The sequence below is a fragment of the Condylura cristata genome, unplaced genomic scaffold, assembly GCF_000260355.1.
Source record: "Condylura cristata isolate star-nosed mole 26May11 unplaced genomic scaffold, ConCri1.0 scaffold00024, whole genome shotgun sequence".
NCBI classification, from domain to species: Eukaryota; Metazoa; Chordata; class Mammalia; order Eulipotyphla; family Talpidae; genus Condylura; species Condylura cristata.
In genome coordinates, this window is record NW_004567125.1 from 7547341 (window position 1) to 7608288 (window position 60948).

Here is a 60948-nt window from a genome sequence, read left to right on the forward strand (position 1 = left end):
GCAGAGCTGGGCAGCTGTGGGGTGATGATGAGCTGGCAGCTGGCACTGCACCAGGAGACAAAGGTGACTACGTTCATTCCAATAAAAACCTAATGTAAAGTCTGGCCTTCAGAGTCAAAATGCCAGGCTGGACCAATGGCAAGTTCCTAGCAGCACAGAAAGGGAACATTCCAACCTGAAGAAAGTTGGGCCAATGGTGCCGATCCTGCGCTCACCTGAGTCCAGCCCCCCTCACCTGGACCCCACCAGCTCTCACCTGGATTCTGACCCCTCGCGGGCCCCACCCTCACCTCAGTCTATCTTCATCCAGGAAGTCAACGATATTGCTGCGGTCATTCACAGTGTTCACATACTGTTCCAGCAGGTCCTGCTCCCGCTTCCGGTCCTGAGGGGACTTCAGGGCCTCTGCAGGAACAGCCTGCCATTAGCGGGAGCCCTGCTGTGCCCACCTGCTCAAGGACACAAGGGGGTATCTGGGCCGTGAGAGTCTGCAGCCTGTGGTGGGCCACGTCAGAGACTGAGTGTGCCTACCCCTCCCTAGTTCATCTCCCCACTCACAACATCTGCCCATTGTAGAGATGTGGAAACTGAGGCTCAGGGCACTGCTGTCCCGCTCCCATGAGAGGAAAGGGCAGAGGTGGGGACTGCCAGAACCCCAACTCCCAGCTGCGCCAACCACACACCAAGCCTCACACTTACAAAGCACTCAGCACCCACAGGTGCGCACTCGGCTCATAAATCCTCACAGCAGCTACGAGGGAGTCACTACGACCTCCACTTTGCAGGGATGAAGCCCAGGCATGGAGATGTTGAGTGACTTTCTCATGCACACACAGCCAGGAAGTGGAAGAATTGACTGTCACCTTCACCACCCTCAGCCTCTCCAGAAAGTGACCTCAAGGAGACCCTGAAAAGGCCAGGCATGGCCACCTCCTGGGGCCCAGGCCGGCTGCCCCACCCCCCACCCCCGCCTTAGGTTCTCCCTCGAGGAAGAAACACACCAGGCCGGTCTATCAGCCGGCGCAGCTCCTCCTGGATGTCCAGCTGCTGCTCCTCCAGGTGCTGGTCCCTGGCCCTGTAAGGTGACACAGGTATGAGGTCGGCTGCCTGGACTGGCCACCCATCCTGGCTGCCCGCCCACCCATGCAGAGAGGAAGCCTTAGGGAGGGGCCCTGCGTGTGGGCAAAGGCGTAGTGGCTGGACCTCCTACTTGTACATCAGCTCCGACTCCAGCCTGAGCAGCTGCTGCTTCTCGTGGATCAGTCGGAACCAGTCCACCATGAGGGCATCTTCAGACTCATCTGCAGAAAGGGCTGGGCTGAGCAGGGCAAGGCAGAGGCCATGCAGGGGGCCTACTGGGCCAGGGCCCAGGGTGTCCCCAGTGTCGGGCTGGCAGAGGCCAGTTCAGTAGCGAGGGGCTGGCCCAGCATGGAGGGGCTGGGGTCGTAAGGCAGTGGAGGACCATTGGGGGTGGTCCAGGCCAGGATCAGGAAATCACTGGGAGGGAGGCGGCAGCCTCAGGGGAGTGGGGGCCAACCTGGGGCTGCCACTGGGCTCACCTCCCTCTGCTGCCCGCAGGCACTTCTCCAGCTCCACACCCCTGAGCTCCAGGGCATCTAGCTGCACCCCGATATTCTGCACTTGCTTCTGGATCTCTTCCTCAGGGATGTAGTCAGGGTGCAACTGGGGATGAAGAGGTGGTGAGGGGCAACAGAGGTGCTGAGCCCCCCAGGGCCCAGCGCCTGCTCACCTCCCCCCAGTCTACTCACCCTGACGGGGGAGGTCACTGCTTTGCCATGTGGTTTGACATCAGCTAGGCCCTCCCACCATGGAGGCCTCCCTAGAGGAGGGGGAGGAAGAATCTCTCAGACCTCGGGTTCACCAGATGCCACATGACCCCAACATGGCCTGGAAGGTAGCCCAACCTCCAATGCTGGGTCCACTCAGCCCACTGCCCTGGGAGGCCTCTGTGTGCCCCTGGCATCTCTGCACAGGTGCCCAGAGCTCACAGGCAGGCATCCCCATGAAGTCCCCTTGCCCACCCTGGTCCTGCTGCCCTCCAGATCACATCACCAACATCCTCCATCATTTCCAGGTATCTGACTCAGGTGCCCGGGGCAGAGGGGCCTGTCCATCCCTCTCCTTTCCCCCTGGGGAAGGGCCTGAGCTTACAGTGTGCTCCTCCAGCCCTCTTGCAGCATCTAAAATTTGAAGGGCGGCCATCTCCATGAATGCACATCCTGTTCACTGCCCAGGCAGGCTTTCCCTCAACCTGGGCCTGATAAGCTCCTACTCTCCCTCCAAACCACCACCACAAGAGTCCTCTTTCTCCCAACCCCAAAACAAGCAGGGGCCAGTGTGGCCGGGCCAACCTGGATCACCCCAAGAATGGGACTTCTCCTCCCTCCAGCCCCCGGCTTGCTGCCCCGAGGGCTTGGGCAGAAGCCGGTCACCGGAAATATCCAAGTTGGCAGGGACAGTCAGCTTCTTGCGGTGGGACAGGGACTGGGACGGAGATGAGGATGACACTGGCCATGGGCAGAAGAGAGCCACAGGTCAGCCACTGCCACCCTGAGCCACCCTCCCGCCAGAGCAACACGGTCCTCATAGCCCCTGCTCTTGTTCTGCCCACTGGGCACGACCACCCAGGGGAGCAGAATGGTGATCCCAGTCAGAGGGAAACGCACACCACACACACCACACACACACGCACCACACCCACCACATACACACACACGCACCACACCCACCACATACACACACACTACCCAACCAGGACCAGATCCTCTGGCTGAGCAGGACACTCTTCCCTCCCCCCCCGTCCCCCCGCCTCCCAGAGAGGGTGTCTGTACAGGTCCCACCCCCTGGGATACTTGCCCCCAGAGCAGAGGACTGTCCAGGCCCAGGGCACCTGGAGGGCATCTGGAGCCCCTGGGTGCCTGTCCAACAGTACCTGAGAGACTGGCCGACTGTGGTGGTGTCAGGGTGACAGAGATGCTCCCCTTGGAGCCCCCTGACACCATCTGGGGTGCATCGCCTTCCTTTGGCAAGGGATCCTTCAGCTCCAGTGCCCTGGATGGAGGACCAGAGGTCAGCCAAGAGTGGGACAGGCCACCCCCACACCCATGTGAGGAACGGAACCCGCCGTGCCCTCAGGGATTGTGGGGTGAGCCCAGGACCCCCTAGAGTGTGGGGTGTTACCTGTGCACCCAGCTCCACGGCATGAGCATAGGCTCAGAAAGTCACAGCTGAGGCACGCCTGGGCACCCCATAGGCCCAGACACCCCCATGCCCATTTGCAACCCCACTACCCACCCAGGTCCAACTTGGCCACGGTGCACATGGGCAGTGCTCTGCCTAGCTAGCCCAGTGAACGTGCAGCAGCCTCCGAGTATGGCCTCCTCCCCAAGAAGCTAGTGGTTCTCTCTGCCTCCCATCCTGAGCAGTTTCTGGAGGGAGTCCCCCCTTCCCTGCCGCCAAGCCACAGTGAGGGGCGGGCCCAGCCCCCGCTCCAGGGTCAGGCCTGGTGGGCGCATGCCTGCTGCCCAGAGTGAGGGTCTTGAGACACTGATGGCCCCTCCCTGCGGCTGCACCTCCTGACATTCTGGTTACACCAGGGCATGTGGTCTATGTCACTCAGCCAGTGTGAGCTCCCCCAACCAGCACTGTGACTGGGTAGATGTGAGCTGCCCCCATCCCCTGGCCTGTAGTGTCTCACAGCTTCCGCTCCTGCAGCTGGAATACATGCACACCGTGCATGCTGTCCCTCACATGTGGCACGTTGGGGGGGGGGGCGACTATGCGCCAGGCCCTGCGCAACCCGGCTGCAGGCTTCTGCTCAGGTGCTTGTGTGGAACAACCCCCGGCACAGCCGTGCTCTGGCCAAAGCCCTGACCACCCACGGCCCTTCACCTCCTGTTGGAGTGTTTCTTATCCACAGGCTTCAGGCGGGCCCTCCACCCTGCTGGCGCATCCACATGCTCTTCCGGGGGACTGGCGCTGGGACCTGGGTGGAGGGCAGAGACAGTTCATATGTGCTGGGTCCAGGGAAGGGCGTATGTTGGAAAGGCTGGACTTCACCTTCCTATCTTCTTGCAAGCACTCCTTCAAGCACCGCCACCACCAACCCAGCGACCCATGCTGTGTGTGCCGGGGGCATCACTCACCCTCTCTGGGCCTCGACTCCCCCTGCTACCAAGTGCGTGAGTGTGTGGGGAGTTGAGCCCACTGGACAGTGACTGTTCATGTCGCTGTGGATAAACAGCTGGGCAGCAGAGGCCTGTCTAAAGCCTTCCTGACTCAGCCAAGGGAAAGACCCAAAGGGAGAATGCTTTGTGTGGTATGTTCTCAACTCAGTAGAGTCACAGGCACCCCGAAGAGGCACTCCGGGTCCCCAGGAAAAAGCCAGCTCCACAGCACTGCAGAAAAGCTTACAGCCCTGGAGCATGGGGCTGTGGATCAGAGAGGCATGGCCCAGCGGGATCCAAGGAAATGTGAGGCCCTTGGAGCACAGGGACACCGGCTCAGGGCAGGCGATTCTGGAGCACAGAGTGCCTCCTGGCATAGTCGCCAGGCCCATGGCTGTGGGGGGGCTGGCCAAGGGGCATCCAACAAGAAGTGCAAGCTGGGGGTGGGGGGTGAAGTCCTGCCACCCCATGGGATAACTGCCACCACAAACAGAGGCCAGGCAGACAGGGGAGACCAAGAAGCAGGGAATGCTCCCAAGCACTGTGGCGAGTGACAGACATGGAGGGGGACCCCAGAGTCACACTGTGAAGCAGCAAACTGCTGCAGAAAAGTAGGCTGGGGAGCAGAGTGGCCACGACACACAGGCACCTCTTAGTGAAAGTATAGAGCCACAGACCTTCCCCCACCCCGCATTAGCAGGCTCTGACCCTTTGCCAACGGGACCTCTGGCTTCAGCTTGGAGCCTGCGCCTGCCCAGCCGACTCCTGAGGACAGAGCCGAGCTCTTCCTGCCTGTCTCGGGTGGTGTGGGTCCCTGTGAGGAGGTGCCGGCTCTCACAGGGGCCGGTGGCTCAGTCTTCACAGTGGGGCGAGGGGCCTGGGGAGACAGCGACTGTGACACCTTGGCTGCAGGACTTGCTCGTGGCCCGTCAGTTCTGGAATGAGAATTCTGAGCAGGGGAGGAAGCTGGGAAGGGCCTGTGGGTGAAAAATCAGGCATCAGGCACTAATGGGTCCAGGATCCCTCCCACCATGGCCCCGGACAGAAGCCTCCTGGCAGCTGTCCCCAGTGCCCACCCTCTGGAGGGAGACAGGCTGTCTCCAAGGAACTGGCTTCCAAGTATTGGCAGTAGATTGTATTCTCCTGCTTAACTCCAATGTTGCCTGAGACTAAAATATCCCCCAAACAGACTATGCATGGAGTGTACAGGTAGGAACTGCATCCCCAGCGCCCCAGCGCCCTCCTCTCCCACCCATCTGGCTAGAAGCACCTGAGACTGCATAGCAGAGGCACTGCCCAGAACCACAGGCCTCCCTAACCCTGCTCTAAATCACACTCCTGGGATCCCCACAAGGTACCTATCTTTGGTCACCCTGGCCCCCTCCAGGTGCACACATGTAAGGGTGGGCTGCTCACAGCCAGGGCCCAAAGCAGGAGCACCAGACACTTCCTGCAGCCAGGGCAGCCCTCTGGGGGCCCTTCCCCTCTGGTAGAATCCATGTCTCTCCGCCCCCCCCCCCACTGTCCCAGGATGACTGTGCTGGGTTCCCAGGAGAACTGGGCCCACCCAGCCAGACACACTGCTCCAGGGGGCACTCCCTGAAGCGCCCATAAGCCATGACCTCAGCTCCCAGGTGCCCTAGCTACCCCAGAGCCAGTGTGACAGGGTGGGCCCCTCTTCCCGGCCCTAGGCCCTCCATGAGCACCAGCCACTGATACAGTGGGGTCAGGCTGCTCTTAGAGGAAGGACCCCTCCCCCACAGACAAGGGGCACAGCCAGCCTGGCTTGGAATCTCCTTACTCGCTAGGTAGATGTAGTGGGGTGCTGTCCCCCCAAAGTGCATGTCCACCCAGAAGTTCAGAGTGTGACCTCATTTGGAAATAAGGTCTTTGCGGGTGTAGTCAAGGTAAGGTGAGGTCATTCTGGACTAGGGCGGCCCTAAGTCCAATGGCGGCGTCCTCACAAAAGACAGAAAAGCAGACACGGGGAGGCCGTGTGAGCACAGAGGCAGAGACGGAGGATGCGACCACAAGCCAAGGCAAGCCAGGCGCCCCGAAGGAGGAAAAGGCAGGAGAGGTCCCTCCGAGCCCTCGCAGGGAGTGTGCTCGCCGACACCTCCTCTCAGACTTCTGACCTAGAACTGGGAGGGCATGAACGTCTGTTATTTCAGCCTCGGTGCTTTGGCCACCCAGGCCCAGGACACCAACTCAGGGACCTCTGTGGCGGCATCTGCTGTGTCTGGGGAGCAGAGGCGCTGGGTGGCCACGGGGCCGTGGCGGGGGAGGGTCACCCCTGCGAGGTCAAGCCGACTCACTGCGCCAGTGCGTCACCCTGTCTGTAACCTGGCCCGCAGACAGGGCCGAGGGTGCGGCGGACTCACCGCACCTGCAGCCGAGGACACACAGCAGTGGCTTTCTGTGTCCCCCTCCCCCACCACCACACACTCTCCCCGTTTTCCAGAGGAAACGAGCTAGGGAGCACAGCCCCAACATCACATAGCCAGATGGAGGCAGAGCCTGGAAACTGTCCCCAGACACCCCAACCTTTCCCCCTCTGGTGACCCCAGCGGCTGGTGAGGCTGCGACCTCAGTCCGCACCCCTCCCCACCCACCTGCCAGCCTCTGAGGACCCTGGAAGGGCCCTCCTAAGGAAGCTCAGTGCCTGTTCCTTGCTGCTGTCCGGGGAGGCCTGGTCCGCTGGTGCTGGGACCCTGCCGTCTGCACCAGGGCTAGGAGACACTCCGGTCATCTGCAAGAACTTCTCCCGGGCCTGCTGCGTCTTAGAGGCTGATGTGGTCCAGGTTGAGGCATCCGCTGGGCCTGGAGACACTAAACTTGACCCAAACTTGGTCTGGGGGGCTGCCCGGCCTTGTGTCGTGGCTGGGCGAGTGTCCAGAGCACTTGGGGTCGTGGCAGGTCGGGGACTCACTGCTGCCGTGTCCTGTGCTGGCGATGACCATCCTGTTGGGGAGCTGTTGGTCACATGCATGCTGGCTTTGCCGCCCACGGTGCCCGAGGAGAGCCTGAGCTCAGGCGGGCTTCCCACATGGATGCGTGAGGAGGTGTTGGCTGGCGGGTCAGTCGCAGCTGGATAGAAGCCTTTGGCAGTTGAGTTGCCCACTGATGGCTCCCGGGCCGGGAACCTGGCCTTCGGCTCTGGGTCTCTCTTCCCGTTCACCTTCCATGGGGTGCTGGGGGTCCTGGAGTCTGTAGGGGTGGCCTCGGGCCGTCTGGAGGCTGAGCCTGGCAACTTGGGGCTTGCAGAGGTAGCTTTGGGGGGGTGGTGGTTGCAGATGAAGACACCAGGCTCTCCTGTGGGCCTGTAGCCCCCTGAGTGCAGCGTGTTAGAACACAGCTTACACCTGCAGCAGCAGAGAACCAGCACGGGGAAGCTGATTTGTGCAGGGTCTGCCGTACACCTGCACCACCGTCAGACCCAACCAATTAGGGAGCCGGATACCCCAGAGGATGCTAAGGCTTGCCAAGTATTAGGAATAACCATGAGGGTACCCCTGGGCCTACCCTTCAGGGGCCCAGGCTGTGGGCGCGGTCAGAGTGAAGAACCCCACCAAGAAGGGGCAAGTCAGAGCAAAGGAGGACACAGGATACACCTCAAAGGGGGTGTCCTCGAGCAGCTGGACTTTACCAGGGGGCTTTGGGAGGTGACGTGGGGGGGGGCTGCTGTGAGGGGCCTACCTGAAGCAGCTGCGGTGGTAGACCTGCCCATCCGCCAGGTGCCGCTGCACCAGGTGCACGTGCTCCCCGCAGACTCCACAGGTGCTGCTGACAGAGCCGCCCACCGAGGCCAGGCCCTGGGAGGGGCCAGCTGAGTGTCTGGGCCTTCGTGCTGCCCCAGCCCACCCTCCTGACGGTGCCCCCAGCAGGGACTTTAAGACTGGACCCTGAACCCCAGAGGAGCAGCCTCAAGGGTCATCCAACTTGAAGCCCGGGAAGGGAGCTGGGAGCTGGCTTTAGGGACCCAGAGCAGTGCTAGCAGGCAGGTGCCTGCACTCCCTCTTCCCCAAACTCAAGCCAATGCCAAACACCCTGGGGCGCCCCATGTAGGGGCAGCAGGGGGCGCCCAACTACCAGTTATCAAGGGTCCTCATCCTCTACTTCTGAAAAGTAGGGGTGCTGTCATTCATAGGGTTGGTCTAAGAGAAGGGACCCCAAGTTTCCCCTGCCCCACCTGGGAGGGAGAGACCCTCCTGGAGCCCCAAAAATGTGTGGGTCCAAGACTCAAGTTCCACTGGCCAGGGCAACCTCCCTGCTTCCCCATCTATGCAACGGGGGTCAGGTCCCAACCCTGCAGGGTTAAAGGAAGGCTCCTGATAAATAGCGGCTGAAGCTATTGGGGACCCCCGCCCTAGGTTTGTGGTTAGGGGGCCGGCCCTGCTCTGTGAGACTTGGGGGAAACTCCCAGAACCAAAGGAAGGCCAGTGCTGGGATGCTTACAGCCTTTAGGGGAGAACCTTCTGCGCCCCCCTTCTTCTGCTGCACAATGGGGTTTGTTCTGACTGGAGTTAGGGGCTGCGCTCGGGCTGGAGGGGGAGAGGGCCGGCAAGGCTGGGATATGGTCTTCTTTCCAGAAGGTTCCTCTTCAGGGCTGGTCGAGGGCCTCTTCACACCATGCAAGCCGCCGACTGCAAAGAGACACTCAGGTCAGGAGCCCGGCCGAGGCCCTGTGTGCAGACTCTGAAAGTGTCTGGGGCCACCCTTGGATCCCAAGCCCAGGAGGAGGGCTGAATCCTGGGCAGAGTGGGGATGGGCAGCTCCTGCGGGCTGGGAGCTGGGGAGGGGGTGGCACACTCCCAGCCGAGGCCTCTGCCAGATCCCTGCTCTGGGTCAGGAAATGGGGACTCTACAGGCGGGGCTGGCCCTCTGTCCAGAATGATTCCGGGATTTCTAAGGTCAGGGTGAGAGGAATGTGGGGGGTGGGGAAGAAGGAGCCGAGTGGCATACTTAAAGCCGCTGGAATGGAATCCCTGGCCCTGACCTTCCTCCCTGCTAGTGGAGGCCGCCCACTCTGGGGGAGCATCTGGAACCAGACCTGCACCTGGCCTGTTGAGCTACCCAAGGCAAGAGGGGTGGGCACAGACCCTCTGTGCGGCCCAGAGAGGGCTGCAGGGGAGAGGGGCTGGGCTGAGCCTGCTCCAAGCAGGCAGATGGGAGGACTAGGGGTCCTTGCAGAGTACGGGAGGGCCCCTCATCCCCTGGGAGAAGCAGCAGCACTGGGGTGGGGCAGGGAGTCCCCGTGCAGCGCCTCGAAAGCCTCCCTCGGTGCTCCATGAGCAGGCATGCACCTCTGGCAGCAAGCAGCGCTGGGCATGGCTGAGAGGGAGCAGATGGCAGAGAGGGAGGGCGTGCAGAGGGAGGGTCATAATGGCCAGGGGTAGTGGCCACTGGGTGGTCTCCAGCACCTGCCCTGGAGCCCTCAACTTACTGGGGGAGCGTCCATGGAAGTAGTTGTAGTACTGAGACACATAGGTGAGGATGCTCAGCCGGTCAGGCACCTTCAGGGCAACCATGTCCTCCGCGTCCAGCAGGGCAGGGATGCCCAACTGGTCCTCAGCCACACGGAAAGCCTGGGGGCAGGGCAGCAGTCAGCTTCTCTCCACACCCACCCCACCCTGCTCAGACAGGCCACCCGCTCAACCCGAGAGAAACCCGACTAGAACTCAGAAAGCTCCAGGTTCACAGTTCAAGCTCCGCCAGCCTGCAGGACCTCCCTCGCCTCAAGTTACCCAGCTGCACAATGGCGGTCAGACCCCGTCATATGAGATCGAAGGTACTTGGGGAACCAGTTCCAACAGCCGTGCCCCAGTGCCAGATCCCGGAGATGGGGGGGGCGCACCCCATCTGAGGCTATTCATTCTGAAAGCTCAATCCATGTCACCTTTGGAACAGGTGTACACAGGGACTCCTGTTCACCCCTGTACCCAACAGTCCTGGCGGACAGGGAACCTTCTATGGCCTAGGGCGGATTTCTCCAGGGGACAGGTCCTCCCCTGGCCAGAAAACGAGTGTCCTTCTCGGGTCTGGTGGCGTCTATGGTTCTCCTCTCCCTGGCTGCCCCTCTGTACTGGGGTGTCGTGGAGTGTCTGGCAGGACACCTTTCCTCACCTTTCCCAGCTTTGACAGCCCAGAAGTCTCCTGCCTTTAAATACCCATCCCTAATCTGACAGTTCCCTAATCTCTACTTGAGCCTTTCCCCAAATTCCAGGATTGCGACTCCAACTGCATTCAACCTCCACAGGATGTTCTATGGCAACACCTTGGTCTCCATGCATCCAGGTGGGGGACCTGGGCCCTCCCAGGCCTGTAGCCCCCACCCAACAGCCACCAAGCCCCACCCTCAGACCAAAGCCTCAGCACCTTTGACTCCTTTTCAAAATGGAGCCGCTCTGGCAATCCCCCCTTGCCTCCCACCCCTCCTGGCACAGATCCTGTAAAGCCAGGAGTTCATGGCGCACACCATTCAGAGAAGCCAAAGTCTGCCCACACCACGCCTGCCCCTCCTCCCCTACTTCCCGGCACACCACCTGCTTCTCCTATAAGCCTGGTGCTCTCCAGCCTGGGGGACTCGGCCTGTCCAGGTCCTGCTACCGGGCGCACCCCTCTTTCAGATGCCCGGGGTTCCCTGCCCTCACTTCACGTCTCCTTAGCCAGGCCGTTCCTCAAATGGTCACGCAAGCCAACACCACAGTTTCCCACATGTGTCACCACAACAGAACTTTCTGTGACCACGGACGTGTTCTATCCCCAAAAGTCCACCTATAGGTATGACTGTTTGAAATGTGGTCAGTGCAGCTGAGGAACTGACCTTGTCACTTTGCCTTACCTTAATTAAATCAAACTTAAGTTCCATTTGCCCACACGGCCACCAACGTGGGCACGCAGGCTTGGCCATGCTGTGTATACCGGCTATGGCCAGCTGGAGTCCCAGGTCTGGGGGACAGGGTCACATGTCCTGCTCAGCACCGGACCCCGGGCCAGGACAGGGCCAGGCGCATAGCAAGGGCACGCAGAACGCCTGGCCAACTTGAGGGCACATCACATTTGATGCATCAGCCCACAAGGGACACTGGAGCTGATTTTCAGCAAGAAAGCAGGGACGGTCTTGAAGCAGGACGCAGGGCAGGACTGGAATCCAGTCCAGCCCAACAGCGGGCCCAGAAATACTGTGTTCACAATCCAGGAGGGCAACAGCTTGGCGCCCATCCCAGACCCACCCAGGGCCACCCAGGAGCCTGCCCTCCCAAAGCCACCTCTGGACCCTCCTCTGCTTGGAACATGCCCTCCCCTGCCAAGAAAGCAGGTGCCAGCAGGGCCTGGGCTATAAGATGAAAGGATATTTCTGGAGAACTGGGGCCACCCAGCTCAGGATGGCTATGGACCATATGGCCCCAGCACACACACTATGGGCAGAGGACACTCACCAGATTGTTGTTCTCGTAAATGTTCTCCTTCTTGAGAGAATTGTAGTCTCTGGAAAACAAAAATACCAGCGTCTGAAGCAATTCACAGGGAAGGGTCTGAGGCGTCTTGGGCCATCTTGCCCAAGCAGGGACACTTAGATCGCACGCCAGGTCTCTGGCTGCAGGGAGGCTGCCCAGCACACCTGAAGCCACCACCGCTTCAGTCACCTCAGCCTCAGCCCTCACTCTCGTGGCCTACAGAGACCCAGCCATTCCTGCTGCATCTGCCCCAACCTGAGGCGTCGGCAGCAGGCCCAGAGAGGCAAAGCAGCCAGCCAGGTGGCCCAGCCAGGGCTCAGCTCAGAGCAGGCTGCCCTTGCAAGCCCCAAGGAGCTCCGGGCTGCTGGGTAAGGCCACTGTCCTGGGGAGGAGAACACAGGAAGGACATGAGATTCCCAGGGCAGGGGCAGAGCCACAACGCAAGAACAAAGCTCCCCGAGGCCAGCCGGGCATGCTGCCCGGAGCATGCAGGCCAAGGCTCCATCCCACCCACTGCACCCGTCATTATCTCTCCAACAGCCCGAGAGTGCTGCTGTCCTCAGCTCTTTATGAGTTTCCACTCAGTGATCACCCCACAGGTAGTATCAATGCCTGCACCTCACAGAGAAGGAAACTGAGGCCCAGAGCAGCTCCATGACGGCCAAGGTCATACTGGTGGAGACAGAGGGCCAGGGCCTGGTGTCCAGGTGGCGGAGATTTGGCCATTCAGGGGAAGGCATTAAGCAACCTCCGTGCCATCTCTCCTGATCAAGCAGACCCTTGGGCCTGAGAATATGACAGTGTCCCCCAACCACCACACACCCCCACTCCTCCCTTCCTCCCACCCCCACAAATACACACATGTACACAAACACATACACACACACATTTGACCTTGGTGCAGGGGCCAGACCTGGCCGGGTGAAGGACTTCCTACAGAGGACAAAAGCACTTCCTCCCCTTGGGGAGAAGTCCCATGGCAGCTCCAGGGTGGTGTGGGGCCTCGTGGACATGCCCCAGCACATCACAGCCATCCCACACCTGGAGGACACTGGGCAGAAAAGATGGCAGGCACCCCAGCAGGCACCTAGCCCACCCTGACACCGGGGCAGGCAGGCATGTGAGGACGGCTGATCTGTCAGTCCTGTGTTACCACTTCAGTGTGCACGGGATTGTTCTGGAGGCTCAGGGCAAGGGAGAAAGCTCAGCCTAAGACACCCAGGCCACACTGCCTGAGCCCCGATGAGCCCTCTCCTCTTGAGGCCTGTGTTTCCCATCAGAGACCACCTTGGCTTCAGATGAACTGGAGCCCTGACTGCAAGAGCAGGAGAAGGGAGCTGAGCCTGGAGCCACCTGGCCTGGCGGCCCTGGCTCCCAGCCCCTGCCTCCCTGATCCCCATGAGTCTGGGAGCCTATTACCCCGATGAGGAAACTGAGGTGGGGACAGCACCCTCCCCCCACTGTCTCACAGTGGATGCCGGGGAGGTGAGAACTATGGCTCTCCTCCTGAGGAGCCAACCCCTCCTCCTGCCCCCACCCCCCCCCACCCCCAAGGCTCTCCAGGAAACCTCACTGTTTCCGCTTGGACCACCTCCCAGGTAACATGTTCCAGATGCTGAGACCACCCGGGAGCACAGAGCAGGATGGTGAACAGATCTGTCTCCAGGTGGACAAGTGAAGAGGAGGAACAGGAAGGGTGGGGCTGGCACCCAGGCTAGGCAAGGCCTTAGACCAACACGGCCTCAACACCCACCATCCGGGATTTGTCCCCATAGGCATCCACACCCCAAGACCAGGTTTCCATTCAAAGTTCTAGGGGACCCTCAGTCATGCTGGCCCCTCCGTCTTCCCTCCCACCCCCAGCCCGTCTCTTTGAACACTCAATCTCTTCTCCAGACCTGCCTGGGGTCACTGACCAAATGGCTGGCCATGTCCTCAGCAAGATGCCCCAGCAGTGGGAGGGCAAGAAAACAAGTTCTGTTTTGTCTCCAAACAGAGGAAGGGGGGCCTCTGCCCCAGCACTCGCCTCATCCAACCCATGGGGCTGCAGCAGTTCCGTCCTGGGATTGAGGCCAGTCATCTGCCCTTAGGGCACTCTCTTCCTCCAGACTCAGAGAAAGCATCTCAGATCCCACGTGGACCATGGCACCCCAGTTTCCCAGGTGAACCAGAGCACCCCACAACAGCTGAGCAGGTCAAAGATCTGCAGGTGAGGGGCTTGCAATGTCCCCTCCACAAGTTCAAGAACCGCTGCCCCTTAGAACCAAGTCCATGCTGCTTCCCTGAGCCCCCATCACCGCCACCCTGGCTGATCTCATGCCACCACACCCGTCCTGGACCAGGCTTGCCCCTCCCAGCATGCTGTTCTCCACATCCTAGGGCACCCCGCCAGTCCTGTACCCAGAGGCACCCCACCAGTCCCTGAGTGGACACTGCTCTCTCTTTTGCTGACCAAGAAATGAACTCATGTGCCCGGAGGCATGGGGACAAGGCTGCTCTGTAAAGCCCTTCAAAACACCAAGCAGTGACCCACCCATCCCTCTCAGGAAGCATGACCAGTTTTCCTCCAGCAGCGGGGAACCCCCATGGTCTGGTGAGTTGAATTGTTTTCCAAAAAAGATCTGTCGGAGTCCCACGGGACCTCAGAATATGACCTTATTTGGAAGCAAGGTTATCAAGGTTAAAATGAGGTCACTAGGTGGGCCTGCAGGCAATGTGATGGTGTCCTTATGAAAAAGGAAAGTTGGCAGCAACGGTGTGCAGAGAGGATGGCTGTTTTGCAAGCCCAGGAGAGGTCCTGGGGCCAATTTCCCTCACAGCTCAAAAGAAACCAAGATGCAAGCCCTGACCTGGAATCTCGGTCCTGAAGGCGAGAAGGTGCATTTCTGGTGTTGCAGCCACCCCTCTGTGGCACTTCGTTGGTCAAGCTTCATGACTTGACAGCCTTATTTTGGCGAGCCAGAGAAGGTGACCAGCCTGCTAAGGCCTTTTCGGACCAAAATGCACCCGCTTTAAATGCACTAAATGCACAAAATGCACCGTTTGGTTGGTGAGCAGCTGTCATTCAGGGAGGTGGGCCCTGGCCCAAGAGTATCTTTTTTTTTTTTTTTAGCCAAATGCTCATAATTTAAAACCAAGTATGTTCTGGAAGGACTCAGAGGTACCTGCCATGGGATGGGCCCATACAGCACATACTCTATAAATGCTCCTTAATGAGCCAGTTCGTCCAGGGCTTGCTGACGGAGGGGGCTTCTGGAGCGTTCATTTCTTCTTTCTACACGGCGAATGAATGAAAGCATGGGTCTGCTTGTCTGTCGTGCATTTTGCCCATCAGTCAGCTGTCTCCACGCCAACATGGACCCAGCCACCCGGCATGACTGAGAGCTGAGGCCTCCAGGCCCCTCCCTGCCTACCTCCCACTGGCCACGACTGACCACTGTTAACTGCATTTGCTCCAGTCAGCCATCCTCCTGCCCCGGCGCCTTCGGGGCTCTGGGGAATGTGTACCCCCTTTCCAAATTCCTGGAGAGCTGACCTCATACTGTTTATTTCCTGGAACCAAATACAGCTGCAGGGGGTGGGCATGGAGTGGGAGGGGCTGTGAGAAGGGAAAGAGCTTGAAGCCAGCCCTTCTTCCCAGCAGCTCCTGCACATCTGGAGCTAATCCAACTGGGAAGGGGAACTGTGGAGTGGGGGCAGGGGGGAAGGGGAAACAGAAAAACAGAGGCTAAGAACCAAGACTGAAACAGAGAGGCAAGAGTGGGGGCCACATAGGACAGACCGCTCCCAGAAGTGATGGGTCTTAAGGGAAACATATCAAGGCAGACATACCTAGAAGAGCCCAGGGAGAGGTGGGGCGCAGAAGGCACCGAGGGACAGGTCAGGTCAGGTCAGGTCTCGGGGCCCCCACCTTCTCATCACCAGGAGGTCAAGTGAACTGCCCGGCTGCAGGCCTCCCCCAGGCTGGAGAAGACCCCGAGCCCCGGAGTGGGTCTGAGAGGCTTTATGGGGAGCAATGGGCACTGGGCTGCCCCTCTGGGAGCAGCTGACAGCCCCCTCCTTGGCAGTGTGGCTGGAAGTTGGCAGCAGGGCCTCAGACCAGGAACAGAAGGCTTCTGTCCCCAGGCAGCTTCCTGCTAACCCCGAGCCAGCATGGGAGGAGAGGTCAGCCTGGCCGCTCTGGCCCAGGAAGGGAGGCAGCATTGCCTCTGAGTCTCAGGGTGGAGCTCAGGGTGTGAGCTTCTCCTGACTCCCCAACAACAGGCGAGTCTCCCAGTGCAGTCAGGGAGCTGCCAGCCTTGCCACAGTCTTAGAAGTCTCAGGGACCTTAAAAACGATCAGGTTCCTGGGCCCTCCCTGGTGCCCAGTGGGTTACAGCACAGCACTAAGAAGCTAAAGTCACTTCAGCATGAGTTCGATTCCACCTGCCCCGGAGCTGACCCACAAGGCGAGGCAGACCTCTCCTGACCTGCTCGCTGCTCCCCTCAGCAGTGTACTTCATCAGTCAGCCTGTTCTGCTTCCCACTCTGTCCCTGGTGAATCCTCTCACCGCCCCTGCACTCTGGCCTGTACCCCAGTTCTCTACGCCCAAATAAATAAATCTTAAAAAAAAAAAAAAAAAGATCAGGTTCCCCCACCACAGGACAGAGTAGGGTGGCCCAGCAGAGCCCCAATTCCTGACACCATACTCCTGGCTCCCCCACAGCACCTAGAAACAACCACTGACTCAATCGCCCTTCCTTCTGCAGTGAGCCTGGGGAAAAGGCCTCACCCCACACCCATTCTGCCAGCTGGGAAGGGCTCCCGCCAGGCTGGCCTCAGGCTGGAAACACTGTGCTTCCCAGGCCCAGGAAGGAAGGAGCTTCCACACTGCAGAGGCTCCGCCCTGACAGCTTCACTGCCCAGAGGCACTGGGCATCTAAGCTCAATGGATGTCACTGGGGTGAGTACCTCCCCTGTGCCAGTACCCTTGAGACCTCCCTGCAGAACCCACAGCCAGGGGGCAGGCAGGAGCAGGTCGGCCTGGGAAGGTTGGCTCCTCCTGACCATACTCTCTGCTGACCCTGACCTTCAGTTGGCTATTCACGCCAGCTGGGTCATACCCATCTCCCAGGACAAGGCCTTTGATGAACTCCTTGAAGACAGGCAGGACTAGGCATCTCCCAGCTGGCTGACTTAGTGTCCACCCTTCACAGCTACTCTCCACCTCGGGCCAAAAGGAAAAGTCTCCTCCGTATGCAGCAGGAAGGATTGAGAGGAGACAAAGGGAAGGACTTCCTGATGGCAAAGCTAAGAGACACAGAGACAGGATGTCCACTTCCCTGCTGCATTCTTCACAGGTCGAGAGTATTGTCGGCTGGGTCTCACCCCAAGGCTGACCTCGGGGTTCCCCAAGAAGACAGTCTCTCTGTGCCTGTCCCTCACCACATGTCCTCCCTTTCCTACACCACCGGGGTTCAGCAGGGCTTGCTGGTGAGACCCCCCCCCTCCAGTGCCCAACTTGCCCAGAGGCACTGCAGGAGCCTAGGGATGGGAGATGTTGAGGTACAAACACTGGCACCAAGACAGGGCTTGGGCAGGTGGACACACCCCCAGTTACACTCATGGTATTTGGTCAGCTGACATCTACCAAGATCTTCCTCTGCCCTGCCGCACATGAATCCTGTGGTGGCTTTCTCCCACCCTGTAACAGATGACCGCCAAGGGGGCCAGGGCTTCTAAACTGTTGTTTAAACACCCCATTTCTCCCAGTTCTGTAGGCCAGAGATCTATCATCAAGGTGGCTGCTCCCTCTGGAGGCTTTGGGGGAGATCTGTTATTTTCTCACCAGCTTCTGCTGACTCCAGGTGTTTCGTGGTTAGTGTCTACAACACTCCAATCTGACACCATCTCACATGGCCTTTCCTCAGCTTCCCGCAGAGCCCTACCTGAATGACAATGGCTAAACCCCTACCATACCTACTGAACCCCAAAAGCAAACCCTTGTCTGTAGATCTCTAGGTCACCTGTCATGTGCCAGACACCATTCCTCACCGAAGATACAGCAGTGAACAGAAGAGATACCCCGCCCTGGGGGGGTGAAGCTGAAAGTCCAGTGGGGGCAGGCAGACAATAACCAAGTCAACAGAAAATAAGAAAACTGGATGTCCGTATAACTGTGGAGTGGAGGACCTCTTCTTCCTCCCAGCTTCCTCCACATCCCGGGCCTCACTACTCTCTGGAGTTACCTGAGCTTCATGTATCTGTTCACTGTCTCTGTGCGTAGGTCTTCCTGAGACAGGAGCCCAGGTACCTTGCAGAGTAGACAGTGCTGAGTACATGAGTACATAGTAGGCACTAAATAACAGTTAATGATCGACTATGGGATACCGCTTTGTGCCAAACATGTACACGCCCATGTGTGCACACCTGTGCTCCCTGCCGGCAGTGCGTGCTGGGACAGGCATGCTCACGGAGCATACCCAGGTAGGGCCTCTAACCCAGCGAGCTGGGAGCGAATGGAAGCCCCGGGGACTCGGAAAGGCCCCAAATCTCCAGTTCCACCCATGCTGACATCCCGGGGCTCCAGGGCCAGCAGACAGCAGCACCAGCCTCCCCTCCAATCTCACGCCAGCCCTGCCTAGGCAGCCTGGCTCTGACCCCAATCAGCCTTACCTGGACCCTTGGCGCATCGGGCTGAGGCTGAGCTTGCCAACCTCTGCTGTAAGCCTCTCTCCTGATCCCCAAATCCCCAGCCTACTTCCAAAGTTCAGGTGTGGGAGTTCAAAGTGGAAGCACACTCTGCCCCAACACTTTCGCTATATAAGAGTGACGTCAATACATAGTTTGAGCAGGAAGAGAGGCTGCTGCCCGGGTGGCACATGGGGACTCCCCAGGAGGCTCCACAAATGTATTTCATAACCTCAGTGCAGGGAGGAAATGTGCAGGCCCTTTCTCAAGATTACCTTCCTTGTAGAGTGCACAGTTTAGCAGGCCAGAGCCTGGTGGTACAGGGGACACTGGGGACAATGGCTACAAGGGAGGAGCCTAAGCGCCAGCACTGGCTCTGCCTGGGACATACTCTGTGACCTAAACAAGGGTGTTTCCTCACTGGGCCTCCATTTCCCCATCTGTACAGTAAGAGGCCTGGCAAAGATCAGTACGTAGAAGGTGCTGCCTCTGGCCACTCCCTCTCAAACACACACTCGACCTGTCCCAGTATCTACTTGTGACTCCTCAAAAGAATGTCTGAAACATCATGCTTTCTCCAGAATGTGTCCTGGGCTGGTCTGCCCAGGACACACTGCCTAAGCCTCTGTCCACTCGGCCCAGGCACCCTCCCTTGCAGCAACTTCACACAGGGTGAGGCAGAGTGCCGTCCCAGCCAAGTCACTCAGCCAAAGAGCATTTGCTGAGTGAATAACCAACAGAACGGTCCAGTGTTAGACCAGGATGCAGCAACAAGACCAGGCCAGCTCCCCCAGGCACGGGTCCAAGACCCAACTGGGAGGTAGAGAACCTAGCCTCCTCCCTCCCTCCTATGGCTCCCAGAGGTGCCGGCCCAGCCTCCATCTCCCCTATCACTCAAGGGTGGGAAATTTGACCTGCAGGACCTGGAGCATCTGATGCTTCTGCTCTACTTTGGCTTCCCCCAGAGTGACCCTGCACTGAATTCCTAAAGACGCCTGGTCAGGTTAGGGCCAGGGTAGTACCACTTAAGCCCCCGATTTGGGGAGCAGGTCCAGGGGAGCAGAAGTCTCAGAGGACTCAGAAAGGCAGCCGGGAGAGCTCTTTCCCAGGAAAACGGAAGGGGGAGAGGGTGGCCGTGGCTGTGGCCCAGGATGCTGGCTGAATCAGGGCTGACAAAACCAGTGGGGGTGGCCAGATATCCTGGCTGGGGTCCAGCTCCACTTGGTGGATAGGCAAACTGAGGCCACTGGGAACTGCCTTCCGGGACACAGATCTTCCACTTCACCTCAGCAGTCCTGAAGTTCCCACTGCTCCCCTTTCCCCCCTTCCAAAGCAGGTCTGGGCCTCAGTTTCCCTGTCGGAGCCCAGGAGCGGGGCGCACAGGGCATGGAGGGTACTCACATAAGGTCGGGCCGGTGGCGGTGCAGAATGGCGCAGAAGGCCAGGCCGTCGCGGAACGACGTGGTCATGTTGGTGATGCTCACGTCCCGGTAGCCTTCGCATTGCTGCCGGCACCAGTCCTGCAGTGCTTTGATGGCGGCCATGAGGATAGCGGTGCCCACCCAGACGGTAGCGGATCCAGCGGAGCGCGGGCACTCCCAGCAACGCTTTCCTGGGACTGCTGCTCCGCTCGCCCTAGCGGACCCCTGCACGGACCGGGAGACCAGCCCGCCGGAGCCCGGGGGACGGCGCGCCTGGAACAGAGGAACCCGGGAGAGTGCGGCCGAAGTCCGCCGGCCCGGCCCCGCCCCCGTCCAGGCCCGCCCCTGACAGGCCACGGCTCCGCCCAGTCTCCGCCCCCAGCGAGGACTCACCTCCGGAAAGCCCCGCCCCCGTAAATTAAGCCGCCCCCACCGGCCCCCGCCCCCACACACACCCCACCCCCCGCCTCTAAAGACTAAGCCCCGGCTGGTCACTGTGCGTCCCAGGTCCCGCTCCCGACTAGTAACGGCCCGGGCAGTGTACGGTCCCCGGATGGCCCCTTCCCCGACAGACCCTGCTCTCAGGAAAATTCCCGCCCCGGTGCCCGCCCCCGGACGGGCTCCACCTTCGGCCGGGCCCTGGGCAAAACCCAGCCTATACTCCAGGGCCCCGGCCCCGCCCTCCTCCTACCTCCCGGCGTCCAGGCTGCGGAAGGGCCACGCTAGCCTTGGGTTCTTGACCGCCACTGGTCTGTTTTGACTTTGGATGTGTCTTTCCAAAGCCCCACACCACCCTCGCGGAGAAGTGGTTAGAAAAGACTACTCTGTAGACTGAGGCTATAGTAGCTGCCAGGAAAGGGTGGAGGTAGCCTGGCCTCCCCAGGCCTCCTGAGAACATGGGAGGGATGCCCACGCATTTCTGGGCTTTCAAAGGATCTCCCTATGGGAGCCCTCATGCCCGGTGTACTGGGCAACTCAGGGGGCACTCCTGATTCACAGAGGCAGTGAGTCCAGGGAAGGGGCAGTGCTGTGGTGTAGCCTAGCTGGAGTGGGTGTAGTGCCCGCCAGGAATCTCCCCTCCAGGAACTGTCCACCCAGGCTGCCCCTGGGCCCAGCTGGGCCTCGGGCTGTAGTGATATTTCCCAGAGTTCCGCTGTGAACACCTGCAAAACTAACCCCTCATCAAGGCTGAGTCCCTCTGCTGGGCCCTCAATGGCCAGCTCCCCTCCACATTCTTGTGGCTCTCTAGCTATGGCATGGACATGGACAGACAAAACTGGAAACACTGACACCAGATATATGAGAGGACCCCACCAGGCTGGCCACAAAACCCAGGGCTTGTCCAGACAAGACAAAGGTGTTTTCCCATGAGTAGCTCCTGGCAGGGCGGCTTCTCTGTGCCCATTTGAAGGAACAGAAACTGCTCTTCTATCCCAAAGCCACCCCTGCTCTTTCCTGCAGCTGGGCCCTGAGGTATAGCTGCACCCACCCAACAGTGTAGGTGAGGCCTGTGCAAAAGGGGCATCCAAGCTGGGAGCCCCCATAGCCTGGGATTGCAGCCCGCCAGGCTACTGCCCTGGCCTGCTGGAGCTTCCCAGCAAGAAGACAAAGGGTGGTGTCTTGCCAGGACTGATAGCTGGTCCCAGAACCAGAAACCACCTGGTTTTCTTGACTCCCTCTCCCTGGAGCAGTAGCTAGCAAAAAAGGCAGACAGGGGTAGGGGAGAAGACACACAGGGATGAATGAGGGGCAGACAGGGTTGGGGACCCACCACCCTTGAAAGGAAGAGCTGTGGGGGGAGGGAGTTGCTGAGCTTTGGTTTTTAGCAGGTACAGCTGTAGTCTGAGCCACATGGCCTCCCCTGGAGACAGTGACTTGGGAGCAGCATTTGTGGTGTGTTCCCCATCACAGTGTGTCCCCTGCTCCTGTCCAAGAAGGTCCAGGCACCTTCACTCAACTCTGAACACTATGCCACTCCCTCCTGCCCTGCAGCCACCACTGTCCACCCTACCCAGCAGCCCAGGGATCCTTCCAGAAAGTCAGTCAGACCAGCCACTCCCTGCTGGTCCTTTGAGGCTCAGTGATTAAAGTTCCAGTTCCTTGTATCCTGGACTCCCTGAAATGCCAGGCTTCACCCTCCCCTCTGCCTCAGAGCCTGTGCTGCTGGTGGCCTATCGTCAGCTACTGGTCATCCCCAAGAACCTGGGGCCAGTCAAGGAGCTATCAAAGCGCCATAGACACATGGTCCTGGGGTTCCATCTGGCCTCAACTCTCCCCAGGGGCTGCTTTGTGGATTCTGCCTTCTCTCATCAGACCTAGAAGCTCTTCACCTGTGCATTCCCAAGGGTGGGTCCTGCCTGGGCATGGATGACCAAGGGCTGGAGCAGTGGTATCTCAGACATGAGAAAACCCTATCCTTCCCCAATTCCCACTTTGCTTCCCACCCAGTGGGGCGATTTGGCACCCAACACCACCAGCTTCCTGCAATGCCATTTGGTGACCCTGATTTGGAGAGGAGTCTGGGGTGAGGGAGAAGCTCCAGGAGGGTCCACTAGCTACCCACTGCCTTACTGTGTGGCCTTCATAACCGCCTTCCTTCTCTTGGCATTCATTTCCTTATAAGCAAAGATATGAAACAACTCACCCTCCCCCAAACCCCGCCCCCCTGCCAAGGGTTGCCCAGTGGCCTGGCACACAATAGGCACTCGATAGATGCAGTCATGTGCTCACGCTTGGGCCCACGACTGAGGGACCAGTGAGAGTCCCAGGCTGCTAAAGTGTCTTCAGACTTCTGCAACAATGCAGGCTGGGGGTGCGGTGGGGGGGTTGCTGGAAAAAGCTCTAATAAGTTTCCCATGAACAAAGCAGTCCATATTTATGGTATAAAATTCAGAAACCGCAAAAGGAAGAAAATGAAAGGCCTTCTGTTGGTCTGCGTGTTCTACTTCAATAAAATGTTTAATATAAAAAATAAAATCCTCCTTATCCACCAGCCCCAACAGGTCACAACAACAACCCTCTCACCAGCTGTTCTGGCACAAGCCTAGGGGCACCCCGTCCTCACTGGCCAAATCAGATCTGGCAGGAAACTGGCCACAATGTCCACCTCTGTGGCCACGTGTGAGCCTTTCAACCACACTCTCCGGCCTGGTCCCCACTGTTCTCAATATGACATGGAATCACTAGAACAGGAGTGAGAGCATGCCACCTTGCTCCAACCCGTCCCTAGCCCCCACCCCACTCACAAGGAAAGCACAGTCCTTGTGATGCACCCCCCACCCCCAGCCTTCCCTCTCCCAACCCCCCATCCCACTGCCCTTGGGACCTGCTCGCTATACTCCTGTCTCAGGACATTTGCATTCACTGTTTGCTCTACTTGTACCAAATCTTCCAGCCTCCCCTGCAGGCAGGTGGGGCCACGTGGCTAAGCTCTGGAAGGGATGGGTCCACTGCCATCGCCCCATCTACTGGCTGGATGTGACAGAACTTCTGGATGATGGGGCCACCGGTGGAGGAACCCAGACACTGCAGGGCCAGGCAGCAGGCCTCAGGAACATCTGGGTTGCTCTCAGGGTGAGAAGCGAAGTGGGCTGGGCTCAGTTTGTCATTGCAGCTAGCATGCTTAACCTGACTGACACAGGAACATGAGCTGAGGCCTGGACTGTGCTGTTCAAGAAGCAGGTTCTAAGGGGCAGGCAGAGAATCCTGGGTCAGGCAAGCTAATGTCCTGCCCGAGGGTGGCTCTGATCTGGGGCAGGACTTTCAGACCAAGCAGTTTCACTTTCCTTCCAGCTCCTGTGCTGACCCTCTCAGTGACGATGGTTAGGAGGTGGGGATGCTTAGCCCATCTGGGAAGCAGGAACAGTGTTGGGGCTTGAGGGAGACAGGACCAGAGGCAGGGCTAGCTTTACTCCAAAAAGCCAGTTTCAGCTTGAGTAACTCCTGAAGATGTGACCGGTCCCTAGGAGTCAGGTGGCAGGGACTGAGCGCCACATTAGAACACGTGTGGGTCAGGCCCAGCACTGATTTGACCAAAGGGGATGGGCCAGGCAGGGTCAAAGGCACTTGCCAGAACAAAGCAGACCCTGGAGTGTCTAAGGCCATCGGGACAAAGGGAAATGGGGGAGGAGAGAAGCCGGGCAGGTAAGTCCCTGGGCACGGGCCCTAAAGGACTTCTCAGAGCCCTCTCCCCACTGCCTGGACTCCAAGCGGGCAGCCACAACACAAGGAGGGTCCCCAAACCAACGTGCCCACAGAGCTCCTGCTGCAGGAGCGTCTCACCAAACGAGAGTTCCACAAGGCAGGAGCCAGACAGGTGGACCCAGGGTGGCAGCCGCTGTAGGAGGGAGGTGCTCAAGGGGGGAAGTGGGCAGGGTGGAGGCAGCCCCCACCCCCTTCCCTGGGGGGGGGGAGGAACCAGTGGCTGGAGCCAGAGGGGGTGAGGATGGGTCTAAGGTAAGTTCACAACCGAAAGTCCAAGGAATTGTGATGAGAAAACAACTTTTGTTTTTTGAGTTGCTACCTAAGCATTTTAACAGTGCTGGCAGCCCGCTCACACCCTGAGACTGGACTTAAAAGAGATAAGAACTTGACTTTAGGACTAAGATCTAAAGTTCCTGCTTTGCTTCTCCAACCCCTGCTCCCCACCCATACCTTTTAAAATCAGCACCTGGAGTTGAGCCTGCGAAACGCTAAAGACCTCTACCCTGATGCTAAAGTAACAGGCACCTGCGGCCTGGCTGGGACCGGGGATGCAGGCTGCCCTCCCCCCGCTCATGCATCCCACTGCCACGGCCCAGGTCTGTGAGTAATCCATCTTGTGACTCTGTTTCCTTTGTCAGGTGTATGGAAACTCAAACTCCAAACAAAATGAGCCATGATGTCTTCAGGGTGGGAGGGAGCCCAGAGGCCACGAGTGCCGTGTGGGGGCTGGAGCCAGAGCCTTCAGCAGGCTCTCAAGATACCAGCTCCACTTCTCCCCAACTTGCAAGGCCACAGTCGGGTCAGCCAACAGCTCACTCAGGCAGCCAAGGCCACTCTATGGCTTCAAGCAGGAGAGGGAGCTGGAAGAGTGACACCCCAATTTAAGGGGCCCACCCATTAATTAATTAGACCTGATGAATAATGCATGTTGCCCTGAGTATATTAATAGCATATTTATATGGCATACTATGGATAGTATATGTTTTTGTCTGAACACCTCACAAATAATTCATGCCCCTGCTCCTTCTCAGGCTCTGGGAGAACCTGGCCAGTGCTCAGGCTGGGGCTTGTTGGTTGCTTCCAACAGCCAAATTTTACATTTCATTATAAATGGCTTTGCTGGGCATGTCGGTAACTTTTACATTTCCATCCACTTTATTATTAATGGCTTTCCTGAACTGTAGCAGCCCAACGTCGCACACAATGCATTATAAATATTTGATCCAGCATCTATAGTCTGCCATTTATCATTTATAACGGGTTACAAAAACATTATAAAACATTTACCGCACATTTATAGATCATTTTCGGCTACCACGACGATGTGTTATAAATACATTATTAATCCTCCTCATGCCATTTATAGGAACCCCTTGTAATGGGGGCTGGCCCTTTGAGCTGCTAGCAAACACATCATGGCGGGGGTGACCAGGCAGCGGGACCAGGGCAGATGGAAGCCCAGTCCTCTGGTGCTGTGTGTCCTTGGCCACATCACAGCACCTCTCTGTTCACAGAATAGCGCCAGACACCTTTCATTGAGCACTTTGTGTATCAGATGCAAGTCACAGTCACCCTGAGGCTCAATCACACCCATTTTATGTGGCCACAGCTTATGGAGAATGATGTGTCCCAGGCCTCAGACAGAGTATCAAGCCAGCATCAGAGTCCTGTGTGTCTGTCTCTAGTGGTACCCATTCCAGGGGTGGGAGTGAGTGGTCAAAGCTGCCCCCCATCTTAAAGGAAACTGGACTGGAGGATTCCAGGGGGTAGAACTCCAAGATTCAGGGAAGGGGTATGAGGGGTAGGAGGAGCCAGTTAGGGGACCCATGATTAGAGGCATCCCACACTCTGGCCTCTGATCTGTAGCCCCTCCACCACTGTTTTTCCATCTCAAAGGCTGTCCTGGCTGACACTCCAGCCTGTAGGCTCCTGTCTGTCATGTTCATTTTGGGACCCTAATGCCCCTTTACAGCACTCCAGCTCCTATTCAGCACCCTTGGAAGCCCCTAAGAAGCTGATGGTATTGGCAGTTGCTTCCTCCACCAGTGGGCAGTGAGGCCCTGGACTCTGCAGCCAAAGCCCTGCCTAATCCAGCCCCCCTTCCCAGCTGCAGATACGTGACCACAGGTAGGCGGGGGTGGGGGAAGGAAGGGTCGTGTATGCAAACCTTGCTGGGAATGTATGTGCAGCTAGCCACCTCAGACTTCCTCCTGTGGCCTGCTTCACCTACCCGGAGCAGCCAGCAGCAGGCCACTCACCAGACAAATGTATGGCGCCCAGCCCTTACTCCCTGCTGAGCCCTGCAGTCACTTCAGGCCAGGCTATACAAGGACACGGATGGGAAACCAAGCCTGTGGGGTCACCACCACACATGATGGCAGATGAGAATCCTGTGCCCCCGCCTAGGCCATGAGCTGAGTCCTCACCTGGGAAACTCCTATTCACCCATCAACACCCACTGATATTCCACTTTTTGAACTACCCTACCTGCCTCCCACAGGCAAAGGACTTGTGGGATCCAACCTCTGGGTATCAGCCTGGGTCTAGGCCCGGCACCAGTTTGGACCAGTGAGAACCTCGATGTGCCTGTAGTCCCCCGAGTGTTGCTAAAAGGTCATTTCCCCAGGGACAATCTCCAGCCTTACCATCTTCTGCTCAAACACCTTAAGTATCGCCACCTCTACCTGATCTAAACTGCTCTGAGGAAACAGGGTGGGAATGCGGTGGTGGTAGAGGGGGTGGTTCCTGACCCCTGAGCAGCTCCTGCCCATGGCCTTGGGCACCTCTCTGGGTTCCAGTGAGATGAGGCCCTAAGCCAGTCCTCCCAGAATGACCATGGGACACTGCAGGGGAGACCAGAGGTACCAGGCCCTAGGCTTTCTGAATCTCTCGGCTCTCTGCCCAGTCACAGGCTGTCTGGCCTGTTTGCAGGTCAAAGTCCACCCCTTTCCAGAACTGAAAGTGAATCCAGGTTTGTTTATGAGGCTGCAGGAAAGCAGGTGAACTCATCACTATGGCGACATCTTACCTGGTCTTGCACCTCACCACTTGATGAAGGAAGCCATGATTGGCTGCCCTTTGACTGAGTAAAGGCAGTTTGGGGCCTGGGGCAGGACTCAAGTTGAGCCCTGCAGCCTTCCTGGTCCCACTGACCCTTATGACAGAGAGCTTCCTACCACGCGCACTGCTGGAAGCAGACTCTAGAATCTATGGTCAGGTGACCTGTCCATACCTGGCTTCCTGGGCCTCAGGCTCTGGCCCACGGTTCTGTGGGGAGGAGCCAGGGGTGAAAGGGAAGTCAATCAGCGAGGCCAGGGAATGGCTCACTGCGGGACTCTGGTGGTCCGGCCCATGGGCATCCTGTTTGTCCATCCTGGGGCCAGCACCTTATTTGGACCAGAATACTTTCTCAGTTCCCAGTTGGGTCAGGTCTCCATGAACCTTCTTCGGTGGCTCAGGTTCCAGCCTGGCAGCAGTAGGCAGCCAGGCCGTACCCCAAGGGCTATGTCAAGGCTCAGTGCAGTGACCATCTACCCTATGGTACCCCAACTGCGAGTCACCAAGTAGAGCTCTAGGTGTAGCATTAGCTGCCTGGGGTGTGTGAACCTGACAGGCCCTGCCCTCCATTGCTCAGGAGACAGGCCAGCTATTCACACAGATGCCTCGGCTTAGACAACTTCCATTTCATCAGGTGGGTGAGCACGGCTCCTCTAACAGGAGAAACTGAAGCCCAGAGAGCTATTCAGCTGCCCAGGGTCACGCACAGGTCCAGAGGCAGCTGCTGAGCGACCTTTCCGGCCCCATCCCAGCCCCCTTCCCAAACCAGTCGATGGGCCAGGTAAGGGGGCATCTGAACCCCGCACGTGCATTTGTAGGTGCCTGTGCAGGGCTGTCCACCTAGGCGGTGAACACACGACAGCTGCCTGCATCTGCCTTCCTGGGCAGGATGCGTCTCTGTCTGTATGGAGGTAAAACAGCACTTCAGCGTGTTGGAATCCCCTTATCTCACCGAGGCATGCCCCACCCCCACCCCCTTTGGCTGAAGTAAAAGGTGGAAGCTGCTGTTTGTGATACAAGGAGGCTGAGGCTGGGCAGGGTTCAGGCCATGCGCAGCCTTCTGGCTGCCTCCAGCCTCGGCCCCCATGTCGAGAAGGAGCAGATGGGAAATCGGTCCAAGTGCCCTCTCGCAACTCCCCCAGCCCGCCTCAGGCCCAGTCGTTCTCACTTTTCTGGATTGCAGGGGGCCTGTGCTTACAGCCTTACCATGGGCACACACCTGCCCATAGCTCTGAGCTCTGGGAAAGGAGCATGTGGGGGGCACACAGGTGTGCCGGCAGCTGTTACCAAGCCCAGGTGGGCAGCGCCCTAGTACTGTCTAAGTGACATGGTGCAAAGGGGACAGCGGGGCTAGTAGTCCCCACTGGCCGGCAGAACATGCCAAGGGCTGGGCGGGGCAGGAGGTGTGTGTGGGTGTGTGTGCGGGGTGTGGACACGGGGTGCCCATGAGGAAGGGTTAAGGAGAACAATGAGCACCTGTCTGCTCCCCACTGAGGCTAGGGAGTGTGGGCCAACACCCCCACGCCAGGTAAGGCTGTGCTCAGGATGCAGAGAATGGCTCCAGCCTCTGGGGCAACGGGCACACCCCCACAGTCACAGAAAGGGAGGCGAATCCCACCGCCTCCCAAGGCTCAGTCTGGATGTGCAGCAGCGCCAGCAGGACTTTCTAGTGCTGCTTTCTGGAAGGACCTGGGTTGATTTTTAGCTACAGTGCCCCCTGGTGGCCCCAGCTGAGCAGGAGCTGGGCTAGTGGAGAACCCTGCCTGGGGGATAACTAAGAGCCTGGTTAAGGAGGTGGAGGCCTGGGCTGTCAGGGGAGAGCCCCTGAGTGCTGGGCCGGAACAAGGGCATGGGGTGAGGATGACACCAACATGTGTGGGCGGCCTAGTGATGGCCTTAACCCCAATTCAAATGAGGTAGCAGGCCTGGAAAAAGTACTAAAGTGGAGACTGAAGGGGGTAAGGACCCACAAAGAGGTTCACTTCCTGGGGGCACTGCCCTGTCAGCAGTCCCATGAGAGGTTCTCAGGCAGAGTCCTCACACTAGCACCCCTAAAGTTAACCTTGGGGACACCTACTGTGCACCCCTCTTGTAGATGGGATTGTTTTGAGCCCATCGTGCTTTAATGAGCACCCTGAGGTGGGCCTAGGTACAAAGCCTCCAGTGCGGGTTTCCAGACTCCGTCAGTCCTTTAGGGTGGTAGGAGACTGGTCTGTCCAGGCCCTGAAGGCTGCTCTGTGGGTAACCCCCTCAGGACCTGTCCCTCACTTCCTTGGGAACCTAATCAGGCCTCATGGCTCCTGCTCAACCTCACAGGCAGAGAACAGAACTGGGGGCCCAGGGAGGGACACTTCCCTCTCCTGCTTCTCAGAAGTGTGGCAGGCCAGCAGGAGGGACTGAGACCACGTGTGCAAGCAGGCTCCAAACAGACCCCATGTGTCTATGAGGAGCGGAGCAGGTATCCACCTCCAGGGCCCACGTACTCCCAGGTACCTCGGGAGGCAAACCACACAGGTAGACAAGATAAATTCATTTATGAGCAGCCCTTTAACACGACTCTTTGGGACATTAGCGCCCCTAGCCGGGGTGTATCACTGCCACTCTGCCGGCATGGAGCCTCTGGGCATGCCCCATGCCAGCTGCTGACTCAGAGCCACTGGTCATGCGCTGAGTGCTACCCCCTCCAGTCTTCGGGTCACTGGGCACCTGTCTCCCCTCTTGGAGGCCACCGGTGGCCAGAGCCTCCTGGGCTGGTACCAGAGACCCAGAGGGCCAACTGAGGAACTGGGTTGGTGCGGCGTCAGGCTGTGAGGGCTCACATTACAGCTTCCATGTGCAGGACCCTCAGGGCCTCGGAGATCTGGGCGCTGGTGTCCACCTGGCCGTACATGCCCACCAGGAAGGCCCGGTGCAGCAACACCGCCGCGTGCTCTGTGGGGGAGATGGGGCTGTGGTGACCACACGCGGGGTCTCCAGAACAGCAGCCAAAGGGCAACTCTGAGGCTGGGACCAGGGTTTTCCCTGAAGGGCTACGGGGACCAGAGGGGACTGACCTTGGCAGAGAAGGGTGTACTCTGGCAGGTTCCTGAGGGCTGTCTGCACCACTTCAAAGTCGCGGCTACCCAGGCAGTACATGAACGTGGGCAAGAAGTCGGCAGCGATGCTGTCAAGAGGTTCACCAGAGTTGGACACCTCTGTCCTATGCCCCAGATGGCCAAACCCAGCTGGACAGGGCAAGTAGATGTGCCCGGAGTTCTGGCCAAGGGCCCCGAGGAGGCCAGCATATGGGCCTCAGTCCACAGAGCTTCAGGACACAAGCGGGGGTGCGGCGGGCACCACTCGACCTACCTGGGGTTGTTCTGGATGGAGCGCAGGGCCAGGCTGAAGGCCAGGTTGCGGCAGGACTCCTCGGCCGAGCTCATCAGGCGCTGCAGGCTGGTCTGTAAGGCGGGGCGGGGCTGTTACCAGGCAACTTCCTATCTTCCTATGGCAGACGGGCTGAACCCCAGCCTTCTGGCTGGGGCATATGGTTGGCGGCAAAGGCCAGCAGGGGCCCCATCCCCCAAGCCTCCAGCCCCCATCACTGGACTGGTTTGGGACCATAAAACTGTGGCAGGAAGCACTTGTGTACAGTGTTAGCCCAGCAGAGGGGTGGCCGAGCTTTGTCTCCTGCTCCTCTGAGCAGCTGGGCCAGGTCCACCTTCAACCTTCGCTGCAAAAGCCCCTTGTGGGCTTTTCCACCACAGTCTGTGACACACTGTCCAGTTTCTCCACTCACAAGGCAAGAGAGGAGATGGACAGGGCCAGGAGATGGGCATCTGCCCCCACAGCCCTCACTCCCTCACCGAGAAGAAGCCCAGGATCTCAGGTCTCCGCCGGGACATCTCATCTACGTCGCTCAGAACCTCCAGCAGATCTACGACAGGCAGGAAGACATCAGGGCCAGACCACAGCTGCTGGTTTGGGGGCAAACATGTGTCCCAAATAGCCAAGCTGCAGGAGGACCAAGCACTGGGGACAAAACCTGGCAGAGCAGCTCAGCTGCTGCCCTCATTAAACACTTGCTAGGCAGGGGCAGAATTCCAGGGCACCACTGGTACCCCCGGTTCTCCAGGTGCAGCGTGGCCCATCAGAACACTGAGCCTGTGCCTCCTAGAACCTTCTACACTGTCCTTTGTGTTTGGTAAAGCCCAGGGGTGCCCAAACGCCTCAGGATGGGAAGCGCTGGAGTGCTGCTGGTTTTCAATACCACTGCGCTATGAGGCCCAAGCAGGGGCGCTGGGCAACCAGGAGGCTGCTAGCAAGGCATACCCGGGACCTTCTCCAGTCAGCCTGGGAGACCAGGCTTGCTCCTTTGTACCCTGCTCCCCGAGAACTGCCCAGGGCCACCCTGAAGTCTCACTTGGGAAATAACAGTCTCACCCCTCCTGCCAGGGGGCTGCCCAGTCTCACTCACTTATCTTAGTGAGAGGGGATGGCCCTCGGTGAGCCACTCGGGGGCTTCCATGCACCACTGAGTAAGCCCAGTTCCACCTGGTCACCAAAACCTTAGCCTTCCTGCAGCGCCCCCGCCACCACCAGGCCCTCCTTCCAGTTCTTCCCAACTGCTCAGTCCCACTGACCAGCAGAGTGGCCCACCTCTGCCTCTTCCTCTAACACCCTCTCTGCCTAACTCCCTCACGGAGTAAACAGCCCAGCCCCTCCCATGCTGGCCTCTACAGGACCCACAGGGGCAGAATGGAGCTGACCACCAATCACAGGGGTGGCCGACTTGGGGGAGATCCAACTCCCAAACTCACCCTCAACAGTCTGGCCCCGGGACAACCTCTTCATGTAGGGGGCCATCTCAGCTGCAGTGAGAGGGGTGAACAGGGAGACACTGACCAGGGGGAGGGAACCAGTCGCGCTCTCGTCTGGAAGACAGCAAGCCAGTGTCATGGGCTGGAAAAGGCTGGTACACCCCAGAAGCAGCCCATCCACAAAAGGCCGAGAGATTCATCAGGAAGAGTGTGCTGAACACTCAACACCAGGCTCTAGGCTCCAGGGCTGAGGGTGCTGAGCAAGCCCCGAGGCACACACAGCAGGCTGAGCACAGTGCCGGGCACCGCGCACGCACAGCAAGACAGGAAGACAGTGAGCTTGCCGGGGCCGCCTGGCAGGCCGGGGGCCGCCACCCTGAGTCTTGCCTGTGGTCTTCTCCTCCTACACTCACCTGCACACTGTGAGTGTGGAGTCCACCCACCCCCCCACACCTCCCCCCACCCCAGGTCTGGGGCAAAGGAGAAATACCCCACACAGCCAGTGCTCAGTAAAGGCACCTGAGTGCCTGCATGATGACCGAGTCACGTGCAACACAAATGTCATCACACAGCCATGAAAGACCCACAGGTCAGCGCGCCATATAGTGCTAGAGACCTGAGGGCCAAAGATGCCACAGAAACAGCTAGGATGGGCCCGAGAGCTGGCCACGCTGTGGGGAGCAGCCTGACCTGCCACCCCTTCCCCACAAAACCCCTGGCCCCACTCACCCTCACCATCCTCGTCCAGGCCTCTGTCGGCCCTGCCATCCCTGCTGGGAAGGCTCAGCCCAGCAAGGAGGGACTTCAACATCACCAGGTCACTGCTGTCAAAGGACAGGTCACTAGGAAGAACACAGGTCTGTGAGAAAGCGACCGGCAGAGCAAAGGGCGTGGGGAGGTGACCAGGATGCTCAGGCGGCCGGCAGCTCTCACGAGCCTGGTATAGACCCAGAACCATGGCACCCCTGTTGCCCCTGGGTCCCAGACAGCATCATTCTGGGCAGCCACCCCCTGCCTCAGGGAGCCCCACAGCCCATCACCGACACACACTCACTGGAGCGCATCGGAGTGCTTCTGCAGGAAGGAGACAGCCGCGGGGGCATTGCAGGTGATATACTTGTGGGTAAACTGCACGAACTTGCTGATGAAGGGAGCCAGGAGACGGGAGGACTTCCTGTAGTTCTGCACGAGAAGCGCGCAGTGCTTCAGTGCCCAAGCAGCGACACCAGGGGCCCCTGTCCTGCCGCAGGTGGCTAGCCTGCACCCTCATAAAGGGACTGTGGATACTAAAATGACCACCCGTTGGCCACTATGCAGTGCGCTAAGAGTTTCAAAGAGGTCCAACATGCCCTTATCCCTTGTGAGCGCAGGGCAGAGAAGAGGCCACTAAAGCAGTGCCAAGAGGGCCTCAAGGACCAAAGGCGCACAGAACCACAGGACAGCGTGGGTCCTGAGAGGCTGGAGTGCAACTTCTGAAGTGTGTGGGGTTCTCCCAGACAGATCTTCCCAAGGGGGAGAGCTGGGCCCCAGGGTTGGTGGCAGAAACTACTGGATGGTAGTTTGGAAGGCAGCTATACTCGCCACTATGCCACCAATGCCACGAGCCAGTAGTTTGGCCCTACCTCGATGCAGGCCCAGGACTCCACTGTCCTGCAGGCTCCCAAGGGCCCTGGAAGTCCCATACCATGTCTGTCCTCGGCCAGCAGCCGGCTCTCAGCAGAGAGGGAGACATTCCCACCATGTCTGGTAGGAAAGCTCACATGTGGCCCGGCAGTGACAGCAGAGACTGAAACGGGAGACTTCAGAGTGGGAAGAGACCTAGGACCCAGGGTCCCTGTGGTTGGGTCCTGGCTGTTGCATCAGCAGGGTGGAGGTCTTGGCTCTCCCTCCAGAGGACCAGATGCTGGGATAAGCACGCACCACCAGCAGGCGGATGAAGGAGAGCAGGCAGTCCCACAGCGCCCCCTGGTGCTCGCTCTGGAACACCTGCGGCTGCAGCAGCTCCAGGACGCCCAGCACATGCAGGAAGAAGGTCAGGTGATTCTGCTGCCGAAACTCCTGGAAGTTGAGGTGGGTGCGGCCATGCAGGAGTGCAGCGATCATGGGCAAGTGCCTGGCAACAGCATAACAGCACTCGATGAGAACACCTGACCACTAGAATCCCACAGATCCAACACCTTCAACCCATGAGAAATTCTCACCTGTCTTGAAAAGCACCCTGGAGCTTACCCAAATACCCATTTGACTTGGTAAGTCAGTGCTGCACCTTTAACCAGCTCCAGGTGATGCTGAGGCTGCAGGTCCTGAATTCTGACAACCCTGACCACCTGAGTCTACAACCTCTGCGTCTACAAGGAGGTGGGGACTCACCGACCCTTTCTCCTGGGATCGGGCTCCTCCCCACAAGGCTCAGCTGAGTTAGCAGAGCAGGCCTTCTCATGAGGCTACTGCTGCATCTCCACATGTCAGGTGAGAGCCCAAGACATGTTCTCACAGGAACATCTGGAGCACAGACAGAGTCAGAGTGCTGACTCCAGGGAGGGTTTGGGGTAGGTGGGCCCTCTGCCTCCAGAGCTGCTTCATGGAATCTCCCGAGCAGTCAGTGCCGGGGCTGCAGGCGGTACCTAAGCAGCAGGATGGGGTGGGCCACAGCCAGCTTCCGACAGGCCATGTTGGCGTCTGCTACTCGGTTCTCTGATGACCGGGAGTCACTGGTGTCCGCAAGGAGGGTGATGAAGCGGTGAATGAGACTGTCCAGCTGCGGGAAGAGGGGAGCACCCGCCACACACTGAGTGTGCTAAGGGGTTCAGTCTGACTCAACAGCGCCCTGTGTGAGCAAGACCCCCCCAGCCCCAAGGACTATCGTGGCTATGCAGTGACTCAGAGAAATCGTCCCCTCAATGATTTCTAGGTGCTTCTGCAGGTCCAAAAGGGCAGCTCCCAGACAACCTCCAGCAGTATCCAAAGTATCAACTTTTCAACACAAATACCGACGCTGAACATGCTGACTGGGAGTGGGGTGGAAGGAGGATCTGCCTTCAGGCAGCATGAGAACAACTGCCTGTGGCTGCCCAATGCCACAGCTGCTCGCCAGACTTGTTTCATTTTAAAATCTAAACACTTTCTTTATCCCTCACGTGGGTTTCCACCTCAACAGCAAAACACCGAAGGCACCAAGCTCCTCCTCATCGGTCCTCACCTTGCAGACGCTGCTGCCTGTGGCGCCCTCCCCGTGCAGCAGGACCTCAGGCAGCGGCACACGGAGCTCAGGCCGCTGCAGGTACAGCTGCAGGAGCAGGTCTTGGCAGTGCCTTCCCAGCATGCTGTAACGAGACCGCACTAGGGTGTGGAGGCTGGGCCGGCGTGCTGGGCCCGGCGGAGGCTACCCCCACCACGGCTGCGCACGCCAGGGAGCTGGGAAGTGGGCTTCCAGAGGAGGCAAGGGTGGCACCCTGCTGCAGAGAGGAGCCAAAGCCCAGGGCCAGGGCTTCTTCCTCTGGGGAGCACAGGAGGGGTGTCTGTTGCTCACATCAGCAAGGCAACAAAGTGAAGAAGGTCCTGGGGGTGCACCTGCACACTCACCTGTCACCCCGCTGCTGGATGCAGCTTGTCAGGTGTGCTGTCACCTTTTGGACACTCTCGTCGTCCCCACGGCAGCAACTAAGCAGCAGGGGCAGTCGGGCCTGGAGGAGGCTGCCAGCGGCAGTGTCCATGTCCTGGCTCCTAACCTCTGCCTCTGCCAACATCAGCTCCACCAGGCCAATGAGCTCTGGGGCCTGGACCCGCAGCACCAGTTCCTCCCGCCGCTTCTGCAATTGGTGCCTGTAGTCAGCCCGGAAGGGAAGGGCTGCCCACAGTCACCCCACCCTGCAGGGCCGGCACACGCCCAACCTGCCTGAGGGGTGCGCTGGTCCCTTCCCTGCCAGATCCGAGGAACATGGATGCAGGCCCAGAGGAAATCCAGAGAGGCTGACGGGTCAAACCTACAAGCAAGCAGAGAGTGCTGACGGAGCACGAGAGCCTACAGGTTCCTGGGCACAGGAAGCAGAGGCGGGAAACACACCAGGGAAGTCGGGGCGAGAAGCTCCCTGGTGACAAAAAGGACATGAGCCCTTCTCTGGTGAAGGGTACAGGTCAACCGCCGGATGTGTGCCACCCTGTCCTGCTGTGCCACATCTTACACCAGCAATACATCAGTCCTGACCGCCCTCTGGGCTAGGCCTCCAGGAAGAGAAGCATTTGGAGCTTTGCTGCTCTGCGTGAACAAGTCATTCATATAATCCCAGGAAAACAGACCGTTCTGGCACCTGACATCTGCCTGGTAGTCACCCAGAGCAGGGGCATTCTGGCCAGATGAGCTCTGTGCCCTTCCCAGCATGCCAGTGTAGAGTGAGGGTCTTGGCCAACACAGGTGCCCTGAAAAATCCAGCTTAGGGCTGAGCAAGAGCACCAGCAGGACACCCAGTGAGCCCCAGGAGCCAGCGGAAGCTGGGGGAAGGGTAGTGGGTGGGGTGCCCCAGTCTTCAGGACAGAGCCCACAGCTGTCTGAGACTTACCTCCGCCCCCAGGGGTTGGGCGGGGCCAGGATGGGTGTGTGCTCACCTCTGCTCCCGGTTCCTGCCCAGAAGGATGCGGATACACTGGTGCAAGGTGGACCAGTTGGACTGGTGTGTGAGGAGGGCCAAGAGGTAGGGTCGGAAAGATGGTACCTGGGGGCCAGGATGACCTTTACCCTGGAGGAGGAAGAAACCCAGATGATCACCACTGGGGTGGCCAGTCGGCCTGTGGAGCATGTCACAGGACAGCTCCCTACTCAGACTGCAGAAAGGAGGGGAATGGGGTATTTTGAGAAAGACCTGGCACTCTGCCCATTTACCAGGTGAGTCCAGCCAGGTGTTCAGCATACTGTGTGTGGGCTGAGTGAACCCAATTCCTAGAGACGGGGGAACCTAACAGCAAAGCCGACAGAAGAAGCCAGAGCCAGCTGCGCCGACTCCCAGAATCCTGGGCGCCCTCTCCAAAGACAGCTGCTGGCCACAGCAGCACTGAAGACTTAGGAAGGGGCCAGTGAGCCCTGCTCACAGAAATGCAGACTGGCAAGCACCGGGCAAGGGCAAGCAAGGACAACAGCTCCTCACTGGTGACCCGGTCGGCAGTTTCCAATCATCTCCACAGGAATTAATGGGGGCACCACAACATGGGGGCACTTGCGGCCCCTCTCTGCAGAGCTCCAACACTCAGAAGAACCGATGTCTTGTGAGAAGTAGCAGGTGCCACTCTCCCTGTTCACTGTGGTGCCATGTGGACCCCTCGGGTCCACAAAGTGCCAGCCACACTCTGACCTGCCTGCTCCAGTACTGAGATGTCCTTTCCCAGTGGCTGCTGGCCATGTTGTCAAGCAACCTGACCTGCAGGAGCCCAGCACCCAGCCCCACCCAGCCCCACCCAGGCCCACGCCAGCCAGTCCACAGCTCACCTTGCTCCGGGAGAACAGGAGCCGCTGCTGCAGGTCCGGGCAGCTGCCCACCACCTCTGGGTCCAGCATCTCTAGCCAGTCGACAAGCAGACCCGAGCAGGGTCCAAGCCGCAAGGCCTCTGGGCTGAAGGGAAGGCAGGATGGGCTCAGAGATGGCCAGTCGTGGCTGCTCACTAGGCCACTGCCCTGCCAGCTCACCTGCAAGCTTTAGCATCCTGCTCCCCAGACGCTGGGGGTTCCTTCTCCTGCAGCAGCAGGGAGCTCACCACCATGATGGGCCTGGAGGCCGGGAATGCAGAGGTAGCAGTGAAGAGTGCTGTCAGCAGCTCCTCCAGGTAAGGTGACCTCACCTCGATCAGGCCCTGGAGGACTACAGAAGACAGAAGGGCATGGCGGGGTGCGGGGGGAATGGAGACAGGCCCTCACACCACCTGAGAACAGACACTGGACCCCCACCTCTATAGCCAGAGGTGCCCTGGCACCCAGCCAGAAGTGGCCAGCAGTGAGGGGCTCAGGAAGGAAGGCAGCCACAGGGCTATTCGGGCAGCGTGGATGTGAGCGCTGTGCAACACCCCAACAGGAGAGTCCAGGCAAGGCTGGAAGCCTGTATAGGGGTGCTCACTTGGCTGGGGGCACTGCCTGGAGGACAGCAGGTCTTCCTTCAAAGGCCCTAGGTGGGAGCACCTAAGAGAGGAACCTCTGCCAGAAGCCTTTGTTCAGTGCCGGAACCACTGAGGTACCTTTGCCAATAAGCTCTGGTTCCACGCCACACATCTGCCCAGACTTGAGAGTGGTGATGACTGCCCGGATGGTAGAGCTGACCGCCTCTGGGTCCCCACGGAATGTCAGGGCCTCCGCCAGGTGTAGGAATCCGCTCCGCACTGAGGAGAGTGTCCAGGTGACTCGCACCCTTGACAGGTCTGGTCCTGACCCCACACACCACCCATCAGCCTGACATGCAGAGAGTGCCCGACTGCCCACAGGATGCCTTCTTCCCTAGGAGTCTCCCCAAACCCTAGCTGCCAAAATGTTCACCACACACCCCATGCCACCCCAGGGAGCACAGATCCAAGTACCAGTGGATCCCTCTGTGCTCCCGAGGCCACCATTCTGAAGGATGGCAGGGCTGCCTCCCCACCTCACCCCCACCATCCCTCACCATCACTGATCCTGCGTCTGGACGAGTACTGGGCGGCAAATAGCTTGAGCTGGGCCTGCAGGGGCCCGCCCTCCACAGCAGGGCCGTCCAGCCACTGTAGGGTCTGCATGAGCACTTTAAGGAAGAGCGAGGAGAAGGTGGTATCCTGGGGCACAGTGCGCTGTGGGGACAAGCATGGTACAAGTCTACACTCACTCAGGGGCAGGTGGGTCCAGAGCAGCAGCATGGCCTGTGCTCTGGCAGGGAAAATGGCTGCAGGGGTGGAACTGACGGAGGCCTGCATCGCCCTGCAATCCAGCACAGACCAACCCCTCCACTGTGTCCACCCCAGATGCGGGGGTCTGCTGCAGATGCACCCCCACCCCGCCCCCACACCTACCTGGTACTGGCAGAGCAGGCGCATCAGTGGGCAAGCAAGGAAGTGGGTCCGCTGCATGGCCATCACCAGGGCCCCGCCGTGCGGAGAGTTCAGCAGGGTGGCAATGGCCTGCAGGAGGCGCATTGCGACGCCCTGCACCTCGGCACTTCCCTGACGGGCGTGGGCCAGCTCCTGGCCCAGTGCCTGCTGCAGTGCGAGGGCAACAGGGCGGGCACTGGAGCTCTGCCATCGTGGGCCAGGGCTCAGAGGGAAGACCTGGAGCACAGCAGGGGACAGTCAGGAGTGGGCTTGGCGGAGGCGAGCCCAGCCTCGTCTCTGCAAGGCCAGAGCACGGCGACCCACCCCTTCGAGGGCCGACCTGGGCCGCAGGCATGGCAGGGGACCACAGGCCGCAGGAGCAGCCGCTGTCCCCCACGACCAGTCCTATGGTGATCCCCAGGGAGGACGTGGGTGCAGGGTCCTGCAAAGGACTCCTTCTCGGGATGAGTCTGGGTGAGTCCCACAGGCCCTGAGCTTGGCTTCTCCACTTAGGAAATGATACTTGTGAGTGAGAAGAGCGTGAACACACAGATCTGGGCGCAAGACGTTCTGCACAAGTGGCTCATGTAAGGAGGGTGATGGCACAGGGGTTCACGCATGTCCTCAGAGGCAAAGCCAGCAGCAAGGAGTGAAAGCAGGGTTTAGGGTCCTCTGTGGGGTGGCGAGACCGAGAGAACCAGCGCTCTGCATGCTCCAGAGGGCAAGCAGTCAGCGCACGTCCCTCCCTGCTACAGTGACAGAAGGCACGTGTGGTCAGCAGCCCTGGCCAGGAGGGCTGCGTGCATGAGCAGAGGTGTGCCTGCTCGTTTTCCATAATTCTGGAAGAGACTGTTAGAGGCAGTCCTACAAAGGCCGGTCTCAGGCTGGCACGCTAGGCTGGCATGCAGGAAGGGCAGTGTTGGGAGACGGCGTCTCTGAGAGCCACCAGAAAGTGCTGCTCTCAACACAGAACATGTCTTGCCTCAACTGTTCTGTACAACCAACCTGAAGATTTATGGGTGAAGAATTCAAGGCAGTGGCCCTCCCTGGTGTCGCAGTGGGTTAAAGCACAGCACTGAGAAGCTAAAGCCACTTCCGCATGAGTTCGATTCCTGCCTGCCCCGGAGGTGACCACATGGCGTGGCAGACCTCTCCTGACCCCGTCCGCTGCTCCCCTCAGCAGTGTACTTTGTCAATCTGCCTGTTCTGCTGCCCACTCTGTCTCTGGTGAAGCCTCTCGCCGCCCCTGAGCCTCTGGCCTGTACCCCAGTTCTGTATGCACAAATAAATAAATCTTTAAAAAAAAAAAAAAGAATTCGAGGCAGAGAGATCAAGAAGCTTGGCCAGTCACTTAACTTGGAGAAGAAAACCGAGATGGCTAGGGAATCCTCCCTCAACCTGGATATGGCATTTTAGGGTAACCGCCCTTTCAATCAGGAAGAACTGGATGACCCTTGGGGTGTCCTGCTAGTGGAGAGGGCAGTTCCACAACAGAGGTGGCAGTACCTGCAGGAATATGCTGGCCAGGTCGTCATCTGGGCCGAGCACCCGCACCTGAGTCACAGCCAGGATCCGGCCCTGGCCCGCGGGCTGTTCTGGGCTGCTTTTGGGTTTTGGTGTCTCTGCACTGTCTTCAGAAAAAGGAAAACAAGCAAAAAGTTAGCAACTCGTCCTGGCAGCTTCCATAAACCAAGGCTAGTTTTGCCCAGGGCCCATCACCTAAAAGACCAGCTGGCAGACCCGCGGAGGATTCAGCACCCTACGGACACAGGCCTCACTCAGGCTGAGGCTTACTAAGAGCAAGGCCTCTCCAAGAGGGGCAGGGACACAGTCCAGCAGGGCCCACTGACAGCGTGTGCCGTGAATGGGTGCAGGTGGATGGGCCCAGGGTTACCTCGCCGGGATGGCAGGGAGGCTGTGAGCAGGGAGTGAAAAGTCTGGCCCCCAGATGCCCCTCTCTCATGCTGGACCTCCACCAAGTGAGCCATGTAATCTGCAAAACAGCAACAGCTTGACACAGGGAAATGTGCTCCCATCCTGCAGAAATGAGCTGGGACTCCATGGTAATCCTACTGTCCTAGAAAGCGACTAAGAGCACTGATACCAGGGCACTCAGCAAAGGGTCAGTGAGCACACAGAACCAACAGTCCCTAACCCGAAGGGCGGCCCTGACCTGTCAGCCCTGCCCAGCCCAGCCCCACCCCTGCTCGAAACTGTCACTAGTATGTCCCAGCCCCCTCCCAACCTTGGTGCAGACCCGCCAGGTCCCAGAGAGTTGTACCAGGATCTACAGAGTCCTGAGAACTCTCGGTTCTTACTCTTGTCCATGATGTTCTGCTCCAGGGTCTGGGGATCATGGGCCACAGCCTGGTCCAGGTACTGGAGGAGTTTGCTCATGCTGGACACAGGGATCCCAAAGGACTGCACGAAGAGCAGCAGCTGCTGGGGCTCTAGGTCTTGCAGGGCTGAGGGAAACACACGCTGAGCAACCACTGCTTTGCAATCCTGGCCGGAGGGGGCTTCCGGAGTCTCCCTGGAACCACCCCAGAAGCCAGCTCTGAAGTGCAGCTCGTGGATGGATGTGCGGGAGACTCAAGCACACTGCCCAGTACAAGGCCTGCTTCCGCCCTGCTCTATGGGGCGGATCTCTTCTCCAGGCTCTGAGCGCCTCAGAACCACGAACAGACCCTCGCAACTTACGAAGAGCCCAGATCCCTTTGAATGTGCCCCTCACTGTGCCACCTGAGCTAACTCCACTGCTTATCAAACTGCCCCAGCTTCCTCTGCTCTGCCCGGGTGCCTCCTGACAGGTTTCTGAGCCAACCCCTGAGGTATGCCTGCCTCACTGCAGGACCCCAAGTGCTCCATCTTTCCAGAATCATTCAGAAGCCCCAGCCCATGCCTCCTCCCCACTCCCAAAAGTTTCACCCACCCTTCTCTAGTGGTGACTTCTCACTTGGAAACTTCTGCCTGAATGGAAGAGTTTAGCACAGGTGCTAGTGCATGCTTAGAGTCCAGCCTGGAGCCTCACACACACCAAGAGCTCAAACATTTGCTGAGTGATTAATGTCCAGGAACCACTAGAGGACCCGGAAACTCACTACCAGGTAGTATTCTGTCTTCTGCAACACTTGGCCCACAGCAGAGATGCACTGTCCGCATACCCCATCAGGGCCCTCCCTCGCCCAGGCCTACCAGCGTCCACCAGGCGAGGGACCTCTGAGCGGATCATACGCAGTTTCAGCCAGTCGGGCAGCAGCAGCGCCTCCTCTGATGTGTCCACCAGGAAGGCTGTGGGCAGCGGCTTCTTCTCTGGGAACCAGATGTCCAACAGAGCCTGGAACTCACTGTCACCAGCTTCAGGAAAGATGTCAAAGTAAGCAGCAGAAATGGCTTCTCATACCTCAACTAAACCTCACAACTGCTGCACAATCCCCACCTCATAGCTGAGGAAATAAAGCTGGCTGCCTGCCTGAAATCCAGACTGCCCAGGACTGTGTGTGGCTAGGAACCTGAGCTGTGGGCCTGGCGGAACCTGCCCCCTCCCACCTCAGGCTCTACAAAGTTCACCCCTGCGTGCACACAGGGTAAGGCCAGCCCCCTCACTGCCGACAGGCTTGGGACTGCCCGTGCTTCCGAAGAGCAACCTCCTTCCCTGGGCATCATCTTCACCTGCATTCCTGGCAGGGACACCATTCCCAACACTGCCCACAGGGCCCAGCAAGGGGTCCTGTCCCCTCCCTCGATTTCAAATACCAAGAGCAGTTCAAGTGGTCAGCTGGGTTAGAATCCAGCCCACAGCCAATGAGTCGATGGCCACACACCAGGGCCTGGGAAGACCAGGAGCTCACTATTGTGAGTCCCCATCTCCCCCAGAAACCAAGTTTCCCTGGTTGGGCTGAGCAGGAGGAACTGCACAGAAAGGTATCCGGTGCCACCCAGGGCATTCATGACAGGAGTGTGGGTGGGGGAGTGAAGAGTCAACAAGAACCAGGCTCTCATCACAGGCCTGCCATTTTCTGGGCCTCGCAGCTTTTGAGGACCCCTCACACCAAGGAGCTCTTGTGATTCCCTGAAATCTCTCAGACTAGCAAGGAAAGGACTGGGTCTCTCCACCTTACAGCAAAGAGGCCGGGAGCTGGGATCCGCCCAAAGCCACGCCTGCCTCGCTCGGCACGCCCTGCCCAAGACGGGCCCAGGAACTGGCCCACTCGGCCTACAGGCTGCTCACCGCGCGGCGGCCCCAACGTCAGGAGGATGACCATGGCGTGGACCACCAGGATGTGCATGGTAGCCGTCTCCCCACTTGTCCAGCGCAGGAATACCTGATCCTGAGACTCCGACTGTTAGGTAGAAGGGGGTGAGCGACAGACAGCAGTGGGGACTCTGAGCAGGGGCTCAGGGCCGGGGCGCAGCTTACCCAGCTGTAGACCTCCTCCCCCTCCTTGCTCTTGCGCATGCGCCTCACGTAGCGTGAGAAGATAGACAGCAGCGCGGCCAGCACTGCATCCGACTCGGCGCTGCAGGAGCGCTTGGAGAACAGGTGGGACATGATCGTGGAGCGCTCCACAATGAGGCGGGCCACGTCCTAGGGGCAACAAGAGAAAGGTGGCAGGGGTTCCCCAGGGACAGGCAGGCGGGCTTCTCCTTGGCCAGCCCCACCCTGAGAAACACCAAGAGGCCATCCCCGATGCTACAAGGCTTAGCACAACCACACACCCAACTGGGGTGGAGACTCAACAGCAAACAACAGGCTACGACAGAGGGAAGGGGGCCCCCAGGCCCAGACCCCTCAGACACACGGGGTCAATCAAACACCAGGAGTAGCAGGAGTCCCTGGAGAGGTAGAAGCGCTAAAAGTAAGAGGATGCTGCTGCAGGCCTCGCGTGGAGAGAAGCGTGCACAAAGCACGGTTTCACCCTATGAGCAATAGAATACATTTCTCAAGGCTCAAGGGGGAGGCCATCTAAAGAGGTGGATGCCAAGTTTCTCAGCCTCTGGAAGAACACCTCTGGGAGGACGGCCTGCTGGGCCAGGACCCTGGGCTGTTTTCACTGACAGCTCCTCAGCAAAGAAGCCAGGCTTTACGAGAACCCTACATACTCCATCCAGCTCGCCTGCTTAGCCCCATCTACCCCTTTACTCATCCCAAAGACCAGGGGCCCCAGGAATGCAGAGTCCCTGTGAGTGGGGAACCAGCTACCACAAAAGCAAGGTCAAAAGAAAGTTGGCCACGGCCCTCCCTGGTGGCGCAGCGGGTTAAAGCACTGCCCAAGAAGCTAAAGCCACTTCCACATGAGTTCGATCCCCGCCTGCCCCGGAGGAGATCCCCATGGAGAGGCAGACCTCTCCTGACCCTCCCGCTGCTCCCTTCAGCAGTGTACTTCGTCAATCTGCCTGTTCTGCTCCCCGCTCTGTCCCTGGTGAATTCTCTCACCCTCCACATCTCTGGCCTGTACCCCAGTTCTATATGAATGAATAAATAAATCTTCAAAAAAAAGAAAGAAAGTTGGCCAGAAAAAGCAGACCAGAGGGATAAGTGGATGGTACCCCAGGTCCAGTGTCCCCCTCTCCACAGGAACCAGCAACACAGAATACCTGCTCAGTATCACACCTGGACTGGCCAGAAGCCTGAGCCCCCTACACCCTCACTTTGGATGCAGTGAAATCACACCTCCCACGCCCCCAGAGGCAGTCACAAAGGTAAACTGGCCCGGGAGGCCACGACAGTTACTATAGCACTGCTGGGACCTAGTTCTCCCTCCCATGACACCTAATCTGACTAGAAATGACACTGCAGAGTAAGCCAGCGCCTGGTGTCCCCACGCCCAGCCCCATGTGCCACCATTTTGTGAGCCTGCTCCCGCCTCCCACCCTCACCCAGGCCAGTCAGCTTGCTCCCCTCACCAGGGCCAGGTCGCTGTGCTGGCTTTGCTCCTCCACAGGCGTGTGCTGGGACAGGTACACCAGGTAGGCGCTGATGGTCTGTGGGTCAGTCTCCATGTGGATGGCCTAGGGAAGGGGCCGTGTGAGCCGCTCTGTGCCCAGAGGGCAGTGTGCCTCCCGGCTCAGTGCCCTCACCTGCTGCAGTGCCAAGGCAGTGGTGGTCCTGACGCTATCGAACAGAGGCAGCCTGGGCAGGTCTCTCAGCAGCCACTGGTAGCCCTGCAGCGTCTCTGCGTCCCTGGAATCCTCCTCCATTGGGGGCTCCTTCTCTTCCCCGTCCCGAAGGCTGCCTTCTGAGAGCACAAGGGACAAGCCCTGCAAGCAGACGTGTGGCAGGGGGCCTTACACATCAAGCTTCTGCCAGAGTCCACATCTGGATCTTGGTGGGCGGGGCAGAGCCCACCCTGCAGAGCCCAGGGATGGGGAAGCTGCCCGGTCAATAAAGATCCTGTATCCTGTCAGCCACCAGGGTTGAAGACAGTGGCGCTGAAGTGGCTCTTTAGGGAGCTACTGCTCAGCACCTGCAAGACGCGAAGTGACTGGGGACGCCTCCTCCCATCACCCACGGAAGCCACACCGCACGAGGGAGAAGGGCTCGGTTCCTGTCAGGTTCTCCTCACAGATGACAACAGTCAGCAAGAAAGTCTGGCTGTGTGTCAGGCTCACTGTACACACAGGACTACACAGCAGCGGAACACGCTGGACTCGGTGGCCTACTCACCTTCATGGCCAGCACACGGGACGCCACCTGGGAGGAGCCCAGGCGCCGCAGGAAGTAGTCCAGCACCTCACACGTGGTCTGCTTGTCAGCCTTCGGGCCCAGCAACAGGTCTTGCAGGCGGCCCAGCAGCTGTCGCTGCTTCTGCTGCCTCTGCAGGGACAAGGGGGCCTTGAGGGAAAGCCAGGAGGGCCTGAGGGTGCGGCGGGGGCGGGGGACTGCTGACCTGCCGCTTCTTGGCCTTCCGCTCTTTGCTCTCGCCCTCCTCCTCCTCTTCTCCTGAAGTGGAGTCATCCGCAGCATCATGCAGCAGGAACTCACACAGACACTGCACAGGCAGCACGTCCAGGGAGCCCTCGCTCGACTGGACCAGGTCGGCCAGCCAGGGCATGGACTGCGAGGAGGCCTAGGTAGCGACAACGACGCTCGGCTTCTTCAGATGAAACCTGCGGAGCCCTGCTGCAGCCCTCCTCCCTGCGTCCACACACCCGGAGCAACCGCACCCTGAGCACAGGTATCTGCACACCTGCAAGCTAGGCCCATTCAACCCTCACATCTACTCTGCTCCCTCCGGCCACAATTTCATTGAAGGGCAGAGCCCATGGAAGCTTCTGCAAGGTCGCCAGCCCGGCTGAATCCTTTCTGCAGAGCCACAGGTCTCACCTGCCTCTGGATGATGTTGAGGAGGAAGTCTGGATTTCGGCTCCGACACAGCAGGTGCCCAAGGCGGAGGGACTGATTGAGGCCTTTCACTTGGTCTAGGATGTGGGGAGGTGGCCTCCGAGGGGGCCCTCTGAAACCCCACAGGACATGAGTATGTCGGTGCGTGAGTGCAGCGTCCAGTAACAGCAGCAGGTATGACAAGGGGTAAGCTGTCCCCACCCCACCCACCACCAGCCACCTCAGGCTTAAGGCCTTATGTACAGGGGTTGGGGGTTGGGATCGGCTTACTGGGGATCCAGACTGGTAAGCTGAGACAGAAGAAGGCTGCTGCTCTCAGTGATGGTTTGTTTGGTGGAAGCAGCTGCCAGATGTCCCTCAAAGGCTAGGATCTCCTGCTTCTCACGCTGAGAGATCTGCAGTTCCCGATTAATCATCTCTGTCCGGGTCTCTTCATCAGTCAGAGTGCATGGTGGATAGGAGTAATTACTGGAAACCAAAAGATAAGCACCTGTCACCACACCCTGTTGGAGGCTGGCTCGCGGATAATATAGTCAAGAAAGGTCAAAATGCAAAATCCTGGCTGTGGCTGCAGTGCACAGCTTGAGCTGTCAGGCACATCAGAAAGCCCACAGGGCCAAAGGCTGTCTACAGAAGGCCTGTGAGAGTCCAGCCCCGCCCAGTCACCCACTGTCCTTCCAAAAGGTCAATTCCTAGACCCAGAGTTCATATGCTCAGGACTTCCTCTCTTTCAGTCTCCCCCCGAACCACTCCCAGATTCTCTCTTCAGAAAGGACCAGAGGACAGCCCCAAACCAAGATGAAGGCTTTCATTGTCCCCTCCAGATTAAAAAAACCAATGTCTTCCCAAGATGTCCTTTCATCTCAGCTGTGTTCTTAAGGCACCACGGTCAGTCACAGCATTAGCCACAGGACAGAGGTGTGAAGGGAACAGCCACTTCAGCCCTGGGCTAGAGGTAGTGGTTCCCAACATGCGTGCACACACGTGGCCAGTCCCGACAGGCCACAGCCTCTCACACACACACACTAACACCCTCTGCAGTCCCCCTCAGAGGCGCACAGCTAGACTGGACATGGCTGGCACTGGAGCATGCTACATATAGACACATCACCCAGCTGGAGCCCAGCTGCCTTTGTGTCTAGTTCCGGAACAAGGGCAGGTGTGCACGGGTGCAGTCACACCAGTTCGCACTGGCACTCAGGTGATGGCCGAGCTCCATACCCATAGGTACACAGGAAGTTTTCCCACTACTAATCTGGGCAGTGCTCACATGTGCATCTGTTAACCCCATGTGGCCCTGATCTCTTGCCTCTATTACATCGAGCCCTCCCTGGGCCCTCCCTCAGTGTCACAAATCTTTCTCTCTGGCTTGTCCCTGATACAAGTGCAGCCATGATAGCCCAGAAGCCCGGAAGATGCCAAGGTGCTTCAGTTCCTTTCTTGGCCCCACCCAGCAAGCCAGAGAAAGGAGACTAAAGCTCCCAAAACAGACTCAAATGCTCAAGCCCACAAGTAAAGGAAAACCAAGAAGCAGCACAGCAGAGCCGAGCCCCATCACTGGGTCTTGTTCCCAGCAAGGGCCAGGCTCTGCCCGTGTGGGGACTGTCCCGGCCGACAGCAGGCAAGCAGCCTTACTTTGTCATCACCATCTCCATGAGCATCTTCAGTGTGGGGTACTCCTCCCAAGCGGCGAGGCCTAGGAGCAGGGAGATGTCAGGTGGCAGTCTAAGCACAGCGCACCCCCCCGCCCCACCCTCTGGCACCAGGCCGAGCCCAAGATCCACCCAGCCTCTTCTAAGCTCTTAATCCTGTCCCAACCTGTCCCATCTTCTGTCCTGACAAACAAGACGCCCCAAAAGAATGATCAGCACCCACAAGGCAGCCAAGGAGGCTCACCAATGTTCTCCGGGTTGAAGGCAGCAACAACCAGCAGCAAGGGCCAAGCCTTCCAGTAGAGGGTGGAGATGGCGAGATTGGGAGGCTGGTACCTGAAACGCAAGGGCACTGATGCACACGCCTGGCCAAGCTCAGGCGTGACAATGATTACATTAACCCAAGGCCAGGAGACAGGAGCACAGAGACACTTCAATCTCTGCTTTATTAAGATCACACTGTCCTCCTCTATGCCTCAGCAATACCTCTTCTCCCCATGACACATGTGCCCAGGTAGGACACACACCATAACCAAGATGTGCTCAGAGCCCAGCACAGGGCACTGCCAGGCCCACATTCCAGCTCTGAGGCCCTGAACAGGCACTTACCTTTCTAACTGTTTGCATCTACAAAATGGGAACAAAGGCAATTACAGCAACAAATGTTTGTTTCCAACTAGCTCTCAATCTCATTTTTATATCAGAAAACCCAGCTAGCCACCAGTATGTAGTTGTGATAATATATGAAAATCCCCTATGTTGCTACTGCAGTTAGGTATGATCCTGCCAGATAATGAAACAGAAGACAGTTATTAGAGAATGAGGAATTCAATTCCTTTCTCTCACACTGACGTGGAAACCCGTGTAAAGAGGCTGCCAAGTGAAAAACATCAAGCTGGGAAACACCAGGCTTGCTAGCAACTCAAAACAAGAAATGCAGAAATAAACTTATGACACACAACAGCATCAAGTACTCAGGTATAAGCTTAAAAGAAAAAAATGCAAAATTTACCAAGTACAAAATATTCTTGAAAGAAATTAAAGATCTAAATGAATGGAAGATATCTCACATTCACAGATTATATTTAATCTTGATAACAAAGTAAGACTTCCCAAACTGATCTATATACTCAATACATTCCCCTTCAAAATCCCAGTTCTTCAGGAAATTGACAAGCTCACCCTAACATTTATATAGAAATACAAGAATCCAGAAGAGCCAAAACAGTATTGATATGTTGTTTTCAAGCTTCCCATTTCAAAATTTAGCATCTCAAAAAAAAGTGGGTAAGAAAACTGAGCATATACCTATCTAAAAAATGCAGCGTGCACATTACTAAACACAGAGAGAACCATGAGACACTGAAGAGAGAATGGGGTGAGCTCCCTGAACCAGCAATGGTGGGGCAGAGCCCTGGGCCAGCCACTGACTGGCCAGGCCTCATGGACATCTAGAGACAGGCTCTCTAGAGCTACCAGGGGGTCAGGGAGCAGGGAACGGGTGGGGGTAGGAAACACTGTCAGTGGGACGTGCTTACCCTGGGGGGAGCTGAATATTCTCCGGATGGTGGTAGGTACACAGGTTCAGCACAGCATCGATCAGCTGGATCCTCTCCACCTTCAAAACTTCCACATCTACAGCAGTGACCACACAAATGCACAGAAGCCCATCAGATTCATTCAGTGGGCATCAGAATCTGGAGCCAAGAGATGCCAGAGAGCAACGTGACTGGGGATGTGCTCTCCCAAAGTTGAGGGGCAGGATTCGGGAGACTGAACCCCACAACAAGTCAGGATGCAGATGACGTGCAACCAGCACACCTCACGGGAGGTGGCGGTAGCTACCAATCTGTTCTGGGGAACTGAAGCAAGTTTTCACTTTGTGGCATCTGAGCTAGGCTTTCGAGAGCCTCTTCGTCAGGGAGAGAAGCACAGCCAGGGAAGAGCAGATCTTGAGAATGCAGGAGTATTGTATAGTCACCCACACAGCTAAGGTCAAGGGCCGGTAAGCTCTGATCAAACTGGGTCTTGTCCACCAGGCTAAGAGCTCAGGTCCTGGCCCACCAGCTGGGACAGTGACCTAAATGCAGCAGTGCTCTACTTAATGTCATGGGGTGGGGGGTGAGGGGGCCTTTAAAAAGGAAACAGTCATGTCCTGCCCTAGTTCAACCACATGGAGAAACATGGGGGAACAAGGCAACAGCCCAATTCTCAATGCCACAGGTTAGTTGGAGGCAGAAAACGGCACAGAGAGGGCCGAGGTCTGCAGGAAAGCGAGCCAGGCAAAGCCCTCAGGGAATCTTACCATCAGCCTGCACGGCCGCAGCTCGCTTCACCAGGTGGTCAGCCAGCTCCATGGCATCCGCAGGGCCGAGTGGGAGCTCCCGGGACAGTCCAATGACCAGGATTCGCATAAGTGTGTCTTCCAGGATGGGCACCTCTGAGCAGAGGCGCAGAAAGAAGCTGTGGGCGGCAGGAGAGGCTGGTTCAGTAGGGTACCCCAAGCCAACAGGCGCCTCCTAGGCAGGACTGGGCCACAGTGCCAAGCTTCAGCTGGCTGAGTGAGGGCAGCACCTGCCTACTCCCCTGGGCGCTTGTTTTTTGTTTTGTTTTTAAGATTTATTTATGCTTACAGAACTGGGGTACAGGCAAGAGGTATGGTGGGTGAGAGGATTCACCAGAGACAGAGTGGGGGGAAGAATAGGCAGAGCGACAAAGTACACTGCTGAGGGGAGCAGAGGGTGGGTCAGGAGAGGTCTGCCGTGCCATGTGGGTCACTTCCCTGGCTGGGGGTCAAACTCGTGCTGCAGTGGCTTCGGAGAACTTCATAATGTGGTGCTCATTGTGCCACCAGGGAGAGCCCCAAGAGTGCTTAGTGCTTGTTTTAACGCTTTCAAGAATGAGGTTCTGCAGTCCCAGAGAGGGTGCTGGCCTCTGGAGGCTCAGAACCAGGAATAAGCAAAGTGTCACCACCAAAACCCGAAACAGCAGTACGAGGAGGGCAGAGGTGAGCAAAAAGGTTGGCAGTGGGACCCCAAGGTGAGAGAGACGGGAACAATCTTCTAGAGGGCAGGGCCAGTGTGGCCCCAGGCTGGGGAGGCAGGAAGATATGTATGGCTATCTGGAAGCAAGGAGAGGCACATGTGGTTTGGCGACACCCCATGGTATCACACGGGCACAGGGGCCAGCGGCGACAAGTGCTCACTTGCGGTCACTCTCGGGTGGCCAGTTGTCCCACTTGTAGTAGGTCTCGGGCTGCTCTGTGAAGAGTACCTTGTGAAGGCTGGGGAGGTGGAGAAGGCTGTTAGGGAGCAGGGATCTAGGCACCCTCCACCCTGTCCCCAGAAGCGGGCTCCACAAACTCAGAAGCAGTGAGTTCTGAAGCAGAACCACCTAATTCCCAGCCATCAAGCCCCCAGCACAGCTATCCTCTTCAGGGAGGTGGCACAAAAGCTGTTTAAAGAAGGGACACCCCAGCAAGAGGACCCCACCTCTCACCCCCCACCCACCCAAGGAAGACTACTTGGGATTCTGACACCCATACAGGACAACCCAGCGTCCCACGGCAGGACACTGGCACCTGGCTCTTCAGAGGCTGATGCTCAGACCCAGAGGTGACAGGCCTGGCTCGCAAGCCCCTTCACTCATCGCGAGCAGCACAGGGAAGTGACCGCTTGTGCTTCCCCAAAGCCATCCACGCAGAGGCAGTGGGGGCCATACCAGTGCACATAGTCCTTGGGGGCAAGTTTGCTGATAGAGGGGACGACGGTGTGGAGCCACCAAACAGCGTCCCGCTGGATCGCCGCGATCTGGTTCTGGAAGGAGCGCAGCACCTCTAGGTCTGAAAGGGACAGACAGACAGGCAGGCTGAACGGTATGCTGTGCACACCGCGCCAGGGGGCTGGTCCGGGGCCACGAACAGGCAGGGAGAAACACGAATGCTACAAGGAGTAATAGGGAGGAGAAAAGAAACCCCAAGTCCTTCACGCTAGCCAGCTAGGGAACGGCCCTGCAGCCAGGGTGAGAAACTGCACAAACAGGCCAATTTCAGCAGCAGGTCCTTTCTTCTTGCTACCCGTGGCTGAAGGGACACCAAGTCTGAAATGCCCCACAGAAGGCGCCAGAACTCAGATGAACATACGCTCCATCAGCACACAGGGCTGGGCCAGGAGCAGCGCTCTAGCCCAGACAGCAGGGCAGGGACAGACAGGTAGAGACTCCTTAGCCTTTAGGAACTGCGTCATTTCCCTGTCTGATCTCTGAGTTCTGGGGGAGAAGGGGCAGCAGGTGGGGCAGACCTGGAGCCCCGGGAGCCTACTGCTGCCAGACATTCCCCCTGGTCTGAGCAGAGCAGAGCCTATTCCAGATCCTTACTTTTCTTCTCTCCTTTGTCCCAGGCAATGCCGGCCTCCTTCACCTGGGCTGTGATGCCCAGCATCATGGATACAGCCAGGACGTCTGTGATGTGCACCACAAACCGCTCCTGCAAACACAGTAGGGTTGGTGTTCTGGAAAGGTCTACACCTAGACAGTGGCTTTCTCAGCTCCCCAACAGACAAATGGCCAGAACAGGAGGATGTGAGTCTACAGAGAGACCACCACAGTGCCAGGACAGGGCTAAGAAGGAGCAAAGTTTGGTGAGGCCACAGAAAGGAGGTGCGGTCAACAGTCCACCCACTCCAGAAGCAGACCACCACAGCAGACCCTGCCAACGCATCGGCGTGGCATTCAGGATACTCCATGACCTGCGCCCACGCCTTTGTGGTGTCATCACCCCAGCCCTTCACATTCTGAAGTCTCCAGAGCAAATGCCTACCCCTCCGTTAATGTATCTGTCCATGCTGCCTCCCTACTCAGGCCATCTCCTCAGCTCCCTCAGAAACGCTGGCAACAACTGTGCCCCCACCTCCACACCAGCCTGGAGGTCGCCGATCCCCTCGGGGGCACCAAGCAGCGCCCCCTCAACCCTCAAACAGAATCGAGCCCACCTTCCCTTCGGGGTTGACTGTCGTGTACCAGGGCACCAACCACATAGCTCTGCACAATGCAAACGGCAGGGGAAGGTGTCAACCACAATTGTGTGACCAGAGGGGAGGAAAGCCTGCACACCACCACCCGGTCATGGGGGGAGAAGGCCAAACACCTTGAACTCCATGTCCAGGTACTGGGGCTCCTTGCGCTCTTGCATGAGTCCAAGGCAGAAGGCCTGGAAGTTGATCTCATGCTTGGTCTGCTTGATGATCTCCCGGAGCAGGGCCCGGGAGGCACGGAGGTAGTCGTCCTTGTTGGTCAGCAGGTCCTGGAACACCATGGCCAGGAACTAGGGCACAAAGAGCAGAGTTAGTTGAGCTGCAGGGACTGTGCCTTCCATCCTGTCCCAGGCCTGCCATCAGAGGCCCTGCACAAAGTTCTCCTAGACTCTCCAGAAAAATCCCCAAACACACAGGCAGGCACTTGAGCACTTGACTATTGTCTGCCACACACCTCAGACAGACTGTGCCTGAACAACAGCCCTCCACAGACAGCAGGAACTACAATCTTACTTAACTTTGGGCAGCTGGCACAGGAGAGCGAGTCCTTGTGAAATATGGGCACAGATGAACACTGGTTTTGGGAAGGTGTGCACTCCAATCCAGGCCCCAAAGCTCCAGGGAGAAATACACTGGCTTAGCTCCCACCCAGCCGCAGCTCAAACTGGGCAACATTAACCAACCACTGGGCCTCACGATGACAGAGGGCAGACCGAGAGGCCCTGTCTACCCTGGTGTCACACACAGCTGGGTCGCCTGAGAGCCGATGTTAAACACAGACCCGCTGCTCTCTTCAGGAAGAACCCTGAAGCCAAAGGGACTCACACTTAGAGCTGGGCAAGTACAGGGGGCAGACACCTGCTTCACTGAGGAAAGAGCCACTCAGAAAGGCTAGACCTGACTCAGTCTGAAAACCGGGAGATTATGAAGGGCTCAGTGCTGCTTCTGAACTTTAGCTTTCAAAAAAGATGTCATGTTTCATGGGGGAGCAGCCAAATTCAAGTGCTTCAGAAGCTCTGTGGGGCACAGCCTGTCACCAGCTTCCAAGTCCCTCTACCACACAGCAACACACTGCCCGCTGCGCCCAGACACCTGGCACCGCAGATGCTGCACATGCCCCAACCTGAGCGCCGCTGGCGGTCTCTTCGGCTTGAGACTGTCCCCTCGACCAGGGGCTGCTCCCAGTCACCGGAGCAGGAGCGCCTGGGCGGCAGTACGCTCGCGCCGCACGGGGCCAGGCACGGAGCTGGGCGGCCTACCTTGGGTGCCAGCTCTGAGCTGTGCTGCAACACAGTGTAGAGGATCTGCATGTTGTTTGGGTTCCGGGCATTGGAGAGTTCATTGAAAATCACAAACTTGATGGTGGTGCCAAGGTTGTCCTTGTGCGCGTTCAGCAGCTCCCTGAACACAAGCCAAGCAAACGGACAGTTGGCACGGGAGAGGGTCACCCACCAGCCTCCACGGCCTCCCTGCCTGGGCCGCACCTGACACAGAGCATGTAGTGATTGAGGAGGACTTTGGGCTTAAGACGGATTTTGATCAGGTGGGAAATAACATCCATGTCCTCGGAGCCGTGGGTATTGCAGTTCATGCAGACAGACATCAGCAGGTCCTGCGCCGGCCTGGTGAGCTGAGGTTGGGGGGCCAGGATGACCCATGCACCTTGCAGCCTGGGCTGACAGCCCCAGCACCCCCAGGATCAAAGGGTGACCCCATGCACCCCACAGAGCACAGTACACCCCTGCGTTCACCTTGGGGTTCTGCAGCCACATCTCCAGCTTCTGCACTGTCATGAGCCGCACTTCCTTGTACCCGCAGGTGGAGGTGAGGAGCCGCAGGAGGTTCCGTGAGACATTGTCAATGGGCTGGCGCCGGTTGAGCTGGTCCCGGAGCATGTCCAGAACATACTCCTCCACACTCTCCGTGAGCTCATCATACCTAGGCCAGCGGGGGTCAAAGCAAGAAGAAAGGAGGGAAGAAGGGGGCAGGCAGGCAAAGAGGCCCCCCACCTGCCTCCCAGCCATGCTCACGCTGCCCAGGGGAGTGAGGCAGACCTACCTGGGCATGAGCTGGCCCTCCTGCTCAGGACTGAGCTTCTCCTCGGCGATCAGCAGCTCCGTCTGGCTGTCTTCCTCCTCAGTGAGGGAGGGGTGAGGACTGTTCCCTGCAGAGCCAGCACCGCGTGAGCACCCACGTCATGAGCAACAACATCAACACCAGGCTCCCAGGCAAGGGGTGAGCCCCGCTCTCCCCTTCACATTGGCAATCCCACCCTCTCTCCAACCCGCCCCAAATCTCTCACCTGCACTCAGCTCCCCTCCACTGCGCCCCACCTCCCCCTGAAGGAGCATGCTCTTGGGGGGCATCTTGGTGTTGAATGCTGTCTGGATATTGTCGACGAACGTCTTGCAGTGTGGGCTGTCCACCCAGATCCTCTCCCCCAGGGAGTCTTCGATGTACACCTGCATGGATGACAGACCACACCTCCAGCCCCGGTGGCTCCCTCCTGCCTTTCTCCAAGCTGGGCTGAGATAAGGTACAAAATGAATGTTTCCCCAAACAACCCCAGCTGCCCAGGACGGGGGCTCTCAGGAGGACCCTTCAGTAACCAGTACAGGAGAAACAAGTGACAGTCCTCTGGAGAGAACACACTCAGTTGCTGCTGACCCTCCCTGCGGTCCAGATAGCTGCCCGCCCCCTCTCTGATCCAGTGCAGTGACCTCACCAAGGCTCTCAGGAGAGGAAGACACACCTTGACAAAAATCTCAGGCCAGTTCTCGTCCTCCTCATAGGCAGCCATAAGGAGGTTACAGGCCAGCACAGATACCAGGCTGTTCCCCTTGGCCTTGAAGTTGATAGAGGCGTCTCGCCGAAGGAGGCTACACAGAGCCTGCAAGGAATGGAACAGATAAGCAAGGGAGCCCTCGCCTACCCAAAGGGCAAAGCCAGCATGCCCCCAGCAGAGGTCACCTAGCAGGGAGAAGACACAGAGCCAAGGGTCTGTGCACAATTCCCATCCTCCTCTCAGGACAGAGGAAGGGGACACCCAGTCCTCACCTCGATGACACCTTCTGTGGCAAAAATGTTGGGTTTGATTTTGGCCAGGTACATGAGACTCAGATACAGGGTGCTGTCGGGCTTGGCTCGGGTGACCTTCAGCTGCTTCACAGCCCCACACAGCACTCCCTCGATCCTGTCGTCATTGCCTTCCAACTCAGCAGCTTCGATCTCATCCAGCAGCACTGTGGGTGGGACTGGCCAGCACAGGGAGGGCCGGATCAGAGCGGCAGCCAGAGCAGAGGCTGCCTGAGGACACCCTCGAAGCCATAGGTCAACAAGCAAACTGGTAGATCCCAGAAGCAGGTCCCAGCTGTGCCACAGCCGACCAGTCTCCAAGGACCAGACGTGACAGCTGGGGTGGGAAGAGGGCAGGGGTTGCCACTACTTGAAGTGACCGAGAGAATTATGGGCTGCACAGGACAGAGCATGTGGCCTGTGTGCTGACCTGTCGCTCCAGGTCACTGCAACACATTATTTTTTTTACAGCTTGGTCCATTTTTAGCTAAGTCTTCAAATTAATCAGAACAATGCCATTTGTAAGCTTCCCTTTCTCTTGTAATCATGCCAGGGTCCTTGACTGTCTCTCTAATGCAGCTCATGCTGCTTCTCCCTCTCTTTCTAGGAGTCGTTAAGTCTTCACAAAGAACGCACTTTGGGTTTTCAGCCTCTTCCCTGTGGTGTTAACCTCTGCTCTGATTTTCCGTTTTTCCTTCCTCCCACTTTCTTTGGTTTAATGTAGGGTCCTCCTTCAGGCAGACCTTAGCCCACTCACCCTCCATAACAAGAAACACCTGCTTCTCTGTGCTCCCCCACACACAGGTATACTCTGTTGTATCACACTGCTCTTTATGTATCACTGTCCAAGTCTAGAGATTTCCGAACCTATACCGTTTTCTTCTTGACCCAAGTTTTTCAAGATTGTTTTTAAATATCCAAACATGTGGAGAGAGTGTTGTTACTGGTTTTTAACTTAACTGTACCAAGGACAGAAAAACTGATATTTACTGAATACTTCCCTACGAAGAGAGGAATAGGCAGACAATAGACTGAAACTACCAAAGGCCCCAGGCTACACAAGACTCCAAATGCCAGACTAAAACTAACCAAATCTAAGTCTTTTCTTTATCATGTTGAAAATGTCTGTGAAGCACTGTACTGTTTAGTATTCACTTATCACACTATATCTTGTTTAATCTTCCCAAAACCTTAAGGACGGTGATACTAAAAATGAAGCACAGCAAATAACCGAAAGAACGTGGCCCAAGCTGGGGCCTCTCCGACAAAGGCTTTTACCTGTCACCAAGTGAGAGCCCTTCAACCCAAGGTCTGTGGCCACCAACACAAAACACCAGAGTTGTCCTCTGCTCTGCCAACCCAGGGCTTCCTACCGCCAAATGAACCCAGTTCAGCACCTGCCCCAGCACCCAGCCTGGCTTCTGGTCACTGCACGCTGCCCACACCTAGCCTGTTCCCTGGACACAGTTTCACCCCCAGAATGCCCAGCTCTACTTCTACTTCTTCAACATCTTTGTCTGCCTTTCAAAATCCTGCTCAACCTCCTATTACCCTGTTCTACCCCCAATGCCATCATGTGAGAACCTTCAACTTCTGGATCTGGTATGTCCCACCTATGGTGGAGCCATCAAAAGTAATCAGTGGAAGAAAATGCGGTAAAGTAGGAGCAATTTCAGCTGCGTACAGGATGAAAAACTAGTGTAAACAAAGAAACTACAACTGAGTTTTTGTATTTCTCTTTAATATTGTTGTAATACCCTTTTAACTAAAATGAAAAGGAGACCAATAAACGCCTCACTGGGAAGAGAGGATGAAGGGAAGCCAAATGCCCTCATCACAAGTAGAAGGGAGCCCACCAGAACATGCAATCCCTCAGAACTAGGACTGGGTCTATCACAGTTGCCGTTTTAACCCCAATGCTCAAAAAAGAGCCTGTCAAAGAGGAAGCGCTCAACAACATGTCAAATGAACTGGACAAAGCCGCCAAAGGACAGCTGCTAGCAGTTCCCAGGAATGCATCCGTTTCCACCAGCTCCTCTCCAGATGAGGGCAGAAATGGGGAACAAAGACACCCATAAACTACAACCCCACAGCAGCTTCTAGTTGCTGAAGCCCTGGCACACGCTATAGCTTACATCGCCGTAACCGGTTAAGACCTGAGTGCTACTTCATTCCAACCTCCACAAAGTTCATGAGGTTACTGGAGGGACGTGCCACTGTCAAAGCCTGTCCCTGCCCTGTGGCAGCAGTCCCAGACCCAGCGCTGTACCCCAACCATCCTCTCACCCTGGGTCACACTGTACTTCTCTATCTTCATCACAGTTGAGCAGAGGCACCTGCAGAAGCTTCCAAGAACAAACTCACAGATGACTCTACTCCGTCTCCACGGAACTCCATGATGATGCCAAGTTTGGAAGAGGCACTTACCAAAGCCCTAACAGCCTGCCAAGCTATGAGGTACATTCTCTGGAGAGGGCCAGGAACTGACTTTACCTTCAATGGGGACCACAGACGGCTCCTTAATCGAGGGAGAGATAGCTCGTTTTTCTGCCACCGCAGCCTCAGCCAAGCGTCCCAGGGCACTCAGAGGAGGGGTGGAGGAGAGCTTGGGGCGTTTGGTGAGGCCTGTCAGGGCTGAGGCACCAGCCAAGGCAGCTGCAGCATCCCGCTTGCGCTCTGAAGGCAGCCCGGAGGGGGCAGGCTTCAGTAGAGTAGAGGCCGTCTTTGATTCATTGGCCTGACCCTTCGAGCCTAGAGCAATGAAGTCTCCCGGTGGAGGGTGTCCTGCAGAGAAGGGAAGCAGACAAGTCTGTCGGTTTTCAATTCAGCCAAGGTGGAAAGGATGATGGAGACTGACTCCAACCTATCACCTCAGAGATGATTAAACAAGGTGAGGGAAGGCAAAAGACCAGCCTTTCCTGCACATCAACAGCAGAGCTAGAACAGCCACACAGCGCTTGCCACAAGCAAGGCCTCCTTAACTTGTGCCAGTTTGCTTAACCGTCATCGAGTTTCTGATGGGCACCATTACTCTTTGGAATTGAGGAAAATGAGGCACAAGCTGGAAAATGAGGCGACGGAGCTGGCACCTGGCAGAGCCACGACTGAATCACTGCGATGTGCAGCCACCTGCCTCCCGCTCAGATACAGTCTGAAAAGAGATAACCATCACCCTGGGGTGAACCTCCCCAGGGACTCCCAAAGCCACCTAGGGCCAACACTCCGTTTCCAGGTCCATTCCTAGAAACGGCGTCCTCTGGTCAGGAGTGAGACCAGAAAGCCCCGAAGCGCCCTGCCTGCACACCACGGGGGGAAGATACACACCTGAAGGCTTGGTCGCAGTACTGGGCCTGCGGACCGTGGTGGGCTTGGCCCGATTCATCCTGTCCCTTCCCGCGCACCGCACCGCTCCTCACTGATGTTTCACCTGCCGAGACCAGCACCGAGTCAACCTTCATTCAGTAACGCATTCATGTGTCCCTTTACCCCCGCGGGAGGTATGCGGGTGCTCTGAGGTTGAAAACATGGGGGTTTAGGGGGAGGCAGCCTGGGGGTCCGGGCACCCTGGGGCCTAGAATTCCGGGGTCTGAGGCCTGACACAGAGATGCCACTGATTCGACATCTTAAGGCCTCTGGCCTCAACAGGCCAGGGGGAACGGGGAGCCTGTAGGTTTAGGGGTTTAGGGATCTGGGGTTCTCGAGGTTCGGGTGGGGAGAGCAGAATGTAAGGGGACGGGCGAGGAGAGGGGTGTCGGGGAGAGGGGGTCTGGGGACTGTGGCCTGGCAGCAAGTTGGGCCGGACTGTCAGCGCAGTGGTTCCCAAAAGGGGCCTCCGAGCCCCGGGCCGGACCCGCTTAAAATCACGGAGCGGGCAGGCAAAGGGGCTCAGAGTACTCGGGCATCCATACCCCACTCACCTCCCGCCCATCGCGGTTGGCTCCCGGCCGCCGCCTCTGCCACCCCGGAACTGGAAACTAACATCGCTACCTTCAGGCCCCAAATTCTGCAACCACCGGAAGCAAAACAGCGCGGGGTGGGGGCCGGGGAACGTGCCTGCGCGCTGTCTGCAGCGCCCCCCGACGGCCGGAGGCCGGCAGGACCCAGTTCCCTTAAGGTTCCGGTAACCAGGGAAATGGCTGTGGTCACTCTCGTCTTTGCAGGAGAGGCCGATCTTGTCGCACATGAGACGGACGTTATTTACGTGGATGTGTACACTCAGCCATCGGGACTCTAAGCCACACGGGTTGGAGTTTCAGTCCTGCTCCCCCGTTTCCCCATCCCGTGGCAGGTCCATGGTAGTGGAGGGCTAGGAGGGAGGGAATAGCAAAGACTGGCCAAAATCAAGAAAGACTTGCCAGCTGCGGCCTACATCACGAGGGCTTGGCGGCCCGGGAATCTCATCAAATGCTGGATCAAAGATGTGCATCTGAATCTGTCTTTTCACCTGCACTGTGGATTGCTGTGATCTTACAAACCAAGACTCTAGAATAGCAAGGGACTTCACCAGTCTTTCAGTGGGGTCACTTCCCTTCCTCCCTCCTCACCTCAGGAGTCTTTGCACCATCCAAGGCTTTGGGCTGCTGCTTCTGATTCCCAGATTATCACCAAGAATAAGGACCTGGTGTAACCGCCTTGCTACACAGTCCCACCACTTTTCAGGCTTGGTAACTTCCATTGAGAGCAACCCTGATGGTTCCCTACAAAGTGGGATCGCCCCAATGTGAAGTGAGAGGTGATGCATGTAAGAAAATCAGTGCACTGCTAGCATATTAAGTGACGAGGAACCGTCAACCACAGCTACTGTGGGAGGAAGACTGTCACTGCTGGACGTTAGTAAGCTATGAATTGGATTTTACTCAGTAACTACCAGAACTGTGTACCCCAGCAAGCCTGGTAGGGGCACTAATGAGAAGAAGGTGGCACTAGGACCACCTTTCTAGGGGCCATGCAAGGATCTAAATCAGAAACCCCATAGGGACATACCCCAGGGCCCTTCCCACAGGCTGTTCTTAGTGCTGCAC

General features: G+C 57.9%; 2 protein-coding genes across 5 annotated transcripts in view; both read right to left on the bottom strand.

The window, feature by feature from the left end:
- The window catches only part of MICALL2 (MICAL-like 2), a 20957-nt gene extending 917 nt beyond the window's left edge, over positions 1-20040 (bottom strand). The window contains exons 1-15 of one of the 3 annotated variants that reach the window (XM_012729242.1): positions 19715-20040; positions 11627-11675; positions 9631-9772; positions 8643-8830; positions 7884-7999; positions 6800-7549; positions 4896-5122; positions 3913-4006; positions 2954-3072; positions 2373-2528; positions 1770-1840; positions 1560-1683; positions 1211-1301; positions 1002-1075; positions 291-405 (exon numbers count right to left, since the gene is read on the bottom strand). In XM_012729242.1, the coding sequence (XP_012584696.1) occupies positions 291-405; positions 1002-1075; positions 1211-1301; positions 1560-1683; positions 1770-1840; positions 2373-2528; positions 2954-3072; positions 3913-4006; positions 4896-5122; positions 6800-7549; positions 7884-7999; positions 8643-8830; positions 9631-9772; positions 11627-11675; positions 19715-19857 (2459 nt within the window). In that variant the 5' untranslated portion in view covers positions 19858-20040. Of the gene's footprint in view, positions 1-290; positions 406-998; positions 1076-1203; positions 1302-1559; positions 1684-1769; positions 1841-2372; positions 2529-2953; positions 3073-3912; positions 4007-4895; positions 5165-6799; positions 7550-7883; positions 8000-8642; positions 8831-9630; positions 9773-11626; positions 11676-19714 lie in introns of those variants that run through there. The other 2 variants (XM_012729241.1, XM_012729243.1) reach the window with 2 other exon arrangements.
- Positions 20041-29511: 9471 nt separating this feature from the next.
- On the bottom strand, positions 29512-59888 carry INTS1 (integrator complex subunit 1). 2 transcript variants are annotated; one of them, XM_004688347.2, is made up of 48 exons: positions 59845-59888; positions 59252-59354; positions 58421-58711; positions 55910-56106; positions 55605-55742; positions 55155-55314; positions 54911-55016; positions 54604-54790; positions 54337-54482; positions 54112-54253; positions 52966-53142; positions 52197-52305; positions 51543-51663; positions 51028-51105; positions 50128-50285; positions 49361-49457; positions 48067-48158; positions 47806-47866; positions 46441-46638; positions 46153-46282; positions 45716-45895; positions 45493-45642; positions 44907-45086; positions 44733-44837; positions 43246-43413; positions 43057-43168; positions 42021-42182; positions 41144-41290; positions 40720-40818; positions 40332-40456; positions 38808-39062; positions 38429-38588; positions 38010-38150; positions 37468-37639; positions 37270-37393; positions 36396-36526; positions 35689-35776; positions 35376-35602; positions 34993-35116; positions 34418-34551; positions 33714-33906; positions 32848-32975; positions 32523-32635; positions 31794-31907; positions 30840-30910; positions 30343-30434; positions 30048-30157; positions 29512-29925 (listed from the first exon to the last, which is right to left on the bottom strand). In XM_004688347.2, exons 2-48 carry the CDS (start codon positions 59307-59309, stop codon positions 29810-29812), a joined length of 6567 nt encoding a protein of 2188 aa, XP_004688404.1. In that variant the 5' UTR covers positions 59310-59354; positions 59845-59888; the 3' UTR covers positions 29512-29809. The 2 variants fall into 2 exon arrangements, with proteins under 2 accessions (XP_004688404.1, XP_012584528.1); XM_012729074.1 differs by having other exon boundaries at positions 54604-54796.
- Between the last annotated feature and the right edge of the window lie 1060 nt (positions 59889-60948).

What these genes read in the sequence shown, in the direction of transcription:
- INTS1 (XM_012729074.1), bottom strand. Translation starts at nt 59,309, where the DNA reads ATGAATCGGGCCAAGCCCACCACGGTCCGCAGGCCCAGTACTGCGACC. An exon ending in CTTCAACCCGGAGAACATTG is followed by an intron (nt 47,867 to 48,066) that starts GTGAGCCTCCTT and finishes CCCTGCTCCTAG; the next exon opens with GCCTCGCCGCTTGGGAGGAG. An exon ending in CTGCCTTGGCACTGCAGCAG is followed by an intron (nt 44,838 to 44,906) that starts GTGAGGGCACTG and finishes CCCCTTCCCTAG; the next exon opens with GCCATCCACATGGAGACTGA.